This window comes from Manis javanica, chromosome 2 (assembly GCF_040802235.1).
Source record: "Manis javanica isolate MJ-LG chromosome 2, MJ_LKY, whole genome shotgun sequence".
Lineage (NCBI taxonomy): Eukaryota > Metazoa > Chordata > Mammalia > Pholidota > Manidae > Manis > Manis javanica.
In genome coordinates this window covers 135,408,953-135,481,041 of record NC_133157.1, presented here as the reverse complement: position 1 = coordinate 135,481,041, position 72,089 = coordinate 135,408,953, and the positions used below count along the sequence as shown (strand labels likewise).

The window sequence follows — 72,089 nt, the reverse complement described above, 5'->3', positions numbered from 1 at the left end:
AAGAGAATGTTAAACTGGCAAATACATAAAAACAAAAAGGGTCACATTTACAGCAACAGGCTACAATATAACTTACATTAAGTAAATAAAATCATAAAATAAAATACGCTCAGTGTGAAATTCCAAAACAAACAATACTTAAGCAAGACAGCAAATATGAGAACGCTGGTCTTCTGACTCAGAAAAATGGACTGTCTGGAGAAGAGCTTGGTGAGCCAATTAAAACTGTTAACCCAATGCTGTCCACAGTCAATCACATAATCCCCGTCGATGCTTTCAATGAGCCAATTCCTAGTAACAGAATGCAAGTACTATTCTTAATGCCCTCTGAAGCATTAAAATAGGCAGTTACCCAAATTCTGAGATCATTCAAATATTGTTCCCTAACAGACAACTGCCAACTCTCATAAATCAAGGAGAAATAGTTTGAAATTTAGTTACTACAGACTTTTTTTCCCCTTTTCTTTCTTTCCCTTCTCAGGGGTCTTTCCCCCTACTACAAAAGCCAGAATAATAATAATAATAATAATAATAATAATAATAATAATAATAATAATAATAATAATAATAATAATAATAATGCCCTTAAAGTCAATATAAGGCTATTTGAAGGACCTGAAACAAAAGGATGACTCTGATGTATATCTTCCTTGACCTTGGATTTTTACAGATGCCATATTTATAAACTTCATATAGATCTATATTTCTATTCAGTTTATCAAATGAATGCAAGATATCCAGGAATTAGATATACTCCAATTCTCTTTTAATTTTATCACACTTGATTTAAATTATTTTTACACATTAAAAAGCCCATACATAAAGATCATGGCAAAACCCATACTGAAACATAACTAAATAATGTGCCAACAGTGTTAAAATAATAACTTGGGACCCATAAGAAAACTGGTTTAAACTTCAATACCAGAAATACTAGAAGCTCAATCAGACAGTAGGTAAGAGCCCTGTGGGCATTTGGTTTTCCCAGCCAACATCCTAACAGTAACAACAGCTTTTATTTCCTTCCAGGACTTTGGTAGTCTTTGCTCCTCAAAAGATCAGCATCTGTTTAGGATGGATTTTATTTTTAAAACTGCCAGGTTCAACTGAGAAAACATCATTTCTTTGGAACACTTTGCCACACACATATTAAGTATTTCAAGAAAAGGAGGGGTATGATGCCTGATTTCTGAGCACCCCCTCCCCTAACATCCACCACTGGCTGACTCCATATCCTCAGTTCTTCACCAGCAAACTCAGAAACAGAAAGGAAGTGAGTCATAGGTGAGGCAGCCTATGCCCTTAAGAGCCAGAGGAAAAAAAGGCTGCAGAACGATTAGATGTCACTTATGTTCATTGCATGACAGAAAAAGTGAATCATTCAGAAGACTCAAAATGGAAAAGCACCTGTGTCCTCTGAGGCCCTGAATTTGGCTTCAAATCAGTCTCTTTTCAGGACACTTTGTTTTCTTATGCTTCACCCCATCTGGACTCCCTTCCCTGGTTGCAGCACTGAACACCGTGGGCTGCTCTGATTTCTGTTGTTTCAGAATGACAGATAATTGCAATAAAACACATCCCCACATTTTTATATCTATGAAGTGTCATACTAAACAACTCAGGTCTTTTCAAAGTTTAAGCTTTTATTTGGCTAAACCAGTAAAACAAATAAACAAATGTCCTATTTCTTTGAGTAAAGTACCTATTAGCAAAATTCTGATCAAACATGAATTTTTGCTCGAGTGCCAAGATAACACATGTGCCTGTAAATAGCAGAGAAAGCTTTTCTGGAAAGTAATACATGAAAATGGACTATGTCAAGCTCCTTTCTCTGTTTCAGCCCTAGGGAATTTCCCAAATGGCCTTCCTGCTGCGCCTGCTTATTTTCAAGTCAGACTGGTCATTTTCAGCCATTACATCCCCAACAGCACAGAAGAAACAGGGAGAGGATTTTTGTAATCGTTTATCCTGAACACTGCCAAGTCACACCAGTCCTTACTCAGGTTAATACCACTTTTCATGGAATTGCCCAGGCTGTTAACCACAATAATAGAATATAAAACACTATCTTTTCCAGATTTTCTTTATTTAACTTATTTTTAGATGTCTTCTGCCACTTCCCAATTCCAGAATCCAGTTAGTCCCACTTTTAGCAATAACATCAGACTCCTTCTCTGCACACTGCAACCAGAAAGGTCAATTCTTATTTGGGGCTCCTGACTTAGGGTGGTTGGTTACATGGAATTGGAATGTATGTGGAGGACCTGTTATCTCTGGCTGTTGCCTCAGATTTTGCAAATTTGACTGGTTCACTGCCTAGGAATTTCCAGGGAGACCAAGGATGCAGGTCTGATCCATTCTGTGATTTAGAAAATTCACTCCATTCATACAAAAACTAAAACAGACACAAAAATGTTATCTCTATCACAACTGCTTAATTTACCTGCAAAGTTCCATCCCATAACCAGTCATCAATCTTGTCTTACAGGGATCCCAAAAGATGCTTTCTTCAAGTTACTAGTTTTAGTATTTATATCTTACTATAATAAGCATTTGGTTTTTTTTCTCCATTTTTTTCTTTTAATTTTAGGGTATTTTTGTATCCAAAGAACACCCACATACTCCCTCTCCTCCAGCACACAGTGTCCCTGATTAACATCTTGCATTATTATGGAACACTTGATGAACCAATACTGACACATTATTAACTGGTCTTTACATTAGGGTTCACTATTCTGTGTTGTGCATTCTATGGATTTTGACAAGTGCATGATGACGTGTGTCCACTATTGCAGTATCACACCACCTGAGAATATTCAATTTATGTTGAATTCCCCTTATTATTTGGCATTCCATATAACTTCAGATATTTTAGTCAAATTTGTAATTACAAACACCAATTGTGAAAATTAAGATGCTAATTTGAAAGGATTATGAGAATTCCAGCCAAATCACTGGGCCCCTTATTGCCATGCTGCTTTGAGACCTTTGGATGACTGCTCCATGGCTACCACCTCCTGGGCGCACACAGCAACCTGGTGGGCATCTCTAAAAGAAAACTACTCTGAAATACTATTTGTAGATTTCATTGGCACAAGTGACATCACTTATATCAGCCAGGAAAACAGTTGTTTTTATCACATTAGTGAAGTCACAGCCTGTAGCTTTCAAGACTTCATCCATGTTGTTTTAAGAATTTTTAGATTCTCAGCCACCCCTCCTGGCACCAGCACCACTTTAAGGGTCTATAAATATAAATGACCCTCTAGACTAAGTCGTGGGGTTTCGCAGTGCCGATCATCTTTCTTACCAAGGACAACATGGCTAATCCATTTGTGGGCCTCTCTGGGAGAACAAGTCCAGACACCCACAAGCCCCCTTTACATCCCACCCACCTAGCCAGGGGTTAGTGTCCCTGCCCTCATCATCACCCCTCCAAGTTTAATATGTAAATGTATCGAGGTTGCAATAACTACTTAGGTAAATGGAAATAATACAAGGCCACATCACTAAGAGCTTAATGTTTAAATTCCATATTATGATAATGCATATTTAACAGGGACCAGAATAAAAGCAGGGGTAAATTACATCTAGGAATGACTACTGCCTCATTCCACTGACCCAGAAAAATATGTTAATTTTTCAGTGACTTGATTTCTCACTGGTTTTGTGATCCTGAGGAGTGAGAATGTAAGGAGTTAAGAATTTGTGAGAGTCAAGACAAATACAATTATAAAATATAGTCTGGTCGTCAAATTACTAGGAAGAGACGGCTGATCTCACTATTTGAACTACTAGGACAATTTGAGTTCTTTGTTATTTGCTCCCCCAACTAAATGGAAAGTTAGTATGCATTGTTCATAAGTATAGTGAGGAATTAAAGAAATAAAGTCAAAATTCTGGATAATAGGCAATCCAAGAATATACTCCCTTGAATTTGTAAAGACACAAATAAAAACTGCCTTTTATCTGATTCATAATGAATGTTGTTTCTAGAAGTAATTGATATGAAACCTGACTATGACTATAAACTACTCAAGGTAGAACTAAGATGCCCCCAAAAAAAAATTTAACTGAGAAAAGGAAGAAAAAATGATCTAGGAAACTTGGGAGTTTGTAGATATTATGACAAAAGACAATGGAAGAGCAATTAAGCAAGAAAAAGAAAGATATCCTGATTAGAAAAGGAGTAAAACTCTATTTGCAGAAGACATGATTTTACATACAGAAAACCCTAAAAAATTTTCACTAAAAGACTATCAGAGCTAATAAACAAATTCAGCAGATTTCAGATACAAGGCTCTCAACAAAGTAGGTGTGGAGGTAACACACATCAACATAATGAAGGCCATATATGAGGCCCATTGCTAGCATCATACTCAATGATAAAAAGCTGAAAGCTTTTCCTTTAAGGTCAGGAACAAAACAAGGGTATCCACTCTCATCATTCCTATTCAGCATAGGACTGGAATTACTAGCCAGAGTGATTAGGCATGAAAAAGAAATAAAAGGCATCACAACAAGAAAGGAAGTAAAACTGTCTCTTTTTGCAGATGACATGATCTTATATATAGAAAACCTTAAAGATTCCACCAAAAACTATGAACTAATCAGTGAGTTCAGTAAAGTTGCAGGATACAAAATCAATATACAAAAATACGCTGCATTTCTATATACTAATAATGAGCTATGAGAAAGGGAAATTAAGAAAACAGTCCCATTTACAATGGTACCAAAAAGAATATATTGCAATAAATGTAACCAAGGCAGTGAAAGACCTGTAATCTGAAAACTGTAAGACACTGATGAAAGAAAAAGAAGACACACATAAATGGAAAGATAGTCTCTGCTCATGGATTGGAAGAATACTGTTAAAATGGTCTACTACCCAAAGCTATCTAAAGATTCAGTGCAATTCCTATTAAAATTCCAATGGCGTTTTTCACAGAAAAGAATAACCCTAAAATTTGCATGGAATCATAAAAGACCCTGAGTAGGCAAAGCAATCTTGAGAAAGAAGAACAAACCTGGAGGTATCATGCATTCTGATTTCAGAGCATATTACAAAGCTATAGTACTGAAAACAGTATGGTACTGGCCTAAGAACAGATACATAGATCAATGAAACAAAATAGAGCCCCGAAACAAAGCCAGGCATATATGGACAGTCAATTTACAATAAAGGAGCCAAGAATAAGCAATGACAGGAGGATAGCCTCTTCAATAAATTGTGCTGAGAAAACTGGACACACACAAAATTTAACTGGACCCTTTTCTTACACCATACACAAAAGTCAACTCAAACAGATTAAAGACTTGAATGTGAGATGTGAAAGCACAGAACTCCTAGAAGAAAACAGGCAGTAAGCTCCTCAACATATATCTTGGCAATGATCTTTTTTTGGATTTGACACCAAAAGCAAAAATAAACAAGTCAGACTACATCAAACTAAAAAGCTTTTTTACAGCGAAGTAAACTGTCAACAAACTGCAAAGGCAACCTATGGAATGAGAGAAAATATTTATAAATCATATGTCTGATAAGGGATTAATGTCCCAAATATATAGAACTCATACAACTCAGTAGCAAAAACAAAAACAAAGGATCCGAATAGACATTTTTCCAAAGAAGACATACAGATGGCCAACAAATATGTGAAAAGTTGTTCAACATACTAATCATCAGGGAAATGCAAACCAAAACAATGAGATATTACCTCACACCTCTTAGAATAGCTATTATCAAAAAGACAATAGATAACAAGTGTTGGTGAGGGTGTAGAGAATAGGGAACCCCTGCGCACTGTTAGTGGGAATGTAAATTGTAGCCACTATGGAAAACAGAACGGAGGTTTCTCAAAAAATAAAAAACAGAACTCCCATATGATACAGCAATTCCACCATTTAGCTGAAGGAAATGGTAACAATACCTTGAAAAGATATATGCACCCCTATGTTCATTGCAGCATTATTACAATAGCCAAGACACAGACACAACTTAAGTACCATCAAAGGATGAATCAATAAATAAAATGTGATGTATTCATGTGGAATATATTTTGGTCATATAAATATTATGGAATCTTATTCAGCCATAAAAGGAAATCCTACCATTTGAAACAGTATGGATGGACATTGATGGTATTACAGCACTTGAAATAAGTCAAGAGAAAAACAGATACTGTATGATTTCACTTATAGGTGGAATCCAAAATAAAAACAATGAAATTCACAGATACAGTGAACAGATTGATAGCTTCCACAGGTAGGGTACGGGGAGTGAGCAAAATGGAGATGATGATCAAAAGATACAAACTCTCAATTACAAGAAAGATTAGTCCTGGTAATGTAATGTACTTCATGGTTATGGTTACTAATACTGTATTGTATATTTGAAAGCTGTTAAAACTGCAAATCTTAAAAGTTTTCAACACAAGAACATTTTTCGAAATTGTGTGGTAATGGATGTTAGACTTTTGTGATTTCACAATACATACATATATTGAATCATGTTGTACACCTGAAACTAACATGCATTATGTCAATTATATCCCTATTTTTTAAAATGAGTACCAACTATATTCAGTTGATAATTTGTTTATATAGGAACCATGTTCTTATTTCTGAAGCAATTACAGGGAAAATGTTAAAATGTCTGTATTTTATTTTAAAATACTTCAATATAAACAGTGTTTTGAAAGTGGTGTCAGTTGCAAAAAACAACTACAAAAAACTGAGTATAAATGGGTTCAAGTTTCAAAAATCATGCTCCAGTGTTAAGGATTACACTTAATTGGAAAAAATGATACATGGACAGAGAAGCTGTAATCTCAAGAGGCCTGTCACTCCCCTACCATATACAAAATACTAAACAAAAAATTTTTCAAATTAAAATATCAACTTTTAAAAAATTCCCTAATATAATTTTAGAGAAATGTTTAGGCTTGTTAGACCAATATTCAGAATTACTAAAGAGAAAGATTAAAAGATCTGAAATTACAACTATTTCAAAATAATCACAACTCAGGCAACAAGGAATGTTGATTTTCATACTGCTGTCTTTATTATACATGCTTCACTTTCCCCTACATGGGAATTATCTCCTTTGTACATTAATCAACACTGTTTGCTCTAAGCATACATCTAACTTCTTTATAAGCACAAGTTAAAAGTTTATAAACAAAACTAAACTTCTGTTGAAGCCCCACAACTAACTAGGTCATCATAAGACTTCAGTTAAATCACTCTGGCTGACAGTGCTGGTCACTGCCTAGGAGTAATGTAAAAGCAACTAATGAAAAGTAGTAAAAGGCTTAGATTCTTAGGGAAATGAAATCAATCTAATCAGATACAAACAGGTTAGACCTGTTCTCTTCAAGGAGCCTACAAGAAAAACAAAAACAAAAGGATTACAGATACAAGATCAATATGCAAAACCAGTTGTAGCAATGAATGTGAAAATGAAATTAAGAAAACAATTTCATTACAATAGCATAAAAAATAACATGCATATGTATAAACTTAAAAAAGAAGTGCAGGACTTGTACACTGAAAACTACAGAACTTGGTTGACAGAAATTAAGGAAGACCTAGATAAACAAAACTCATCCCGTGTTCATAGGATGGAAGATTTAAAATTGTTAATATGGCATACTTCCCAAAGGAACCTACAGATTCAATGTACTCTCTATCAAAATTTCAACTTCTTTTTCCCCCCTACATAAATTAACAAGCTGATCTTAAAACTCAAATGCAAAGGACCCAGAATAGCCAAAAGAATTTTGAAAAACGAAAACAAAATTGGAGGATTCACACTTCTTGATTTCACAACTTACTACAAAGCTACAGTAATCAAGACAGTGTCATTGGTATTAAGGGTAAATACTGTCAGTTCTATTTATTTGATATATATATATATATATATATTGATTTTCAACAAGGGTGCCACGACCATTCAACAAATGGTGGTGAGATAACTGGGATATCCATACACAAAAGAATGAATTTAGACCCCTCCCTAACACCATACACAAAAATTAACTGAAAACGAATTAAGGACATAAATGTTAAAGCTAAAAGCTTAGAAATTCTTAGAAGAAAACATAGATGTAAATCTTTGTTATTACATCAGAATCAATTGGAGATAAGTAATAGATGGACAGATGGATGAATAGATAGAAGTAGACAGACACCGAGATTTATTTTAAGGAATTGGCTCTAGTGATTTTGGGCTCGCAATTCTGGAATGTGTAGTGCAAGCTGGCAGGTTGGATATTCAGGCAGGTCTTGGTGCAGGCTGCAGTCTTAAGCAGACTTTATTCTCCTCCCTCCAGCAAACTTCAAATTTTGCTCTTAAAGCTTTCAATTGATTGGATGAGGCCTACTCAACATTATTGAGGGTAATATCCTTTACTTAAAGTCAAAGGATTGTAGTTGTAAACTACATCTACAAAATATCTTCAAAGGAACACTCAAATTAGTGTTTGATTAAATAACTGGTTACTATAGCCTAGCCAAGTGGACACATAAATTAACTATCAGAATGGCCTTGGACTAGGCAATGAATTTCTTAGAATATATCAAAAGTACAAGTAACCAAAGGAAAAATAGAAAAATTGGACTACTTCAATATTAAAAACTTTTGTCCATCAACAAATACTATCATGAAAATGAAAAGACAATCCAAAGAAAGGAAGAAAATATTTCAAACCATGTACCTGATAAGGGTATAGTATCCAGAAGATGTAAGAACTCTTACATCTCAACAATAACACTATTTTTAAAATAGGCAAAGGGTTTGAATAGACATTTCTCCACAGAAAATATATAAATAGCCAGTGATCTTGTAAAAAGATGCTCAGCATCATTAGTGATAAGAGAAAACCACAATGAAATACCACTTCATACTCACTAGGATGGCTAGACAAACCTAAGTGCTGCCAAGGACGTGGAGAAACTGGAACTCCCTCATACACTGCTGGCAAGGATGTAAATGGCCCAGTCCCTTTGGAAAACAGTCTGGCAGTCCCTCAAATGATTAACATAGAGATACCACAGAACTCGGCAATTCCACTAGAGTATCTTCCCATAAGTGAATGAAAAATTAAAATACATGTTCACGCAAAATCTTGATCACAGTATTTGTAACAGCATTATTTCTAACACCCAAAAGACGGAAACAGCTCAAATGTCTGTCATCCTGCAATGTACTGGAATTACAGTGGTGATCATTGTTCAATCTCGTGGAAATACTGAAAAACACTGACTTGGATACTTTAAACTGGTGAATTTTATGGTATGTAATTTATATCTTGATGTAAAAGGAGAAACAAAAAGTTTCAGGAAATGTAGATATGACAGAACCTCATTTCCCAGCTATCCTGGCCTCAGGCCCAGCACTCCCAGGGCTGGAGTGGAGTGAGCCTCCTGGAGGAGAACAACACTGCAGCATCACCCAACACAGCTTCAGCTCCAAGGAGTACCCTCCCTGGGGCACAAATCCTTCCTGCTCAGGACAGAGGATCTGACCAGGCTGTTGGTCCCCATCTTGTCATAAAGAGCCCTAGTGGGCAGCACTTCACACCATAAGTGGACTGGCTTTCTCCATGTCCAATGTTGGTCCAGTATGTCCAAAGGGGGTCTATCCAATCTCTGCATGGTTACTCTGAAATTCAGGTCAAAAGTCTGTATTTCTGGAGGGCCGGTGAGGCATGAGCCAATGCCAGTGAGGCATATGTTGAATGAATGTGTGAAAGACTTACAAAAACCCATTTCAATTTGCGTCTTGCATTTACATTAGAACAGAAAAGGAACGCCAACTCTTATAAATCTATTAATAGTTCACATACCAGGGAAAGGCAGCAGTGAAGCTTGGCTTCAGAGGCAACAGGAGCCAGACTTGACCACCTCCACCATTCCAGCTCTTACGCCTGTCCCTGCGGGCCAGCTTGTCCTCAGACTGGTCCAACCTCGTGCTCGCTGCAGCAGTCATTGCCCACAGGACGTTCCTCAGGTCACACACACACACCCGCCCCAGGGCCAATGAACCATGTCTACCTCTCAAACAAGGAAAGTGGCAGACAATGGTGGCTTACCACACTGCTTTTCAAAATTTGTTTCTGTTGCACATAACTCATTAAAATTTCAATCCAGGCTAGAACATAAATATTTAGAAACTGAGCTGATGACAGAGTTCTGAAGGTCTTCATGAAGTGTTGTTACTTCTACTCTTCGCTTGTAGAAAATTCAGAAAACAAGTTTCATAACAGCAGCCATAGTTCTCAGTGATGAAGATACTTCCTACCACAAAGATGGCTCATAATGTCACCATTTCCCATCTACACTGATTCCAGTAAGATTCACCCTTAGTTTAGCTGACTCTTGGCAGGTAGCTGACTTTTCTCATCTTGGAAACACATCTTGAAATTCAGTGGTAATAAAATATTTAGAGTCATTATTATTACATGAGAATTTTTTCTTACAAGAAATGGCCTTAAAAATCAGAGAATAGTTATATTCACCCAACTGTGCTAACAGAGGCCTTAGAAAAAATAACAATACAGCCTCAGAAAGAGAAATGTCTTGGGCGCTTGGAATGTTTTACAAGGTTTTCTACCTAACCCCACCTCATATGTGAAGGTCAGAACTAGAGAAAAAGAAACGAAAATTGAGATCATTCAATAGACAACATTGCAGTTGACTTTAAAATCAGGCTAACCATACAGATTATCAAATTGACAAATACTTATTGTTTATTTGTATGTATCTGTTGAGTATCAATCTGCTCTGGTCAATTAAAAAATCTGAGAAACATATAGGTGAAAAACAAATCCCCATCACCACCCTGACCCTTTCTCTCGGCGGTTATGCCAACCCCAGACTGGTGGGGCAGCAGTGGCAGGACGCAGCACACCTCCATGCTTGCGAGGACTGTGCCTACATCATGGCAAGCTCTGTGTTGCCCACTCCAAGAAAATAATGCCTCATCCTGTAAGCTTTCCAAGTACAGTTTCGGGGAGGAAGAAAGTAGTGTGAGATGAAATTTTTAATGGAGTAAGATTTCAACTTGGCCTTAACAAATGGAGGACAATTTCTAGGTATAAAACCTACTGGAAGGAAACCTCATCTGTTTTGCAGAAGTAAATGGCCATGTGCCTGGAAAGGGGTGAGAAGTTGTTCCCAGAGTCGGAAAAGAACAAGTATGAACAGAAGAACATCTGAAATCCCAGGGGCAGTGTCCAGAAATGCCCATCCAAGCAGGGGCAGGGGATGCAGTGGGGCTCTGCAGATAAATCCAAGATAAGAGCAATATAGGTATGCACCCACAGTGGGTCCCAGAGAGCTGGGGTGAAGCAAGGGGACGGAGTCTAGAGGCACAGGAAACATCACTGTCTGCACAGGACAATGCCAAGGGCAGCCACCACAGTAAACATATATTTTATATAGCCCAGAAGAAAACCTTCATGATGTGGCAACGTTAAATGTAGGTATTTGGGGTGGAATCACAAAAACACATGTGTTTTGACAGTCAGCAAATCTCAAGAGGACTGGCAGAGCACATCAGAGGAATGATAATTGCAGAGGGCCAGGAAAAGTGAGCAGAAAGAGAGTTGGCAAGACAGACTCAATGCACACCAGGGCTCCTCAGCGAGACTGCCCTTTCTCCTGTATAGGGCAATAGAGTAAGTTTATGCATCCAAAACAGTCTATCCACTTCCTACTCAAGTGTCTCCTATACGTGGGCTGTCCAAACTCTAATAGCTTTTTTTAAATGACTTTACAACTCTTTAATAATTACATGTTACCAAGAACCAGGATGAAGAACAACTGATTATTTAGGTATGGTTTGTATTCTCTTTAAAAGACATGCCATCAACTGTAACACTTGTAGCTGTTCAAGAACCTTAAAGATCTAGTCGCAAGATTGTAGGTGCTCCTTCTGAAAGCTCCACAAACACCAGTACTTCACTGCTCCTGGAATTTGTCACTAAATTGAATATTTGCCTATCCTTAAGCCCCACCAGATTATAACCATTAAGAGGCTGTGTGACACACCACTGAATATATTCCTGGTGGACTGTAGGAGCCTAATACATTTTTGTTGAATCAATGAATTTATACAACTAACCAAAGGAAATCAACTGCGTTAACTGTGATGAGTGAAGCCAGTATTGAAAGCCAGCCTTTCAACACCTCGCAGGGGAATTATTAGTAAATATTAATTTAATCCATGTTTTAGAACAGATTAAGACCAACTGAATAAACACTTATTGAGGTCCTAACCTATCCAGGAATTCGGTTATATACAACACCTGGAAGACAATGATAAGACAAAAGCCCTATTCTCTTAAGATTTGCCTAGAAGCACCAATCATTGACATTTACTAAAAACACTCTATATGTATTATAAATTTGGGGCAGTCCACAACTCAGGTGACTTCACTGTGATTACATTCAAGAGGAGATTAGTGGAAAAGGCAAGCTTAAAATGTAACCATCCTTTCCTAATTGAACATGTTTCTTAGAATATACATTTACTTTATGTAGGCAGCTTATATGAAGTCTTCTAATGCAAAGTGGCTGAAATAGTGTGGGCTTGTGAGCTTTCTTTAGCATTACAAGTTACCTCTTTCCAACGGACTTCCTCCTAAAGACCTGCTGCTGGTGCCAAAGCGAGTGTGCCCATCCAGAGGTGGGCCTATCCGGCCACTGCACCCAGGTGTGGCCGGAGGGAGGAATCCTCTGGGCAGTGTCAGAGGTACCCACAGTAAGCCAGGACCAACATCCAGAAGCCCATCTCCCATTCACCTTCAACTGTGAGCAGAAATCAACTTCATTCAGAATGCGAACTAGTGGTTTAATGAAGCCCATATAAAATCATATAACCTCTTTAAAAAATCAGTCCACACTTCACACAGGAGTACAGACTTAAGGAAAATATGCATTTTAACATAGCGCAAGATTGAATGATCTTAAATGCTACCATTTATTGATCAATTACTCTGCATCAGATTGATTAAAACCATTCATATTACTTCTGGGGTAAACATGGCCTTTACAGAAGAAACTGAAGGCTACAGGGCTAACTGGCCCAAAATCACAGGTATATTCACCTTGGCTTCCTCTCTACTGCTCTTCATTGATCAGTATTTTCAATTCAGAATAGAACCTTATTGCTAATGGGCATGTAGGCTCTATCAGAATGAAGGAGTTATCAGCTGAGGCACTCAAAAATTTGATCATCTCAATAACCAAGTCAATAACCAAGTCTGGACCATAATTTATACTTACCTTTATAACTTATCTCATTCATATATTAAATAAGCAGCATTTCACAAGGACTTAACAATGGGGAGCAGCTTGAAAAGAAGCATCCCAGCAGGTTTAGTAATAACTCAGTAGTTTCCATCATATAAAAAGTTACCTAGTTTCTGGCTGTCATGATTTTAACAATTCTTAATCCAAATAAATAATCCTAACATTTCTTTGCAGCCAAATTTTGTTTTCAGAAAGTGGTATTTTTAATAATCTTAAATTTATCTCAAATAAGAAAACACCCAATGTTTTCATATTTAGTCCCAAAAAATATTCTCTGGAGAAATGTCTTTTAAAATTCAAAGAATGTAATTATTAAAACACATTTATGAATAATTTTACTTCATTCCTAGGATGGTCACTACCACCAGAGTTGGCTGCTTGTACATCAGCTCTCAAAAACAAGCCAAATATCACCACAGGAAACTGTTATTAAGGAGGACAAGAGTGAGAGGCTGAGAAAAAGCTCTGCAAATCAGAGTGCTAAAGAAGTTAGGATAGCACCTAGGTTAATGAAGGGAACAGGAATAAGCATTAATGGAGGTGGGAAAACAGGAACCCAGGGCAGAAAGGAGTCAGAGCAAAGCAAACAGCTGAAGCAGGTGAAAGCAACCTGAGAGTATTCTTCAAATTTACAGGTAGTGGTGGTGTAAAATGAAGCAGACAAAGATCACATCCATGATGATGGATATTGGAAAGCGGAAAGAGCTTAAAAGAGTTCAAAGGAAGGATACACTCAAGAAGCGCAGGACAGAATTGGGGGTAAGAACTGATACCACAAGCTGATGCACTAGAGAATGAGGGCACACTCATCACAGAGCGAGAGGCCACTTCTTTTACTTTCCAAACCAATACAATACATGTACTCAGCACAGTCTACCACTGAGCTTGGGGAATCACACTATTTAGTTTTAAGTTATCATTGATTAAAATGTGTTACCCTAATTTTTAAAAATGCTATTGATATATCAAATTATCTACCGTAACCAATTATAATTTCCATTCCTATACAGGACCACAACCACAGAAAAGTGAACACCACTGTAGTTCTCCATAATAAAAAGCTTAAGACAATTGTGGTCTCAAAGGGGAATCAAAAGACTCAGGAGTTTAGTTCTCTGCAAGAACTGTCTCTGGCTTGTAAGAAAAGTACAGAGGTGGAGTTAAAGTACAATTGTATTTATACCAAATGGTGGTCAGGTAACACAACAAAGATGTTTTTGTGGCAGTCTGGCAAGAGAAAAAAGGTAAGAAAATTTGGAGTCCAGCAGTACACCACAATACAGACATGGGGCAAAAAAAGCCAGGAGACAACATCAATATTTACATTTCAAATAGATTAATTCAATAAAACACCCTCGACATTGAATTATTTTATACTTTTAATTACTCTGTAGTTATGAAATTTACTTTATGATTTCCTAAGGCCTAAGGGCATAAGTTTATACATTTGCATTAACAGTTTTATGCATTAAACAATGTCTTAACAAAAATATTTCAATACTGAGTCCACAAGAATTTTCTCCTTAAAGTCCATACATTATCCAAAATTAAGAAACCCAGGCAATTAGATACTTTTCTTGTAAACTCAATTACTTTCACTTGAGTATTAACATTGAAGAAAAGTCTATCACCCACTTTAAATTTGTCTCTACAGCCACTACTACATTTACCCAAATTTTTGCAACAGAAAGATAATTTATGATAATAAATACCATCTGGACATCTGACCATCACTACTTATTTGGCCAATGTAGCTTGAGAAGGAGTAAAACATTTCTCTTTGTCAGTTATCAGCTGTGAAGAAATTATTTTTTCCCCTCAAATTAAGGGCTGATAAAGTACAAAGGCTAGAAAATCCCACCTTTGAGCCATAAAGCATTTATTATAATGCTTATTGATTGTAAAAGGATGAGTCTTTGGATCCCCACCAAAAAATGACACTAAGTATTATGACTAGTTTTACCATATTTTAATATGAATATTTAAAGTCTCACTTCATGTTATATTGTAAATTTTCTAGATTACTTTGTCAAGTTCTCTATTGTTAAAAGCCTGTTTTTTTTAAAAAGCTATTACATTAGATGAAGAATATACACTCAATTGCTAACAGTGCTTCCTTACAACTTTGAACAATATATTTTAAAATTACTCAGGTACTGCACTGACAGACAACTACAAGTTTTCACTACCCAAAATTAGTTAAATGATTTTACTTCTCTACCAACCACAGGTTTCTCATTATTATTGGTTTCTCAGTGCCAACTCTTATTCCCCCCATGGAGGCAGAATATTAACCTCACTTTGTATAATCTTTTGGTTGCCAAATTTAAATTTCTAAGCAAAACTTAAAGTAGCTAGCTGCTCACTAATGAAAAGGACAAGATAAAAGAATTCACTTAAGTCTACATTTGGCAAAAAATGGATCACTGCATATTCCTCACGTGGTATTTGGTAATTATTCACTTGAGAAAGGATGATTTCTGGGATATTTTTAAGTTAAGAAGGTAAAATCTATCTGGCTTTTATCACATTTCATAAATGAACTTGCCAAAAAAAATCTAGTGTTCCTCTTTCAGGCTACATATAAAAATGAGATGGAAAAGACCCTTAGGAGTATTTTTAGGTATAAATGTTCTAATAAGGATGTCAACACCATGGCAACCTCTTCATAGCCAATGATTTTTTTTTTATCATGTACTGACTCCAGGAGTTCCCCAAACTCCCTTACTTCATAAAATGATGGTTTTGACTTGTCACTTACTTTCTGTACCATCAAACACCTTAATAATTTTCTCTTCAGAAAATGCTTATTCTCTTATTTTCAACATTACATTTCTTAAATAACCAACATTTTCAGTATGAACTATAGTAAGATTTCTATTTACTCTTAGTAACTTCCATAAGGCATATTAATTTTAGCATAAAAGATATTCTATTTCCTGCTATTTAGTAAACATTACTGGATGGAAATTAACTGCAACTGCTCCTATTAAATATGTAATACATTATCCATTCCCTTTCATGTTTCTGTTTTACATACAAATTACCTACACTCTCCCAAATCTTCAGACTTGGAATATTTTTGTGAAAATTACCAAAAGTCAATCAAGTTGGTACTGGAAAATTATATTAATACTTATCAGAAAAGTAAAATCAGTGCCTTTTATACCCTTTCCAGCAGTAAATGGTACTATGATTCTACACATGTATGTCTTAAACATATATATATATATAAAATCAGGAAAAAACAATCTTTAATGATACCAGACTCCATCATCAGCACTTACATTCTTTAAAATCTATGTGAGAACACAGTGCATTAAAAGTCAATACAGTTTTGGCCAAAAATCTGTAATTTCATGATGCACCTACCAGAACCACCCAAGCGCATACATAGCAAATCAAGGAAAATGCATTAGTGAAATTTCCCAGCTGTGTCCTGTAAGTTTTCAAAATAAGAGCTTCACATGTATTTATCAATAACAGTATGTATTAACTGGGAAGTAATTAAATCAATGAATTGGTATTAAGTAACCCACACTAATAAACCATATGCAAGAAAGTAATTCACTCTCCAAGCACTTATTCCAATTTGAAATGTGCCAAATTCTTTTAAAAAGGTAATTTTATATTGTAATTTTTTCTATATTACACCCAAAAGATTCAAATACCACTGACTATCCTTACAAATGTTTGTCCCAGTCCTGAAAAGTCACACAAAAAACCCGTTACAAATGCCATTACTTTAAAATACCAGGGAAAAAAAGAATCTAACTAAGCAATATTGAAAATTATAAAGTAATTAAAGCCATTAAAGCATAACACTGACCTAATAGGGCGAGAATTTTATTTTTGTTATCTTATACTACTATATGATCATTCCCTAGGGTCTCACTTGATGGCCTTTTAAACAAATTCCGAAGGCAACTTTACAGTTCATTTTATACACATGCTCCTACAACCTTAGCCACTTCACAAAACAAAGGGAAGAACAGCTTCAAAACTGCTCTTAGAAATGTTACTGTAAGAGCAACTCTGCATTAATTCTTCCTATAAACAACCAGTGTGTCTTAGATTGTTGTGTTCATCTTGATTGTGACATGCATAATGGATTCTGCTTTGGAAATGGGCTAACTGGCATGCAGACTTCTGCAGAGATCCATAGTCCCCAAAACAAGAGGGGAAATGAACATTATAGAGCCAACTCAAACTATATATACTTGGGGGAATAAACCGTCCTCAACAGTGGGCATGGGGAAAGGAAAGAGGAAAAGAGATTATGGTACCCACTCTCAGCCCACAGATATAAATAATTTAACAGCATTCAAATGGTTATCAGTGCCCATATATGACAAGACACATTTTCAAAGTGGAAAAGAAATTAGAGAGGCTGATTAAGACCATAAGTAAACATCAGACTCATATATATAACATCAATATAATTCAACTTAATCTTCAACCATTTAAAGTTTTAAGAATATATTCCAAGGTAATAGTTCATTTCAAACTTATTTTAATAAATTACACATGCACTAATTTGTATGTATATATTCTCTATGTGTCACTTTTAAGCATTTTAAATATTCTTGATAATTAGCCATGTTGAAATCAGTTTTAGATGAACTGTCACTGAATCTAATGTATTACTGAGCAAGAAAAGGTAGCTCAGAGCTTTAACTTTGAATGAACTTTATAAAAACATGTCAGGGCATGTTTGAGAAATTTGTCCTTGTTACCTGACCACCTATTTTCTTAAGTGAATTCATAAGAGTTATTTTTTAAAAGTATTATACCCAGTGCTTTGAAATGGAAAACAGTGAACTAAACCCTAAAGTCCCTTTGGTAAAAGCATAACATAAATGAACTTTCAATTCATAATTACGTATTTGCCAAAGTGGAAGATAAGTGGAACTGGATAAAACTAATCCCAGTTAGTGTTAAAAACATTAGGGGAGAAAATGTCATAGAAAAATAAAAAGATATTACTAAGAAAAAAATGGAATGTATACCTGGATAATCTGCGGTCTATTTTTCTGTAAAAACTGCTATAATCTAAACATCTTTTTAGTAATATTTCTAGTGAAATCAAATTCAAAATATAAGACACCTGGGATTATTCCTTCTCCAAAGAAATTAATTTGTTCTATGCAATACTCTGTAAATTCCAATTCACAAGAGGTATACAAAATAGGATAAATAATAAAAGGTGTGTATACATGAAAAGCTACAATAATTCTAATTTTTGCTACCTCAGTAAGGTACTATACATATACCACATCAATATAATAGAAATGGCACAGTTTCTGAGGACACATTCCACATTTTATTTACATTTTAAGACTAACTTTAATCTCAAACTCACATAGCCATACACCTATTTTCTTTTTGTTGATTTCACTTAAATGCATGGTTTGTCAAACAAGACTGTAAACAAATATTTACCATGTCTGTTACATGTAACATAGGAACGGCTTTTAACAATTTCACCGGCCTCCCCCACATTTTTTTATTATAAATACAGATATCAAAACAATCTTGAACATATTTTTGATACTACTAGTAGTCAGCACCCACACCGCCTCAAAAGTTAACACAATTTGTGACAATATTCATTGTACCTGCTAGTTTAGACAATTTAAACTGAAGCTCTTTCACTAAGATGGATAAAGCATGCCACTTGTTTTCCTTCTTCAGATTTGTACTTTTTAGAAACACACATGCTTCCACAGCCATCTGACACTTCTTGCCATGCTTTCACCTGGTAAACCTGAATCCTATTTTGAGTACTCCAGGTTTATACTTAAATGACAGTGCCTTAACAAGAGAAAAAAAATTGTGCTGCATTTTTCCTCCTGTAACCTGAAAACATAATGGGTGTACATATATTAAATATATTCTTATAAATGTCCAGGTCATGTTTACCAGCTGGAATTCTTTTACTTAATGTGTGGGTATTTTGCATTGTGATATTTAACCAAGACATTAACATGAGTAGAAGGTTGTTGATTTAAGACAAGTTTGAGATCCACTAAAATTAATTGTTGTATGTTTGTCCTTCTGGTGGCTGTGGAAGCTTCATATTTTCTTTGGACATCATTAGACGTCTTAGCTCTTGAAGTACAACTTTAATGCTATATGAATTTTGCCATTTTGCTAACACTGGTATGCTTCGTGCATCCACCTGAAAGGGGAGGAAAAGACAGTAAAATTAACTACCTGCATTTAAAGTACCAATTTATTAAATGTACTTCAATTAAGATATGCTTTTAAAAATTAATAGTATTTCTACAAAAGTGAACATTACGAAACTACAGATTCATGTAACACTTAAGGAAAATATTCCTTCTTTAACAGCTATTCCCTAAAAACTTGTATCTTTCTTTGTGTTTTTCTATATTTTACAAAAAACATGCAGTGAACTCTGGTCATCAGGAATAAACATTATATTAAATAACTACATTGTAAGCATATTTACCAACTCCTTCTTATGAAGTTAAACTCACAAGGTTCCTTTTCATTTCCAATGCCACTACCCAAAGTCTGGGCAATTATTATCTCCACTGAAATTTAGGAAAGAGCTATAAACCTGATCTCTCCTTTCAGATTTTTCTTTCCAGAGTATTCTCTGAACTATACTAAATTAAGCAACTGTAAAGACTGGCAGATGGGGTTGGAGATCCTTTAAAGCCCCTTTCCTATGTAACTCCCATCACTTGACCCATCTGGCAGCTCTCTGGAAAACCACACTCACAAAGTTTTCTCTATCTGATCTCAGAACTCACCCACTGAGTACTAACTAATCCCTGACCCACTCACCTCTAACCCCACATTTGTCAAATTCCATCAGTGCCAATCATTTAACATCTCCACTGTCTGGGGAGGCAATAACAAATCAAACAGAAGGCGATAAAAATACTTCAAAGGAAAACTAAGAAATGAGATGTCCACAGGGGCTTTGAAAAGTTCCAACATATGACTGCGAATTCAGAAGGCCATGCAGTACATGGCTGTGCACAGGCTCATGGAGACCCTGAGGTCATAGACTCTCACCCGGGCTGACCCTGAGCAACAGTAAAAAAGATTATACAATATAACCAAGTGGGGTTTATTCCAGAAATGCAAGGTTGGTTCAATATTTAAGAAGGCATTTAAATGCAATATACTATATAATAGGACAGAGAAAACCACAATTATCTAAAAAGTCACAAAAAGCACTTGATGAAATCCAAAGACCTTTCATGATAAAAACACTCAACAAACTAGTAATAAAAGGCAACTACCTCAACCTAATAAAGGGCAACTACAAAAAATAACAGCTAACATCGTACTCAATGGTGAAGGAATGAATGCTTTCCTCCGCAGATCAGGAACAAGGCAAAGATGTCTGCTCTCATCACTGCTATATTCAACATTGTACTAGAGATTCTAGCAAGGGAATCAGGCAAAAAATGAAATAAAAAGCAACCAGATTGAAAAGAAAGACAAAACTATCTTTATTTGCAGATAACATGATCTTGTACAAAGAAAATCCTAAAGTATCCATTATAGAAACTACTAGAGCTAATAAACAAGTACAGCAAGGATACAGAAACAATACACAAAAACCATGTCTGTATATCTGTAATGGTCAATCTGAAAATAAAATTAAGAAAACCACTCTATCTATAAGAGGATAAGAAAAATTAAAACACACAGGTATAAATTTAATAAGTGATTTTATATACTAAAAACTATAAAATAAGATTGCCAAATTAAAGATCTTGAATAAATGGAAAGACATCCCACCTACCTAGATCAGAAGACTTAATAGTGTAAGATGACAATACTATTCAAATTGCTGTACAGATTTATACAATCCCTATCAAAATTTAAAATGCCCCTTTTTTTTTGGCAGAAATGGACAAGCTAATCCTAAAATGCATATGGAAATGCAAGGAACCCAGACAGCCAAAATAATATGAAAAAGAAGAAAAAAGTTCTTCCAATTTCAAGGCTTGTTATAAAACTATATAGTAATTAAAAGAATGGTGGTGCTTACATAAGGACATGCATACAGATCAATGAAATATAACTGAGAGCCCAAAAATAAACCCATGAACATACAGTCAACTGATATTTTGACAAGGCTGCCAAGAATACAATAGGGAAAGGACAGTCTCTTCAATAAATGGTGTTCAGACAACTGGACAGCGATATGCAAAGGAATGAAGTTGGACCCTCAACTCAATATACTCAAAAATCAAGTCAAAATGGATTATAGACTTAAATTAAGAGCTAAAGCTATGAAACTCTTTGAAGAAAACAGGAGTAAATCTTCATGACATTGGATTTGGCATTGGTTTCTATAGTTGTAACACCTAAAGTATATTCAACAAAAGAAAAAGTAGATAAAATGGCTATATTAAAATTAAAAATTTTTGCATTGTAAACCATACTATTAAGAAAGCAGAGACAACCCAGAGAATGACAGAAAATACTTGCAAATAATATATTGGATAAGGGGCTCTTGTTCAGTATATAAAGAACTCTTACAACTCAATAATAAGAGGCCAAATATTTCAATTAAAATGTGAACAAAGGCAAATTATGGCAGACAGCTGTTATGGACTGCATGTTTGTGTTCACCTCCAAGGTCGTTATGTTGAAACCCTAACCAACACAGGGATGGTATTAGGGGCTGTGAGGTCCTTGGAAAGTAATTAGGTTTAGATGAGGTCATAAGGGTGGAGTTTCTGATGGAATTAGTGACCTTTTATAAAAAGAAAGAGATTAGAGCTTGCTCTCTCCATGTGAGGACACAGCAAATCAGTCATCCTCAATCCAGAATGAGGCCACCAGCTCCCAGCCATGCTGGCACCCTTATCTCAGACTTCCCAGCTTCCCAAACTGCACAAAATAAATTTCTCGTTTAAACCACAGTCTATGGTATTTTTGTTATAGCAGGCCAAACTAAGACAGAGCTTTTAAGATAGCTCCCAAAGATCTTCAGCTCCTCATGTCCTATGTAAGCCCCCCCTTTGAGTATGCTTCTAATCAACAGAATATTAAGAAGTCATTTCCAATATTAAGTTACAAAAGTACTCTAGGTTCCATCTTGCTCTCTCTTGCCTTCACTAGCTTGCTTTGCAGACGTCAGCTCCAACTTGGTAACTGCCCTGTAGAGGGGCCTATGGGGCAAGGTACTAAGAATGGCCTCTGGAGGATGACTGAGGATGGGGATGGAACCCTCCTTACTTCAGCATTCAGATGAGACCACAGTGCAGGCAGACATCTTGACTGCAACCTTGTGAGGAGACCTGAGCCAGAGGGCCCAGCAAAGCTATTCCTACATTCCTGGCCCACAGAAACTATGACAATAAATCCGTGCTGTTCTAAACAGCTTTTAAAAAATAGACAAAGGATATGAATAGATATTTCTCCAAAGATATACAAACGGCCAATAAGAACATGTGAAAAGCTACTCAACATCATTAGCCTAATCAAGGAACTGCAAATCAAAACCAAAATGAAACTCTACTTCATACCCACTTGGATGGCTATAATAAAAAATACATTAACAAGTGTTGGCAAGGATGTGGAAAAGTTGGAACCCTTATCCACTGCTGGTAGAAAAGTAAAATAGTATGTTCACTCTGGAAAACAGTCCGGCAGTTCCTCAGAAAGTTAAACGTAGAGTTACCATGCTTAGCAATTTTATTCCTAAATATTTGACTACATAAAACCTGTTCGCAAATGTTCACAGCAGTATTACTCATGATAGCCAAAAGCGGAAAAGCCCAAAAGTCCATTAAGTGATGAAGAGATAAACAAAATGATAAACAAGTATTACCCAGTAATAAAAAAGGAAAAATACTGATATATAAACTACAACATGAATGAACCTTGAAAATATTGTTAAGTGAAAGAAGCTAGTCAGAAAAGAACACATATTATATGATTCCATTTATATGTAAAGTCCAGAACAGACAAATCTATAAAGACAGAAAGTAGATGAGTGGATGTTTAGGGTGGAGGAGGTGGGATGGTAAGTGACAACTATGGGTACAGGGTTTCCTTTGAGAGGAAAAGTGCTCCAAAACTGGAGTGTGGTGAGGAGTCCACAACCTTATGAACACTAAGAAACACTGAATTATACACTCTGAGTGAACTGTATGGTATGTGAATAGATAACAATAAAACTGTTTAAAAACAGAAAAGAAAATTAATTTTTAAATACTTCTGAGTAACAGAAATAATAAGAACATTATACATTAAGATTCATTAAAATGCTACCTCTAATTCTTTAACTTCAGGAGTAGCAACACCCTTCGCCTATTTTAAATAAGCTCCGTAAGTGAACAATGGTTGATTAAATCCAGAGAATACCTAACTATTTCCAAAGCAGAAACAAATACTTCCAGCTGTAAAGTTAAATGATAGTTAAGTAAACATAGTGATTGCAAATCCTGTGAAATACCAACAGAGTGAACAAAAAAACTACAGGGGAAAAAAGAAGAGGAGGGAAGATTGAGAACAGAGCATGGGAAAATAAATAACATGTCAGCACAAATCTGCATCTTATCAGTCTATAATACACAATAACCTCCAAAACTTGACACTCACAACATAAAACGCTGTAATGTATGCTTTACAGTACTAACCACCCACAAAGAATAATTTTGCCTACTTGTATTAAATAAGGATAAACAAAAATTACTAAAGCAATACCCATAATTCAACAGATACTTTCCCTCAAAATATATAAAATTATCCTAGCACAATCACAAATGGGTCAGTGTAAAATTCTTTGCCATTTATGTACTGATTATAAAAATAATAATTTAAATACTTAGACATCAATCAAGAGAAAAACTGATATCCAATAGAGTCACTCTACCTCTAACCATCCATATACACACCTACACTATAATAATAAATTAGTGTTCATCTTTCTGTTTTCCAATCCCCATTCCAGCTTGGCAATATGAAATCTTGGTGGGAATGTACATTCAGAGGGTACTCTTACACAGGGACAGACATGGACGCAATCATGTGGCAAACAACTCGACACTATTCAATCAAGCTGAAGACAGCACCACACCTCAGCAGACTTCCCACTTCTAGGTGTATACCCTGGAAGAGTGCTACTCAAAAAATGTTCAGAAAAAATGCCAGGCCTTAAACCAGTTTTCACTGTCCATCAAGATAAAAGCAGAAGTTGAGAGTAAACGTTTAGAGAGTTCTACAGCAATCTGACAGAGAAATTTTTATTTTAAAAAAGATGTGCTTATATTTTGTCTTTTTTCATTTTCCCAATAATTAATTTTTATTGTATTTCACCAAAGCACTGACCCAACATATTGGAGCCATCAAAGAGACCAATAAACACCCAGTCTCAGAGCACTGCTCTTGGGTACAAGAATACTTGTGTAAGAATGTTCACTGTAGCCATCTTTTTACTGAGAACTCAAAACCATTTAAATGCCCAGCAAGTGAAGCATGGAATATTAAACAGTAATGAGGAACAATCTAATCTACATGACTCAAAATCAATGAAGCTCCAAATCCCTGACATATGATTCCATATAAAAGTGATACAATACAAAGGCATATACGCACGTGCATAATCATGCACGGAAATGGCAGAAACACCAAATTCCAGATGAGACTACCTTTGGGGAAAGAGGATGGGAAAAGGGAAATTAACATACAGAGTTAACTATTTATACTGCAGTTTTTCTTTAAAAAACATAATAAATCTGTTACCAAGAAGACAAGCCTGTATATTAGAAGTATTTGTCTTAAAAAAAAAAACAAAGAGAAAATGATAGTAAGCTATAGTAACTGCCACAACGGGAAAGAGTAACAGAATGACTATAACAGAGTAAGAAAAGCGGCATAAATCTGAGAATGACAGAAGACTTAGCTCTGAGTGACAGGCACACTGAGAAGGGAAGGCTCTGTAGGGATTAGCCAGAGTTGGGGAGGTGCCCAGACAGAACAAAAAGTGCTAAGGTCCTGAGGCCAAATAAAAGGTGTGCAGGGCAGGAGATTCAAGATGGCAGTATGAGAGGTGAGACAGAGAACTCCTCCCAAAACCACAAATAGTATGAAAATGTAGTTAATTGATACAACTAACCCTAAAACAGCAACAAGAAAGAAGGCTGAACCAGACTGCATACAGACTTCACGAATAGAGCAGACGGCACGAAACAGGGTAACCTACGAAAGCCTTAATCCAGCGGGACCCAAGCCCTTCCCCCACCCCAGCTCATTGGCAGGACGGGGATCCAGGGGATGCACATCTGACCACTCTGGGACAAAGGAAAGGCAGGCAGTCTGAGAGGCTTCTTAGCAGCAAGAGGGCTGCTGAAAGGGCAGGGTTTGCACAGAGCTTGCTGAGCGGGGAAGGTGAGAGCTGGACAAGGCTGTCTGGACATGCTCTGCGCAGCAGGTTGGGAACTTTGGGAAGCTTCAGATGCCCCATCCCCCTGGCTGCCTACTCAGCTCTGAGGTCCCCCCACTGTGACATGCAGCTTGCTGTGCTTTCCTCCAAGCCTGCTTTCCTCCATGCCTGCTTTCCTCCAAGCCTGCCGGCACCTGTTCAAAAACCTGCAGTCACTGTGCTGGCATCAAGCCACCAGAGGGAGGCCCCACCTACAACAGCTAGAAATGCAAAGCACAGAGGCTTACACCTGTGTGCTTGGCCCACTGGCTCTGACGCCAAGAGACAAGCACCGCAGATATCAGAAAACAGATCTTTCCTCCCCCCAGGCACCAGCTCCTCTCCCCTACAACCGCCAACCTCACTCTAGGGGCTGAGCAATTCCAGAAACTGGAGCTTCTGGGCACTAATGGGCACCACACAGAAATATGAAATGTCAAAAGAACCTGGATTGGACCAAAATGTCACAAACCCCAGAAAAAGGGTCAAATGAAACTGAACTCACAAATCTGCCTGAAAGTGAGTTCAAAATAAAAATTATAAACATGCTTATGGAGGTACAAAATAATATTCAAGAACTCAGGAACGAATTTAAGTCGGAGATTCAATCATTAAGAAATTTCATATCTGAAATGAAACATACAATGGAGGGATTTAAAAGCAGATTAGATGTAGTAGAAGAAACGGTAAATGGCATAGAAATTAGAGAAGAGGAATACAAAGAAGCTGAGACAGAGAGAAAAAAGAATCTCTAAGAATGAAAGAATATTGAGAGAACTATGTGACCAATCCAAAAGGAATAATATTTGTATTATAAGGGTACAAGACAAAGAAGAGAGAGAAAAAGGGATACAAAGTGTCTTTGAGGAGGTAATTGCTGAAAACTTCCCCAATCTGGGGAAGGAGATAGTCTCTTAGGCCATTGCCATGCACAGATCTCCCTTTCCCAAGGAAGACAACATCAAGACGTATAATAATTAAAATGGCAAAGATCAAGGATAAAGACAGACTTTTAAAAGCAGCTAGAGAGAGAAAAAAGACCACATACAAAGGAAAACCCATCAGGCTATCACCAGACTTCTCAATAGAAACCTTACAGGCCAAAAGGGAGTCGTATGATATATTTAATGCAATGAAGCAGAAGGACCTTGAACCAAGAATACTATACCTGGCAAGGTTATCATGTATATTTGAAGGAGGGATTAAACAATTTTCAGATAAGAAAAAGTTGAGAGAATTTACCTTCCACAAACCACCTCTACAGTGCATTTTGGAGGGACTGCTATATATGGAAGTATTCCTAAGGCTAAATAGATGTCACTCAAGGGATAGACAAAGAGTACAGATCATAACATACAAAGAATGGATGAGGAAGAAAAAGGAGGAAAAAAAAAAGAACCTTTAGGTTGTGTTTGTAATAGCACACGAAGTAAGTTAAATTAGACTGTTAGATAGTAATAGAATTACCCTTGAACCTTTGGTAACCACGAATCTAAAGCCTGCAGTGGCAGTAAGTACATACCTATTAATAATCACCCTCAATGTAAATGGTCTGAATGCACCAATCAAAAGACATAGAATCACCGAATGGATAAAAAAACAAGACCAAACTATATGCTGCCTACAAGAGACACTTCAAACCCAAAGACATACACAGACTTAAAGTAAAGGGATAGAAAAAGATACTTCACGCAACTAAAATGGAGAAAAAAGCAGGAGTTGCACTGCTTGTACCAGACAAAATAGACTTCAAAACAAAGAAAGTAACAAGAGACAAAGAAGGACATTACATAATGATAAGCAGGTCAGTCCAACAAGAAGATATAACTATTATAAATATCTATGCACCCAACACAGGATCACCTACATATGTGAAACAAATACTAACAGAATTAAAGGGGGAAATAGAATGCAGTGCAGTCATTTTAGGAGACTTCAACACACCACTCACTCCAAAGGACAGATCAACCAGACAGAAAATAAGTAAAGAGACAGATGCGCTGAACAACGTATAAGAACAGATGGACCTAACGGACATCTACAGAACACTCCATCTAAAAGCAACAGGATACATTTCTTCTCAAGTGCACATGGAACATTTTCAAGAATAGATCATATACTAGACCACAAGAAGAACCCCAGTAAATTCGGAAAGACTGAAATTGTACCATCCAGCTTCTCAGAGAACAAAGGTATGAAACTAGAAATAAATTACACAAAGAAAATGAAAAAGCCCACAAACACATGGAAGCTTAATAACATGCTCCTACATAATCAATGGATCAAGGACAAAATAAAAACAGAGATCAAGCAATACATGGAGACAAATGACAATAATAATTCAACAACACAAAATCTGTGGGATGCAGCAAAGGCTGTGCTAAGAGGGAAATATATTGCAATACAGGCCTATCTCTGGAAAGAAAAACAATCCCAAATGAACAGTCTAAACTCACAATTAATGAAATTAGAAAAGGAAGAACAAATGAGGCCCAAAGTCAGTAGAAGGGACATAATAAAGATTAAATCAGAAATAAATAAAATTGAGAAGAATAAAGCAATAGAAAGGAACAATGAAAGCAGGAGCTGGTTCTTCGAGAAAATAAACAAAATAGATAAACCCCTAGCCAGACTTATCAAGAAAAAAAAGGAGAATCTACACACATAAACAGAACCAGAAATGAGAAACGGAAAAAATCACTACAGATACCACAGAAATACAAAGAATTATGAGACAATACTATGAAAAATTATAAGGTAACAAACTGGATAACCTAGAAGAAATGGACAACTTTCTAGAAAAATACAACCTTCCAAGGCTGACCCAGGAAAAAACAGAAAATCTGCAAATACAAACTACCAGCAAAGAAATTGAATTGGGAATCAAACCTAAGAACAAAATTCCTGGACCAGATGGATTCACTGCTGAATTTTATCAAACATTTAGTGAAGACCTAATACCCATCCACCTTAAAGTTTTCCAAAAAGTAGAAGAGGAGGGAATACTCCCAAACTCCTTGTATGAGGCCGATTTCATTCTAATACCAAAACCAGGCAAAGACATCACAAAAAAAGAAAATTACAGACCAAAATCCCTGATGAACGCAGATGCAAAAATACTCAACAAAATATTAGCAAACCAAATTTAAAAATACATCAAAAAGATCACCCATCATGATCAAGTAGGATTTCTTCCAGGGATAGAAGGATGGTACAACATTCAAAAATCCATTAACATCATCCACCACATCAACAAAAAGGACAAAAACCACATGATCATCTCCATAGATGCTGAAAAAGCATTCAACAAAATTCAACATTCATTGATGATAAAAACTCTCAACAAAATCAGTATAGAGGGCAAGAACTTCAACATAATAAAGGCCATATATGACAAACCCACAGCCAACATCATACTTAACAGCGAGAAGCTGAAAGCTTTCCTCTGAGATCAGGAACAAGACAAGGATGCCCACTCTCTCCACTTTTATTCAACATAGTTCTGGAGGTTCTAGCCACAGCAATCAGACAACACAAAGAAATAAAAGGCATCCAGATTGGCAAGGAAGAGTTTGAACTGTCCCTGTTTGCAGATGACATGATATTGCACATAAAAAACCCTAAAATCCACGCCAAAACTACTATATCTAATATCTGAATTTAGCAAAGTTGCAGGATACAAAATTAATACACAGATATCTGTTGCATTCCTATACATTAATGATGAATTAGCAGAAAGAGGAATCAGGAAAACAATTCCATTCACAATTTCATCAAAAGAATAAAATACCTAGGAATAAACTTAACAAGACCTATACCCTGAAAACTACAGGACACTCTTAAAAGAATTTAAGAGGACACTAATAAATGGAAATTCATCCCATGCTCCTGGCTAGGAAGAATTAATATTGTCAAAATGGTCATCTTCCCTAAAGCAATCTACAGATTCAATGCAATCCCTATCAAAATACTAACAGCATTCTTCAATGAACTAGAGCAAATAGTTCTAAAATTCATATGGAATGCCAAAGACCCCAAATAGCCAAAGCAATCCTGAGAAGGAAGAATAAAGTGGGGGGGAATCTCGCTCCCTGACTTCAAGCCCTACTACACAGCCACAGTAATCAACACAATTTGGTACTGGCACAAGAACAGACCCATAGACCAGTGGAACAGAATAGAGAGCCCAGATATAAACCCAAACATATATATGGTCAACTAATATAGGATAAAGGAGCCATGGATATACAATGGGAAAATGACATCCTCTTCAACAGCTGGTGTTGGCAAAACTGGACAGCTACATGTAAGAGAATGAAACTGGATCATTGCCTAACCCCATACACAAAAGTAAACTCAAAATGGATCAAAGACCTGAATGTAAATCATGAAACCATAAAACTTGTAGAAAAAAACATAGGCAAAAATCTCTGGGACATAAACATGAACGACTTCTTCATGAACATATCTCCCCGGGCAAGGGAAACAAAACCAAAAATGAACAAGTGGGACTATATCAAACTAAAAAGCTTCTGCACAGCAAAGGATACCATCAGTAAAACAAAAAGACATCCTACAATATGGGAGAATATATTCATAAATGACACTCCGATAAAGGACTGACATCCCAAATATATAAAGAGCTCACGCACCTCAACAAACAAAAAGCAAATAATCCAATAAAAAATGGGCAGAGGACCTGAAAAGACACTTCTCCAAAGAAGAAATTCAGATGGCCAACAGACACATGAAAAGATGCTCCACACAGCTAATCACCAGAGAAATGCAAATTAAAACCACAATGATATCACCTCACACCAGTTAGGATGGCCAACATTCAAAAGACAAACAATAACAAATGTTGGCAAGGATGTGGAGAAAGGGGAACCCTACTACCCTGCTGGTGGGAATGTAAACTAGTTCAACCATTGTGGAAAGCAGTATGGAGTTTCCTCAAAAAACTAAAAATAGAAATACCATTTGACCCAGGAATTCCCCTCCTAGGAATTTACCCAAAGAATGCAGGAGCCCAGTTTGAAAAAGACATATGCACTCAAATGTTTATCGCGGCACTATTTACAACAGCCAAGAAATGGAACCAACCTAAGTGTCCATCAGTAGATGAATGGATAAAGAAGATGTGGTACATATACACAATGGAATATTATTCAGCCATATGAAGAAAACAAATCCTACCATTTGCAACAACATAGATGGAGCTAGAGGGTACTATGCTCAGTGAAATAAGCCAGGCAGAGAAAGACAAGTATCAAATGATTTCACTCATATGTGGAGTATAAGAACCAAGAAAACCTGAAGGAACAAAACAGCAGCAGACTCACAGAACCCAGGAATGGACTAACAGTTACCAAGGGGAAAGGGACTGGGGAGATGGGTGGGAAGGCAGGGAAAAGGGGGAAAACAGGGCACTACGATTAGCACACATAATGTAGCGGGTGGGGGGGAACACGGGAAAGGCAGTATATACAGAGAAGACAAGTAATGATTCTATAGCATCTTAGTGTGCTGATGGACAGTGACTGTAATGGGGTATGTGGGGGGGACTTGATAATAGGGGGAGTCTAATAACCATAATGTTGTTCAAGTAATTGTACACTAATATCAAAATAAATTTTAAAAATTTATTAAATAAAAGCAGATGTGCCAGGCAGAATGCACCCTGTGAGCTTCTAATGTACCATGGCAGAAAGCATGCAACCTGTGGCAGAAACCACTAACAGACTGTAAAGCACTGAAGTGACATGACACAATTTGTGTTGCAGAAAGATCCTCTGGCTGCTTGCTTCATAAACACTTGAGGGGGTAAAAAAACAGAATCAGAGAGGTTGTTATAAGGGATCAGATAAGACAAGAAATGATGATCAACATTCATTTGTTGGCGATGTAAACAGAAAAATAAGCCCTGACTCAAGTTACGTTTTCAACAAAGACTGAGATGTCAAAAAATGGAAAAGAAGCCCATAAGATAAACTTGTTAGATGTGTCTTTGAAATTTAATTCTGAATTTCCTTGTTGCCATGACAATGTTGAACCCACTATTAATTACTTAATTTACAGAGTCTAACATGAAAACAAACCAGCAGTTCAGAACAGCTAGCTGCTCCTGGTACAGAAAATTTTTTTTTCCTGGTACAGAAATTTATCAAAAATATTTTCCTCATAAAGGCAAAAATGGTCAAGAAACAAGACACACATAGGAAAACAGAAAACACAAAATAAGATGATTTATCTTAGCATTAATGTATCAATACAATGAACACTATATGCAAAATGAACTAATTACCAAGACTGACAGGAAGGACTCTCAGGTCCAGCCCTGAGTTGGCACACACCAAGCAGGGTGGGGAATGTCCCAGCAGACCCAGCCCTGAGCCTTCTTGTGACCTTTCCTGTCGGGGTCATGCTTTCCTCCAGGGCACCAAGCACAGAGGCACCAGCTCTCTGAGGCCCAACTTTGGGCTTGTGCACCAGGCTGGGGTTGGGAGATGGGGAGCTAACTGTGTGTCCAGGCTCATCTTGTTGCCCTAAGTGTGGTTACATATAGGGAGAATTGAACAAATTTCAGTACATATGTTGGAGATAATAGGAGCCAGGTTTCTAACATTGGAGGAGGGAATTACAAATACAGACAGGATGAGATGTGGAATATACCCGGTGATGAGATGTGGAATATACCCGGTAGTGCTGGAACAGAATTCGAGGTACTGGTATAGACTTATGTTTTTAAGAGGTGATAGACAGGAAGGAAAGAGAAAAGGAGGGAAGGTAGGTGTACATATGTGACACAATGGGTAAAAGTATAAAGAGAAATTATACAATATAAGAAAATTTTCAAGATGTTAATAACCTGTGTTGGGGAAAGGGAACATAGGGATGGGATGAGAAGGTACAAACAAGACTTTAACAGTATTGATAACATTTTGTTTCCTATGATGGATGCTATTGTATTATTATCTTATCATGTATCCTAACATGTATTTTGCACATGAGTATGCTTTCAACATGGCACCTCAAGAGGCTGGACTTCAAAGTCTTAACATAAACCTAACATATTGGAAATTCATATTGGAAAACTGAATTGAATATTCAGCTGTTCCCACTAACTTCCTTATGTGGTTCAAGTAAACTATGTCATTTTGGTTTACTTGCTTTAAACAGACAATAATGTTCACCACAACTATTCCAATACAGATACACTTGTTCCTCAAAGAAAAGCCTCCTCTTCACAAGCATTCATCCTTTTAATCTCACCAAATATACCTTAACCCTAAAGAAAAATAACACTCAAAGAGGAAATAATGATCATCTTTTCCCCATATATGAATTTAACTGAAATATGATTAACTGAAGCAACATAAAATCCTAATAGTTGACTCATCTATCTGAGCCAATACAAATAAGTTTTTAAGGAGGTTGATTTATTAGAGAAAACACATGAGACAAATTTCTTTAGACTTTCAGCTACACACAGATCTTTCTTTTTTGACTTTCTACTGACTGTATATTATAGGTTACATAAGAACAGAAATGGCTACTTTAACTTACCATTCCACTGGAATTATTTATTCCATTCATATTAATTTTGGTTACAAATCTTACTGATGGAGGAGCTTCTGGGTATTTAGGGCCACATTCTACTTTCAGGCTATATATTCTGTTTTCATAATTTGTCTGGAAGGCAAAAAAAAAAAAGTAATAATATTCAAGTGCTAATAAAGAAGAAAAGCACAATGTGAACATATTTCATATTACTGTGTGCATTATCAAGAATTTACTTTTCTACATTCAAATTTACTTGACCTATCCGGTTAGAAAAAAATGCAGCAAGCATACTTAAAAGTAGAGATTTTATAAAATTAAAATAATTATACAACATAATATCAAGATGATCAGAACTTGCTTTTTGTGATACAAACAAGGCCTATGAACAAATTAAAAAGAAAAAACAAACCACTTAAGTTCAGATTTTACTAGAAAGTTTCAATTGTTGGGGAGGTACTACTTGACTTGTATCAAACACACAGGTTCCCATCTGTCCAGGACAATTCTGTTTATTCTTACTATCCCACTATTAATTTTTAATAAAACTTCTTTTCATTCTCAAAAGGGTCTGGTTGGACAATAAATTATATGGTTACCCCACTTACAGAGCAATTAGTAACTTCTAGCAAAAGGGAATACACCATACTATACCATCTTACAGCAATAAAACAATTATTTCATATCTCTTATTAGTTATATTTACATTATTACTTCATTAATTTTGTGGCTCATTAAATTCCACTACCTGAATTCAGATACAACATCAAACTGTTTCCACATAATTTTAAAACAGGGTTTCTTAATTGAAAAGTTTAACATTACCATATTATACAGCCATTTTAAAGCTACCAGACTTAATGCTTCTGGGTGATTGTTACCTATTTTCATGTGTTCATTTTCATGCCTATGATTAATTCTTCTTTATCCTTATGGCTTTTGTTTAGTGGGTTAATTTATTAGTGTACAATTAAAACAGGAAAGTAAAAAATAAAAGCAAAAAATTGGATACCTGTTGGTTCCTGATAAACCTGGGGGGAAAAAGTAGGTAGGCGTCCATAGATTTCACTTACCCAAACTGTCCACAGCTTCCTCTCCCTTAAATAAGAGCTACTTCCAAGTGGAGGGTCAGATCAGAGACATTAAACTACTGTAATTTAAAATGTATGCAACAATCCTGTACATATATTATTAAATCTTCAATATTTTAAAAAAGAAACAGCTGTATAAAACTCATCCAAGTTTAATAGCAAACACAGACTAATAACATGCCTAGCACTTTGGGTATATATAAGGACTAAACTCAGATCTCAAAAGAAATCACCTAGTCTGTTCTCCAATCTGGATGCATCAGCTTCTCTACAAAACCTGCATTAAAAAGTAATAATAATGATAATAGCTCTAATAACCAGAAGGCAGAAAAATCCAAATACTATGCAGAGGAGAATTGATGATCTCATTATGGTATATCCATACAGTAACCTACTACTCAGTAATAAAAAGAAACACACTACTTACTACATGGAGAAACACAGCTGACTCACTGAGACATTATGACAAATCAAAAGCAGACCAGTAAATATACACATTGCATGATTCCACTTATACAAAGTTCTACAACAGGCAAAACGTCTCTAGAGTGGAGGAGTAGTGATGGGATGGGACTAGGAGAGGGCACAGGGAACCTTCTATGGTGACAGCATTGTTTTCTATCTTGACGGGTGCAGGCAACAAGGTACATTTGTCAAAACTCATGGTAAGATCTGTGCATTTCACTATATATAAATTATACCTCAAATTTCTTTTAAAGTTAAAAAAAATCCTCTAAACTAGCCTGTTGATCTAATTCAATGCTTAGAATAAATACCATCTTAAGATACCTTTGAGACCCTGGATTAATTTACCACCTCTAAATTTTAAATTAACAGCCAAGTCTGTCATCTAATAAAAGTAAAATAAAATAGAAGGGAGAATAGTAAAAGGAACTAGTATTTACTAAGTATGTACTGTATAGTCAGGTACCCCATAGTGTCTGATTATTACTTCAGTTAATCCTCAAAACCTCTAAAGATGGGTATAGTACCTCCGTTTTACATCTAAGGAAATGGAAAAACTCTAAACATCTAATGCTGAAAAGGCTTTACAAAACTTAACACATGAACATATATGGAAAAACTAATTGCTAATCATACAAATCCAATAAATACTGGGATGACCAGATCTTAATAACATGTAAAAAAATGCAAAGCAATTAAACAAGTAACAGTTTGTTAAAGTAAGAATTTTCCTATTATCTTGGTTAGATAAAGATACCTAAGGCTGGATACAAAACTGCCCTAAATTTGATGCCTTCTAAATAGAAAACAAAGGCAAGACACCAACCCCAGCAGGTTTTATGCAAAGGCAACTGAACGGGTGCTATACTCACTCACCTTCACCCAGTCCCCCAGCTCAGTGAGGGAGGTGACGGGGGAGATGGTGATGCAGAGCAGGTCACAGTGGCGTAGGTCTGGTTGGGAAGAAGGCTGTGCTGTACCTCTGCACATACTCTCCTCCTGCCTCTGCTTGGCACCCAAAGAAGTGAGAAAGAGCTCCAAGACTTACCACCACAGAAAGCAGAGGGCCCCTGGCAGAGAAGCCCAGTGTGGCAGTGGGCAGCTTCTTGTCCATGCGTCCCTTGCACACCGGCCTACCCTCCCCCACACTGGGCACAGCCTAGACATGGGAACTGCAGTTTAGTGTCAGCAGAAAGATATCTAGCTTCTGGTGACCCCAACCAGGTGAGAGATTGAACAGAAAGTGTTCTTCTACATCTGGGAACTATGCTATGGGATAGTCCACAGCATCACTGAGGACCTCATACACAAGCTCAAGAACAGTCTTAAAGTTTAAAGTCCACTGGAGTTAGTAGCTGGAGAAAAATCAAAGCTAAAAAATTTCAAATTTATATTCCACCAAGTTCAGACTATAAAATTGTCAAAGTCATTAAAAATGTTCATAAGTTTTAAGCACTTTTTTAACCAAACAACATGGTAATAATGCTCTCAGGCAGTGAAAATGAAGGTTTTCATTACAATTACCAAGTTATAAAACACATCAAGAATTCTAACCATCAATATTTTATTTCCTTCCTCAAATGGGAAAATCAAAGGGAGTTTGTTTATTCAACAGTGTGCACAAATTTTCAAAGGAAACCCAGAAAATAAAAGACATACATTAATGCATTCTCTAAGGTTAACATTGCTACTACCTGATCCATTTTTCTTTTGTAATAATCAAGAGGAAATCTAAACTCTGCCCAATAGCAAAACAGTTGAAATGCTCTCAACACAAAGTAGCAAACAGTATACAAAACCAAAAACTAAAAAATCACTTCAAATTTGTGTTCTTTCTAGCAAGTCAAAAACATTACCCAACACATATTACAAAGATTCAATGCAGGGAGTGCAGTAAACGGGACCTATGAGTAGGAATGCAATGTAGGGAAAAACTTCCAATCTGAAAAACATTTTGAGTAAAGCTATAAACTTGAGAAAGACCTGAGAAAAAAACAACAGTGGGCCTGTTGCCAGCAACACTAGAAAATATGAAAGAATCATTGCCTTTTCTGTGTATTGATGAAGAAACTCAGGCCTATAGTATTTGTATAGCAAGTCAAATGTCAGTGGGCAAGCAGCAACATTCACTCAGTAAAAACCAATTTAGAAACTCTTGATTACACACATGGTGGATTAGTAACACATTTTGTCAAAATATACTGTTTGCTCTTCCCAAATACTCCCCTCCATTTCCTCACCTTTTCTCCTCTCTATCTGGAATGTTCTCCATCCCCATCACCACCTTCTGAAATCCTACCAGTCAGTCCTTTAAGGCTCATCCCAAAGGCAACTTCCTCCACTGTTCAGCCTTCCTCAATTATTCCAGCTAGAAGAAACATATTCTAAAGTCCCGTAGTGAACTTTCTCTGCCATATTTCAAATCTGTCATTTGTATTTATTTTTTCTCCTCTTCTGAACTGCTGGTTGTTGATCATATCAACCTTTTCCCCCCAATCCTCCAGAACATCAAGCATTATACTCTGCACATGGGAAGCCAACAATAAATATACAGAAAATAAAAAGGGAAGAATTATTTCAGTTAGAAGTTATAATTTATCTTAGTTCCAATATTACAAAATAAAATGCTTAGTTTAAAGTGACAATAAATATTAATAGAAGAAATATATATAATATATAGCACTGACCCTTGGTGGCCCAATAATCATGCCTGTCCACCTTGTAAGTGTCATATCTTCATCATCTTCAAGGCCCCAGCTAACAGTACCATCGCCTACTCCTTTTTGTCCTTCTTCAAGTTCTTCCAACAAGCGAAAATTACGAGGAACTTTAACTCCTACACAAAAGAATGTCAATGTAAATGTAAAAAGTTTGTAATTTTAAGAGCTACACATATTCAAATTCAGCTTTTTCCTAATTAAACTTAACAAATTATTTCCTAAAGACAAAATTCCCTTTAAAAAACATTCTGCCCCAGAAAATGTTCAATCTAAATGAAAATGCTAAAGAAAGCACTGTACTAAACATTAACAGCAATAGACCATGTATATAAATTCCTAATTAATCTATTTTATACTGACATAAATCAATCATGAGGAAATAGTATTTTCCAAAATGAGATTTCCGTTCCTAGCTAAGAACCACTTCATCAAACAACTGGGTATGACCAGAAAGCTCATAAAAGCTCAATTTTATTAACATATACACTCTCAATGATTTTTAAAGAACAGAACTATATTCCATCTTTAAAAATGCACTGAAAGGTACCATTTTCTAGAATTCTGAAGCAGCACTCTCCCCCCAAGGTCCCCAGTCTCCTTTCTGTCCTTATTCTATGCACCCTCCCCACCCCATGTCAGCAAGGGCCCTTAGTCACCACTGGAGAGATACCTGAACAAATTTCCTCACGGGCAGAACAGTTTCTTCTAACATGCCCTTCACCACACAATCTGCTAATGTTTCTCACATCACCTGCCCCCTTTAGACCTCATCACTCCCTGCCTTATTTCTAAAATCTTAACACAAAAATCTTCCCCTCTGCCTGGAATCCCTTAGCCTTGCAAAGCTCCCACTCTCTCATTCTCACTGAACCTGGTCTTTGCCATCATTCTCCAACCCCTGGAATCCAACCATGATTTTTCCAATTTACCACTGCCTTCCTGGGATGTGTGGCCTGGCCTCTCCAAAGGATGGACCCTGTGGTCACGGTCATTCTCAACAGCATCTAGCAGGAAACATGCTCCAGCCCCACTGAACAAATACTGAAAAGACTGGGTGAAGGCCCTTGGAAGCCTCTCTGGCTCTGGTGCATTCTCCTCTGAGTACACAGAAACACCCACAATTACGACAGAAGGAACTGACATCTCTTTTAAAGAAACTGTCATTTTGTGTAACTCCTCTCTTTTGCTGAAACCAAAACATCTTTCACTTACTAACTAAAACCATTAAGGACAGCAATTAAAAAGCCCTAGCCACTTTATCTACCATGCTTCAAAACAAATGCTTGAAAATCTTGGGCCACAGAAATACAGGGTTGCTATTAATCACAAAAACAAGGTCAGTCATTCTTACAATGACTATGACTATTAATAACCTTTTGTTCAGTGAACATTGTGTGCTATTTTAAATAACTCATTACACTTAATACTAAAAGAACCCATTTTACAGCTGTAGAAACTGAAGCAGAAGTTATGTGACATACCCAAGGTCCCATGGCTGTAAGCAGCAGATCCCATATCAAATCCAGCTTCTAGATCAAAGTCACTCATGACCATTAGCTCCACACCCAGACAGCACATTCTAGCACAAATGTGACACTGGACTGCCCAAGGCCACCTCCCAGTTCTGCTGCCCACTTGACATGTGACCCAAGCAGTTTTCTCTCATCTATAAAAGTGAGATAACAGTGCCTACCTCACAGAATCATTGCAAAATTAAACAAGGTAATGACTTTTAAGCACATTTTAGTGTTCACATAAGTAGAATTACATCAAAGTCCTATTCACCTCCAAGTTGTGTGAGGACACAAGCTCTTTGTACGGCCCTGTAAGGTTGCCCCTGCAAATGTACCCTAAGCTGTCAGTTCCTATTCACATAACACTGGGAAAACTGCTATGCTCCTGCAGCTGTGTTGTCATGGTTTCCACGATACACTGCTACTGAACTGCTTTTTAAAGATATCTTAAATGAGCTTATTACCCTTACCATTATGAAGTCATTCCCCAAGAATAATTCGAAACTTATGTGGAATTTCGTTGCCTTCTTTTTATAAACAATTCAGTCAAGTGACCTTTATGAGTATCCAAAACTATGAAGCAATGTAATATTAATGTTTCTTCTTATATAAGTGTCATAAAAGTGAGAAACCTAGTTACAGCTAAACTTTTCACCATTTCTATATATAGCATTTTGGAAAAATAGTTGTAAGATTAATGGATCAATTATTGGCAATGATAACATTTAAAAGGTCATAGCAGCTGCGACCGTTTTGTTTTTAAAGTATAAGACTCAAAAACAAAAAAACAGTGAGCTGTATTTTCAGATTCAGGGAGCACTCTGGTCTTACTTCACCCCATTACTGATGTGTGTAAAGAGGAAAAAAAAGCCACAAGATGGGGATGTTGCTCCACGGAAGTTGCAGTGCATACACCAGCTGCCCTTTGGATCTCGGCCATCTATGAGTAAGCCCTTTTCTATAGTCCTGCTTGTCTTTTTCCTGTCTGTGTGTATGCTGTTTTATAATCTTTTCAGTATTTTAATACCTTTACTCTGGTATCATTACAAGAGAGAAAAGTAGACAAACCCCTTTCTAACTGAAGCTCTTTAAAAATTCTGCCAATTTTAGATCCCGAACCTCACAGTTCTGCTGCCCGCTCACACATTATCTATCCATTTTCAAAACCTAACACTTTAGAGGAAAGAAAATTATACCAGGAAAAGTTAGGCAATAACCCTAAAGTCACTTAACTACTAGCTGGTTGCTATAATCAAAAACCCAAGTCTCCAGGCTTCCCACTAATCTAGTCTCCTCCTTACTCTATTACAGTGACTCTCCACTCATTAGAGAAAAGATCAAAAATAATATTCATAAACAAAATTCTGAATACAAACAACTTAGAAAACATACTTCCAGTTTTTAATCTTAAGGATATCAAGTTCCTAATCACTTGCCTGTATTTTGGGTATTAATTAACAATACCCAAAATAAAGGCATAAAGATTGTCAAATAAATACTAGAATGAGTCTTACTAACCTATATTTATTAGTAACAAAGTTTTCCCAACCTTTAACTCATAAATTTTTCCACCTTTTTCAAGTTACAGGGAAAAAAATAATAAATAGGACCTTGAATATTAATTAATGTGTCGGTCTACCTACACAAACATGAGAAACAATTGCAAAGCAAATTTAATAGCAGTTTGCAACTAACCATCTAAATTAAGAGAAGTTGAGATCTGGCTCAAGTTGGTGGCGTGAGCAGGGCGGCAGAAATCTCCTACCAAAACCATATATATTTTTGAAAATACAACAAATACAACTATTCCTAAAAGAGAGACCAGAGGATACAGTACAACAGCCAGGCTATGTCTACATCTGCAAGAACTCAGAACCTCACGAAGGGAGAAAGATACAAATCCATGACCCAGCAGGAGCTGAGCACTGAGCACACCCCCCAACGCCAGCCCACCAGTGGAAGGAAAGGAGTCGGAGTGGGGAGGGAGTGGAAGCACAGGCTGCTAAATAACCAGCCCTAGTTATCTGCACCAGGAGCGCAGACACGCATTGCACTGTGTGCTGGATATTAGAGAAACGGAAGGGTAGGGTCCGAGACGGAGACTGTGAGTGGGTCCCCAAAGCCGGCTCCCCTGGAACAAAAGAAAAGCGGGTACTTTTTTAAAGTCTTAAAGGGACAAAGGCTCAACAGCTGAACAAAATCATCCCAGCACACTCAGCCCAGCAGGCTAGGAGTCTTGAGGAACTTTGGGTCCCCTAACTCCCTGAGTGGTAAAGCAGCCCTGAAGCCCCTCACAGTTATAAGCAGCCTGCCATTCACTTTTAAATGATACCATTTAAAAGGTCATAGCAGCTGCAACCATTGGCTGGCACTACAAGCAAACTGGCTGACCCCCCACAGCTGCAGAGCAGGAGGAAAGCGGCCCTGCCCACAGCAACCACACAGTCTCTTCCCAGGGCACAGCTAACCGGGACAGGCAGCGGAACCTGGAGCAAGGTCCAGAAGACACAAAGGTGCACCATTCTCACAGGAGAACACACCCAGTGCGGCTTTGACCGCCCCCCACCATCCGCAGCACTCAAGGCTAGCCTAAGGGCGGCCCCACCCACAGCAGCTCAGGAGATTGTCCCAGAGTCTGCTCCTGGTGTGCGAGTAACCGGCACAGGCAGCGGAAGACAGAGTAAGGTCTGGAAGGCACGAAGGGGCGCCGTTCTCACAGGAAAACATACCCAGTGCAGTTGCGAACCCCCACAGTGCTCTAGGCTAGCCTGAGGGCGGCCCTTCCCATGGCAGCTCAGGAGATTAACCCAGAGGCTCCTACCAGTATGAGGGTAACTTGCACAGGCAGCAGAGAAGGGCAAGGTGACCATCAAGTGGGAAGGGACGTTGTGCTCCCAGCTGACAAATGTGCTACCTGCCTGTGACCACTTCTATCGTCATGAAAAGGCAGAAGAATCTGGTCCAGTCAAAAATCACTCAGACAACCCCACAGAGAGGGCCTGGTGAGATAGATTAAAAAAAATCTTCCTGAAAAAGAATTCAAAATAAAAGTCATAACCACACTGATGGACCTGCAGAGAAATATGCAAGAGCTAAGGGATGAAGACCATAGAGAGATGACAGAAATGAAACAATCGATAGAAAGGCTTAAGAGCAGACTGGATGAGATACAAGAGACTGTTAATGGAACAGAAATCAGAGAACAGGAATACAGAGAAGCTGAGGCAAAGAGAGATAAAAGGATCTCTAGGAATGAAAGAACATGAAGAGAACTGTGTGACCAATCCAAGCAGAACAATATTCGGACTATGAGGGTACCAGAAAAGGAAGTTAGAGAAAAAGGGATAGAAAGTGTCTTTGAAGAAATAATTGCTGAAAACATACCCAAGCTAGGGAAGGAACCAGTCTCTCAGATCACGGAAGCCCACAGATCTCCCAACACAAGGGAACCAAGGAGGACAACACCAAGACATACAATAATTAAAATGGCAAAGATCAAAGACAAGGACAGAGTATTAGAGGCAGCCAGAGAGAGAAAAAAAGATCACCTACAAAGGAAAATTCATCAGGCTATCATCAGACTTCTCAACAAAAACCTTACAGGCCAGAAGACAATGGCATGATATATTTAATGCAGTGAAACAGAATGGCCTTGAACCAAGAATACTGTATCCAGCACAATTATCATTTCAATATGAAGGAGGGATTAAACCATTTCCAGACAAGCAAAAGTTGAGGGAAATTGCCTCCCACAAACCACCTCTACAGGGAATTGTAAACGGATTGCCCTAGATGGAAGCACTCCTAAGACAAAATAGATGTCACCAGAGAAAAATAAAATCACAGCAAAGAAAGCAGACCAACCAAATACTAACTAAAGGCAAAAAATAAAATCAACTATCCACAAAAACAGTCAAAGGAAACACAAAAGAGTACAGAATAAAACACCTAACAAATAAATAATGGAGGAGGAAGAATAATAAGGGAGAGAAATAAAGAATCATCAGACTGTGTTTATAATAGCTTAATAAGAGAGTTTAGTTACACGGTTAGATACTAAAGAAGCTACCCTTGAACCTTTCATAACCACGAATCCAAAGCGTGCAATGGTAACAAGTACATATCAATCAATAATCACCCTAAATGTAAATGGATGAATGCACCAACCAAAGACACAGCGTAAAAGAATGGATAAAAAAGCAAGATCTACCTATATGCTGCTTACACAAGACTCACCTGAAACCCAAAGACATACACAGACTAAAAGTGAAGGGATGGAAAAAGATATTTCATGCAAACAATGGGGAGAAAAAAAGGAGATGCAGTACTTCTTTCAGACAAAGAAAGTAACAAAAGGATAAAGAAGGACATTACATAATGATAAAAGGGGCAGTCTAACAAGAGGATATAACCATTATAAATATATATGCACTCAACACAGGAGCACCAACATATGTGAAACAAATACTAACAGAATTAAAGGAGGTAAGAGAATGCAGTGCATTCATTTCGGATATGTCAACACACCACTCACTCCAAAGGAAAGATCCACCAGACAGAAAATAAGTAAGGCACAGAGACACTGAACAACACACTAGAACAGATGGACCTAACAGACATCTACAGAACTCTACACCAAAAAGCAGCGGGATACACATTCTTCTCAAGTGCACATGGAACACTTTCCAGAAAAGACCACATACTAGGCCACAAAAAGAACCTCAGTAAATTCAAAAAGACTGAAATTCTAGAAACCAACTTCTCAGATCACAAAGGTATAAAACTAGAAATAAATTGTACAAAGAAAACAAAACGGCTCGCAAACACACGGAGGCTTAACAACATGCTCCTAAATTAAAATGGAGATCAAGCAATATATGGAAACAAACAACAGCACAAAGCCCCAACTTCTGTGAGACACAGCGAAGGCAGTTCTCAGAGGAAAGTATATAGCAATCCAGGCCTATTTACAGAAGGAAGAACAATCCCAAATGAATAGTATAAATTCACAATTATTGAAATTGGAAAAAGAAGATCACATGAGGCCCAAAGTCAGCAGACAGAGAAGAAATAAATAAAATTGAGAAGAATAAAACAATAGAAAAATATCAATGAAACAAAGAGCTGGTTCTTTGAGAAAATAAACAGAATAGATAAACTCCTAGCCAGACTTATTAAGAGAAAAAGAGAATCTACACACATCAACAGAATCAGAAATGAGAAAGGAAAAATCACGACGGACCCCACAGAAATACAAAGAATTATTAGAGACTACTATGAGAATCTATATGCCAGCAAGCTGGATAACCTAAAAGAAATGGACAACTTCTTAGAAAAATACAACCTTACAAGACTGACCAAGAAAGAAACAGAAAATCTAAACAGACCAATTACCAGCAATGAAATTGAATAGGTAATCAAAAAAATACCCAAGAACAAAACTCCCAGGCCAGATGGATTCACCACTGAATTTAATCAGACATGTAGAGTAGAAATAATACCCATTCTCCTTAAACTTTTCTAAAAAATAGAAGAGGAGGGAATACTTTCAAACTCATTCTATGAAGCCAGCATCACACTAATACCAAAACCAGGCAAGGACCTACCAAAAAAGAAAATTACAGACCCATATTCCTGATGAACATAGATGCAAAAATATTCAACAAAATATTAGCAAACCAAACTCAAAAATACATCAAAAGGATCATACACCATGAACAAGTGGGATTCATCCCAGTGATGCAAGGATGGTACAACATTCGAAAATCCATCAACATCATCCACCACATCAACAAAAAGGACAAAAACCACAGTCATCCCCATAGATGCTGAAAAAGCATTCAATAAAATTCAACATCCATTCATGATAAAAACTCTTAACAAAATGGGAATACAGGGCAAGTACCTCGACATAATAAAGGCCATATATGACAAACCCACAGCCAACATCATACTTAACAGTGAGAAGCTGAAAGCTTTTCACCTAAGATCAGGAACAAGACAGGGATGCCCACTCTCCCCACTGTTATTCAACATGGTACTGGAGGTCCAAGGCATGGCAATCAGACAAAACAAAGAAATAAAAGGAATCCAGATTGGTAAAGAAGAAGTCAAACTGTCACTGTTTGCAGATGACATGATATTGTACTTAAAACACGCTAAAGACTCCACTCCAAAACTACTAGAACTAATATCTGAATTCAGCAAAGTGGCAGGATACAAAATTAATACACAGAAACCTGTTGCATTCCTATACACTAATGATGAACTAGCAGAAAGAGAAATCAGGAAACCAATTCCATTCACAATTGCATCAAAAAGAATAAAGTACCTAGGAATAAACCTAACCAAGGAAGTGAAAGACTTATATCCTGAAAACTACAAGACACTCTTAAGAGAAATTAAAGAGAACACTAACAAATGGAAACTCATCCAATGCTCTAGGCTAGAAAGAATTAATATTGTCAAAATGGCCATCCTGCCTAAAGCAATCTACAGATTGAATGCAAGCCCTATCAAAATACCAACAGCGTTCTTCAACAAACTGGAACAAATATTTCTAAAATTCATATGGAACCACAAAAGACCCTGGATAGTCAAAGCAATACTGAGAAGGAAGAATAAAGTGGGGACGTCTCACTCCCCAACTTCAAGCTCTACTACAAAGCCACAGTAATCAAGACAATTTGGTACTGGCACAAGAACAGACCCACAGACCAGTGGAACAGAACAGAGTCCAGATATTAACCCAAACATACACGGTCAATTAATATATGATAAACAAGCCATGGATATACAATGGGGAAATGACAGCCTCTTCAACAGCTGCTGTTGGCAAAACTGGACAGCTACATGTAAGAGAATGAAACTGGATCACTGTCTAACCCCAGACACAAAAGTAAATTCAAAATGGATCAAAGACCTGAATGTCAGTCATGAAACCACAAAACTCTTAGAAAAAAACATAGGCAAAAATCTCTTGGACATAAACATGAGCAACTTCTTCATGAACATATCCCCCTGGGCAAGGGAAACAAAAGCAAAAATGAACAAGTGGGACTACATCAAGCTGAAAAGCTTCTGTACAGCAAAGGACATCATCAATAGAACAAAAAGACATCCTACAGTATGGGAGAATATATTCATAAATGACATATACAATAAAGGGTTGACATCCAAAATATATAAAGAGTTCACGTACCTCAACAAACAAAAAGCAAATAATCCAATTAAAAAATGGGCAGAGGACCTGAACAGACTTCTCCAAAGAAGAAATTCAGATGGCCAACAGGCACATGGAAAGATGCTCCACGTTACTAATTATCAGAGAAATGCAAATTAAAACCACAATGAGATATCACCTCACACCAGTTAGGCTGGCCAACATCCAGAAGACAAACAACAAGAAATTGGTTGGTTGGATGAGGATGTGGAGAAAGGGGAACCCTGCTACACTGCTGGTCAGAATGTGAATTAGTTTAACCATTGTGGAAAGCAGTATGGAGGTTCCTCAAAATGCTCAAAATAGAAATACCATTTGACCCAGGAATTCCACTTCTAGGAATTTACCCTAAGGATGCAGCACTCCAGTTTGAAAAAGACAGATGCACCCCTATGTTTATCCCTGCACTATTTACAATAGCCAAGATATGGAAGCAACCTAAATGTCCATCGATAGATGAATGGACAAAGAAGATGTGGTACATATACATGATGGAATATTACTCAGCCATAAGAAAAAAACAGATCCTACCGCTTGCAACAAGATGGATGGAGCTAGAGGGTATTATGCTCAGTGAAATAAGCCAGGTGGAGAAAGACAAGTATCAAATGATTTCAGTCATATGTGGAGTATAAGAACAAAGAAAAAAACTGAAGGAACAAAACAGCAGCAGAAACACAGAACCCAAGAATGGACTAACAGTTATCAAAGGGAAAGGGACTGGGGAGGATGGGTGGGAAGGGAGGGACAAGGGGGGGAAAGGGGAATCATGATTAGCAGATATAATATAGGGGGTGGGGGGCATGGGGAGGGCTGTACAACACAGAGAAGACAGTGATTCTACAGCATCTTACTACACTGATGGACAGTGACTGTAACGGGGTACGTGGTGGAGATTTAATGATGTGGGGAGTCTAGTAACCATAATGTCGCTCGTGTAATTGTACATTAATGATACCAAAATTTTTTTAGTTTAATAAATAATTAATTAAGAGAAGTTCTGGAATAACACTAAAACAAAAAAAAGAGATGTAGTATAGTTTTGAAGATGGCAGAGAGGACTCCAGTTCCAGCTGATTCGAGTCTGGGATATACAGAACCCAAAAAATCAGAAATAATTAACATTTTAGTGTATTTCTTTTCAGACTATTTTCCATATGTAAAAGAAAAAGGGTTTCTGTGCTTTTCCCAAAATGAGGTCATGACTCCTAATTTTGTAACTTCCTTTCTTCCCCATTTACAAACACATTTCTATGTCAAACATAATAAATACCATTTTTAAATGCCCCAGTGAGTATCAGTCTTGCTGGGGGACAGGGTAGGGAGACTTCACTGCATATTTCTTCACTCTGTCTTGGCCATGTGAATTGTCATTTACTCAAACACTAAAGGAAAATACCTGTAGGATTGGAATTAAGGTTTCCTGTCTCCTTTGCTTTCCAACCCTATTTTAGCTGGTCCTCCTCAATACCCAGGTCAGCTACGGGTTCCTTTGTCCTCACCACTGCCCAGAGTGCTTGCAGGGTTCAGGAATGGAGTGTTTGGGGCATGTGTACTGTCAGATGACTGGACCACCCAGGTTTCGCACCCAGCTATGTGGTGGCCAGGCTGTTTGCCTACACCTGGCAGAGTTCTCTAAGGCACATGGGTTTCAACAAACCTGAGGGGGCAAATTAAGATGAAACTCATGAGAAGTCCCACAAGTAATTTTAGTTCTCTGATCCCTGCAAGTTTTGAGTTCCCTGTAAGCCCCCAACTAGTGAATTAATTAAAAATAATAACTTTTATTTACTAAGTACTTCCTATGTGACAGATACTTGCTAAAAGCCTTACAGTCAAAAATATTTCATTAAATCCCACCTTATAAGTTATTAAAATCACCATTTCACATAGGTAAACCTTATGAATGAAACTGCCAATATTTAGGCATCTTTTTAACCAACAGAAGTAATAATTTCATAAGGTGCATCCAACAACATGGAGAGCGAGTGGGGGAGTCAGGGTTGACACTAGGGCTTCAAAGCCCAAGCTCTTGGCCATTACTCTCCACTGCCTCCAACTGGAACCAACTAGTACTGGGTGGCACTCACTTCCCAAGCTCCTGCTAAACGGTCCCCAGTTCCTGTGAATCTGATGGGGATAAGAAACACATCTTGACCAACTGTGGGAGCAACTCTGACAAAATAAATACTCTTCTGAACTTTTAAAAAGAGCCTTTCAATATATCACATACTGGGTGTGCTCAAAGAAAATTTCTCCTAACCAAAGAAACAACACATCATTTTAAATTTTTCAAAGTATCATACAGCCACCTATCTGAATACAGGAAAAAATTTTATGGGCAGGTATGTCCATTTTTACTAACCATTCTCATTCAAGATCATGGCAAGCTAGTAGGTGAGTCAAACTAAAATTTAAATTTCCCAACATGGGTGCAACACTTTATTTTTTTATTGAAGTATTATTGATATACAATCTTATATTGGTTTCAAGTATACAACACAGGGGTTCAACAGTTACCCATATTATTAAATCCTCACCCCCCCCACTAGTGCAGTTACTGTCTGTCAACATAGGAAGATGTTACAGAATCACTGGCTCTATCCTCCATGATGCACCACCATCCCCGTGACCAACTTATATTATGACTGAGAAGTTCTGGCAACACTCTCTTACTGCATACTGTATCTCCAAATCTAGAAAATTAAAAGAAAAAAAAAGGGAGACTACAGAATGTGCAAAACTTAAAATACACATTTTTTTTTAAAAAGTCACTGTGGTAACTTGCTATATAAACAGAAACACTATAAAGACACTTAAAAATTTAAGTCTGAGAAAAAGGGAACTTACCTTCTGACTTTTGCAGTGCTTACAATGATACTAATAGACGTACTTATAAAGATTCTATGTGCAGTATTTTCTGATTTTTCAGAAACCTAAGACTCAAATATTTGTTTTGTTTCATTTTAACACTCTTATCTTCCTTAATGGGAAAAAAAAATCATGAAAAGCCATGCAGAGAAGCACACATTAGAAAGCAAGGAATCAGGACCCCTCTTCTGCCATCGTTCACCATCACATTCATTCACTCCCTCACTCAGTAACCACGTGACTATTATTAGGTGCAGTTTCCGTGCTAGGCACCTGACACAAAGAGGACTAAAACCTCTGCCCTCAACAAGTTTACAATCTATGAGAGCAGGATGATTAGAGATAGTACAATACAGTGTGAGAAGTTCTCTGGGAGCACTCTGAAGGACAACCCCAGGAGGAGGAACAGGGCATGTCTCCTTAAAGAGAAAACACTCCAGGTGCACCATAAAGAATAGGAATCACCCAGGTGAAGAATGGGTGAAAACATGTTAGATGACAGTAAAGAAAATTACAAAACAGAGAAAAACTGAATAGAGCAATCTATTAGATGAGAAACTTATTGCAAACATATAAATTCTCCTCAAATTAATCTACAGATTCTTTCAATTAAACTGAAATTCCAAAAGCATTGTTCCTAGAACTTGACAAAAAGTCCTAATATTCTTAGGGAATCCTAAGGGGCAAGAGTTTGGAAAAAATTTTTAAAGAGGAGATACTATCCCTAAATATTAAGAACTCCTCATCGGCCAAAGAAATTATGTGAAATTAGTGCAGGAAATGACAAAAAAAAAAAGGCCCAAAACTGACAGACGCAAGACTAAAAACAGCACATATAATAAAGGCAGCATTGAAAGTCAGCAGGAATCCAGATTGAAGAGAGACATAACAATCAAATGCAATCTCGGATCACGTACCAGGAAAAAAAAATTTTTGTTCTAAAGGACATCAGTGGGAAAATTAGCAGAATGTGAAGAGGGCCAATAAATAAAAGTTCCGCTATCAGCATTAATTTCCTGATTTTGTTAATTATATTGGCGTAATGTAAGAGAATGCCCTGGTGGTCAGTAAATACACAGTGAAGTATTTAGGAATGAAGAGGCATATGTCTGTATCTTATTCTCAAGTGATTCAGGAGAAAAAACTGTGGAGACAGAGAAAAAGAGCGTGTAAACAAGCACATGCAAAAACATTAACATCTGATGAACGGGGTGAAGGCATGAGGGAATTCTTTGGACTGTTTAACTTCTCTGTAAATCTGAAATTAATTTAAAAGAAAAAACAGGAAAAAAATGGACTGTTTAGTTAATTTATAACATATTACCATATGGAAAATAAAATTACATCCCTACCTCACAATGTATGTTAAAAAAAATCGAGGCAGATTAAATGCCTACATGTGAAAAGCAAAACACAGACTTTAAAAAAATCTAACATAGCCTTATGACCTTCGGATATAAGAAAGTATTTCTTAAAACAAACAAAAAGTATAAGGCTGATGAACTTGACTAAAATAAAACAGTTCAACAAAAGATTAAAAAAATGAGACAGACTGAAAAAAGATACGAGTAATGTAACAGGCAAAACGTTAGCATCAAAAATATAGAAAGAATTCATCCTATTTATCAACAAAAAGACAATTATGAATAAGGAAATTCACAGAAGAGGAAATAGTAATGAACAACATATGAAAAGATATGAATAATCTCCACAGTAATCAGGGAAACACAAGTAAAACCGTAATCACTACCCACCAGACTGACAAACACTAAGTTTGACAATACCTAGTTTGAAGAAGACATAGAGAATGAAAGCTTAATCACTGCTGCGGTTAGGATAAACTGGTATAACTACTTTGCTGAGGAAACTGGTAACATTTATGGAGGTCCAGGCACAGAGCTAGAGAAACTGATGCAGGTGCTCAGAGGAAGGCAGGAACAAGAATGCTAAGAATTAATTCTCATAGTGCAAATTTAGAAATGACTCAAGCATAACATGGTACAATCAATGACAGAATACTGCTGAAATTAAAATGAAAGCATTAGAGCTGCAAGTATCAATCAATGCTAAAATTGTTCAACGAGCATACAGTTTTAGCTTTACAAGTTTAAAAAGTTCTGGAGATTGGCTAAACAACAATGTGACTATACTTAACATTACTGAACTGTACAGTTAAACACAGTTAAGATGGTAAATTTTCTTATGCAGATATTATAATTAAAAAGAAAATAAATAAATCCAAAAAAGGTCATATAAGTCAGACCTTTATGAATATATACAAAATATACTGTTCATGAGTACATACAAATGTAGCAAATGTATAAAGGTATTTGTGAAATATCACCTCCAAAAAAATTATCTTTTGTACTTCAATATTAGGAGAGTGATCACTTTCTTTTTTTTATCTTTTTTGTGAGCAGAAGTTCCTTATGTCCTAGGCATCAGGACTTTTTAAAGTTCTCCAGGTAATTCAAAAGTACAGCCAAAACTAAAAAACATTTATGTAAGGATGGAATGAGTTGGTTACCCCACATATCTCTAAGCTAGGATCTCTAGAACTGGAGTGGAGGAGAGGGCAAAGAGGAGGACAAAGAGGAAGGGGCCTAAGTACTTGTAAGGGTACTCACAATGTTTTTTTTTTTTTTCTTCAAAACACTACCTAAAGAATAATGTTAAAATTAGGAAGGTCTAGGGGTAGGTACACATATATTCATGCATTTTTTTCTGGTGTTTGACTCTTCTCTTTGAAAAGAGAAGGCAAGAATAAGAATGCTCACTAAGGCAGGAAAGCAGGAATAAGGATGGAAAATAAAATTACATCCCTACCTCACAATGTATGTTAAAAAAAAATCTAGTCAGATTAAATGCCTACATATGAAAAGCAAATTTCTCCAAAAAAAGGAGAAAAAGAGAAAGAATGGTAGGCAATTTAGGGGTAGCAGTTGAGTATGAATGAGCAGAGAGCCAGAAATTGCCTGCAAGGGAGGGCTCAACACAGGAAGGAGGCTGCACTTCGAATTCAGACCCCTTCTGCTGCAGTAAGGATCCAGGGAGGGGTCTTAAGCATAAAGTCCATAGATCAGGAGGGAAGAGGGGGAGCACAGGACCTATCACAGTTGTGATGAAAGAATATATCAACTAAGAAAACTGTTTCATTTTCCTGTAACTCTGTGATTTATTTCCAGTTAACCAAAGTAAGTTATCAACTATGAGCTACCAACTATACTAGGCCCTGGCATCCAGCACTGACAGTCACAATCCCAGCCTTCATGGAGCCTACAGTGTACAGAGGAGCTAGGCACAAGAAGCCGCTGAAGTGTAGCAAATGCTGAGATGAGAGGCAACATAGTATTTTCAAAGAATAGTAGTTTTGCTCTATCACCAAACAAGCCACAGGATTCTGAGGAGTGATTTTTTTTTACACTTTATATACTTCGATGGAAACCAAACCATATCACTGATGTACAACCTGTTGTCCACCCCAACACACCTCAGCAGATCCACTGGATGGGGGAGAAAGAGGAAACGCAAAGAAATCCTAGCACCCTGTGTCTGCCCCATCTCTATTCTCTAGTTCAGAAGCCTTGCTGAACCACGGTTTTTTTTTTTTTCATTCAGCTAAACTAGCAGAAGAGATTACTTGCTGCACATGTGTTACATTCAGCCACAATGGGGAACAGAACTTGACCAGAGCAAAGAAGCTAACGGGGCTGTTTCAGTATGAGCAACATGGGTCTCTCTCTCAAAGGTGGTTGCAACAATCAGATGGCGATCAATGTTCTAGATCCACTGAGACAAGTTCCAGACAGTAAGGCATTCAGTCCAACAATCTGTACCATCATCCCTGGCCTCTGACTTTATTTCTGGTCCTGCGGCTTCCATGGTGCATAAGCTATGGATTTACTTGGACCTGGGCCTTATCTTTCTTCTTTTTCCTTTCAGCTCACGTGTTCACTTCGTCCTCTACTTGGTTTCTAAAAAGATGGTGCTAAGGCCAAGAGCATGCCAGAGCTGAACCACATTATTTTTAAAGCCCCATCCAAATCTAGGATTCCTGAACCCATGAAAGCAAGGTATCACAGGTTAATTTTTAAAAAGCAGCCTTTATATGCCTAAAACATCCTTAGAATCAAAGACTAAATGCAGTTTCAGTATTGCTCAATTTATATTACTTTCTAAAAATTAATGATTCTTGTATAAACTCAATCAAAACAGTCAAGAATTATTGTATCCTGTGGGAGATTACAGATGGCCAGAAATTCTTTGCTATCCCTCCCACTAAAAGGTGGTCTAATTTTTCTCCCCATTTTACCTTCCTTCATTTGGAGGACTTTCTCAGATGAGACCTGACCCTAACTTAAGAAGTTAAAAAAAAAAGCAAAGCAAAGGAAGAAAAATAATAAACATAAATGTTCCAGTTAATTTTTAAATTATTAAAACCCTATAGTATCAATAACCAGTGCCACTGAACAAGCAGTAACTGGACAGACATATATAAATAACAAGTAGTAAATGGATAATATATATTTGCTAAGTAACAGATATAAACACAACTTACAATCCAACAAGACAATAAAAACATGCAAACTGAAAGAATTAAGAGGTTATATACATACACAGAAAAACAAAATTAAAAACATGCTTCACACAATGCTGGTAGAACTGTGGAAAAATTAAGTTTATATATCAGTATACATCAATGGAATCAATTATATCTTGCTGAAGAGGTAATCTGACAAAATATTAATGATAAGTTTTAAATATGTATTTACTGTGACTTAAAATTCCACTCTGAGAAACTGGCCCTCAAGAACAAAACACAGCTGGTGTGGCTCTGGAACTAGCCTTTTAAGAGTCCTAATAGCTTCTATTCAGTTCTCTTGAAGCCAATCATCACATAAGAAGTCTGACCACCCTGACACCACCAGGATGTGGGGAAGTCTAAATGGGCCACCTAGGGTTGCCGTGCAGAATAGAACCAAGGTGCCTGAGCAATGGGTCCAGCTCTTCATCAGGCGTGAGAACAGCAGAACCACGCAGTCAACCCCAAATCATAAGAAGGAATAAATCACTGAAGCCACTAAGTTTTGAAGTTGTTACCCAGCAAGAGACAAATGAACAGGAGACAGGTGGGTGGAAAATTAATCTGGACAAAAATGTTAAGCAGTGCAAAAACACAGAGGCCAATTTGCATACATGCAGGTAAACTCTCTCACGTATTTAAAACATTACACAAAGTCATTTTTAAGTATATGAATTATATTAATGTGTATTAATGATAAAATATTTCAAAAAACTGCATGAGACTAAAAATTATTTCAACATAATGCATTTAATTTATAACAAATACTTAATATTCAGTCAATAAATATGGTAACATGTTGTAGAACCCAATATTTTTAAACCGCTATATATTCACCTAAGTGCTTATTAATAGATTTGTAAATACTGTCTTTCATCAAGTCTAAGATAGCATCAACTATATGATGGGCCATTATCTTCAGAAACTAAAAAGTATTACCACTTAAACTATACAACACATACCCATTTCAGATATTACGATGTACCTTAGAATTGGTGAAACATGGTAGATAAAAATAAATATGAAATAACAAAATCCAAATGTACATCTAAAGCATCTGTACTATATCTTCAAACATAGTAGAAAAACTTCTGGATTAGAGAATTCACCACGTACCTCAATCCTCTGGTATAGGGGAATATATTATATACAGGAGAATATGAATTATGCTACTGGTACTCTTTAGGTTACAGCCAAAAATCACTCTGCCTCAGCCACTTTCAACAAATTCTGTTGTTGTATGAGTAATTCATTCAGAAGTCTATGTGCTATATAGTAAACTCAGCTAAATACGGAGAAAGTAACAGATTAGTGTGTTTAATTAATGTATTTGTACATAACATTCTTTTAGTGCACTTTAACTTCAGAAAAACTAAAAACAAAATTATGAGTGAAACATTATAATATACAAAAAGGGAAAAGCTAGATTTTACTTGAGCCAATTACTGTCTCATTATTTATCACATATGAAAACCATTGCATAAGAAAATGATGACAGGAGGAACTCAAAACATTTGATGAGTTTATGACAGATGTTTACTTTCAATCTTTCTCAATATTTATTTATCAGCCCTATAGCAGGTGTTGCTGATTCTGAACACAAACAAAGAGAATCCTTTCCCCAATGTCTTTTAGCCTTGGTGGTGGTCAAGACAACCATGTAAGAAGATATATTCAAATACAGTGCAGTTAAGTTATTGCAGATTTTGCTCCTATACACTATAGATATCTCAATGAGATAGACAAACCAAGAGAAAAATACAGAAGTTACTTGATATTCTCCAGGAAAGCAGTTAACAATGTCTATTTCAGAACTACAAAGGGACACTTCCTTAGAATAACTAGTGAGTAGATGAAGGTTAGACAATATATTATGGTTCCTCCCTAGTATGAATTTCTAGTAATGTTTCTTAATTTTGAAACATTAAGAATGGCAGAGTTATCTTCTAACATAAAGCATTTAAATGAGTGTAACTGCTCTCCTATGAGTTCAGGAAGCTACAGTTAGCCTGCACAGTCAGAAAACCATATTAAAGAAAATAAGTAAACATCGCTCCAAAACACTGCTTATAAGGTAAAGACTTCAAAAAATTAAAAACTTTTCCATAACATAAACATTTCCTCTCAGGAAATAACCACTTATATCAATACTAGTCATTAAATCACAACTGATAATTTAGGTAGCAGGTGACACCAGCATAAATAACAAACAGTACACCAAGTTATAATGCATTGTTTGTACTTTTCAATAACATGCCCATTACTACACTGAAAGATCTATGGCATAATTACCATATTTACAAAGTATAAGCTGTTTGGAGTATGCCTGCTGTCTGGCTATATAACTTTTTTTTAATGCAAAATTAAACCTCACACCTGTCAAGGCAGCACTTCAACTCCTGTCATAAGGTAGTCATGTAAAATACCATATCCAGATCATTAATAGGAACTTAGGATACATCAGCACTGTTCTTAAAACAAAACCCAGCTAGATGATGAAGTACATACCAAAGCCAGACTTTACATATTAATAAAGTAGAAACAAACAGATAAACTGACTTTATCAAAATTTAAAACTTTTGGGTTTCAAAGGACACCATCAAGTGAAAAAACCACCAACAGAATGGGAGAAAATACTTATAAACCATATATCTGATAAAAGACTTATATCTAGAATATATTAAGACAACTCAACAATTAAAAAAAAAACAAAGTAAAAAATGGAAAAAGACATTTCTCCAAGGAAGATATACAGATGGCCAGTATACACGTGAAAAGATGCTCAACATGATCAGTCATCAGGGAAATGCAAACCAAAACCACAATGAGATACCATGTCACAACCAAGTGGATGGCTAGAATCAGAAAGTCAGGCAGTGTTTGTAATGACCTGAAGAAATCAGCACTCTTATACACAGCTGGTGGGAAAATTAAATAATCTCCCTCTGGAAAATAGTCTGGCAGTTCCTTAAACAATTGAATGTAGAATTACCATATGACTCAGCAATTTCACTCCTTGGTATAAACCCCCCAAAAAAGAAAAACATTTATGTCCGTATAGAAACTTGCACACATCCCTGAAAACTACAAGACACTCTTGAGAGAAATTAAAGAGGACACTAGCAAATGGAAACTCATCCCATGCTCTTGGCTAGGAAGAATTAATATTGTCAAAATAGCCTTACTGCCTAAAGCAACCTGCAGATTCAATGCAATCCCTATCAAAACACCAACAGCATTCTTCAACAAACTGTAACAAATAGTTCTAAAATTCATATGGAACCACAAAAGACCCTGAATAGCCAAAGCAATCCTGAGAGGGAAGAAGAAGGCAGGGGGGATCTCGCTTCCCAACTTCAAGCTCTACTACAAAGCCACAGTAATCAACACAATTTGGTACTGGTACAAGAACAGATCCATACACCAGCGGAACAGAACAGAGAGTCCAGATATTAACACAAGCATATACGGTCAGTTAATTTATGATAAAGGAGACATGGATATACAACAAGGGAATGACAGCCTCTTCAACAGCTGGTGTTGGCAAAACTGGATTATTGTCTAACTCCATACACAAAAGTAAACTCGAAATGGATCATAAGACCTGAATGTAAGTCATGAAACCATAAAACTCTTAGAAGAAAACACAGGCAAAACTCTCTTGAATATAAACATGAGGAACTTCTTCATGAACATATCTCCCCAGGCAAGGGAAACAAAAGCAAAAATGAACAAGTGGGGCTATATCAAACTAAAAAGCTTTTGTACAGCAAAGGACATGATCAGTAGAACAAAAAGGCATCCTACAGTATGGGAGAATATATTCATAAATGACATATCCAATAAGGTGTTGACATCCAAAATATATAAAGAGCTCACGCGCCTCAACAAACAAAAAGCAAATAACCTTATTAAAAAATGGGCAAAGCATCTGAACAGACACTTCTCCAAAGAAATTTAGATGGCCAATAGGCACATGAAAAGATGCTCCACATGGCTAATCATCAGAGAAATGCAAATTAAAACCACAATGAGATATCACCTCACACCAGTTAGGATGGCCAACATCCAAAAAACAAACAACAACAAATGCTGGTGAGGATGTGGACAAAGGGGAACCCTCCTTACACTGCTGGTGGGATTGTAAATTAGTTCAACCATTGTGGAAAGCAATAGGGAGGTTCCTCAAAAAACTAAAAATAGAAATACCATCTGACTCAGGAATTCCACTCTGAGGAAGTTACCCTAAGAAAACAAGATCTCAGATTCAAAAAGACATATGCACCCCTGTGTTTATCGCAGCACTATTTACAATAGCCAAGAAATAGTGTCCATCAGCAGATGAATGGATAAAGATGTGATATACATACACTATGGAATATTATTCAGCCATAAGAAGAAAACAAATCCTACCATTTGCAACAACATGGATGGAGCTAGAGGGTATTATGCTCAGTGAAATAAGCCAAGTGGAGAAAGACAAGTACCAAATGATCTCACTCATGTGGAGTATAAGAACAAAGGAAAAACTGAAAGAACAAAACAAGCAGCAGACTCACAGAATCCAAGAATGTACTAACAGTTACCAAAGGGAAAGGGACTGGGGAGGATGGGTGGAAAGGGAGGGATAAGGGGAATAATGGGCATTACAATTAGCACACATAATGCGGGGGGTGGGGGGAGTACAGGGAAGGCAGTATTGCACAGAGAAGACAACTAGTGAATCTATAGCATCTTACTACGCTGATGGACAGTGGCTATAATGGTGTATGTGGTGGAGACTTGATAATGGAGGGAATCTAGTAACCACAATGTTGTTCATGTAATTGTATATTAATACCAAAAGAAAAAAAAGAAACTTGTGCACATGTTTACAGCAGCATTGTTCCTAACAGCCAAAAAGTGGAAATAATCCTCAACAACGAATGGATAAATAAAATGTGGTATACATAAACAACAGGTATTAATCAGCCATTAAAAGGGATGAAATGCTGATACATGCTACAACACTGATGACCTTGAAAACATACTAAGTGAAAGAAGCCAGACACCCAAGACCACATATGATTCCCTCATATGAAAGTCCAGCATGGACCGATCTGTAAAGCCAGAAAGCAGACTGATTAGTGGTTGTCATGGTCTGGGAGGGCAGGATGGGGTTGGGGACAGGGCAGTGACAGCTAAAAGGCACAGACATGTTTTGAGGTGATAAAAATGTTCTAAATGATTATGGTAAAGGATGCACACAACTGTAAATATACCAAAAAACACTGAGTCATATCCACTCTCAATAGGTGATCTGTATGGTACATGAATTGTCTGAATTAAAGTGTTTCAAAAAAATATCATAGAAAAGAATAACTCCCCAAAACCAAAGTCAATATTCATTTACAGCTCCATCTCCTAAAAGCTTTTGTTTTTTTAACAGCCCATCACTCAAAGGTGTAGTCAAGGATGTCATGGAGATGAATGGCCTTTTTCCACAGGCCCCTGGAGTTTAGTAACCACCGCAAAACCCCAGGAAAGAGTACAGAGTCAAGGTTACATGGCTGTTGCCCAGTCTTCCCAGTTCCATAAATCATGGAACCAAGTTCTTCCTACCTGGTCTACATAGCAGTCTTGTCCAGAGGCACCCTAGGAAAAACTTGGGGAGGGGTCAGTATTAAATATCCTAAAGGGGTCACTTCAGTAACAATCCTGAAAATGTTTATGATCATTCATCAGCTGTGATTGCTGCCTCCAGATAACAACCTAAGTGTCCATTAGCAGATGAATGGATAAAGATGTGATATACATACACTATGGAATATTACTCAGCCATAAGAAGAAAACAAATCCTACCATTTGCAACAACATGAATGGAGCTAGAGGGTATTATGCTCAGTGAAATAAGCCAAGCAGAGAAAGACAAATACCAAATGATTTCACTCATCTGTGGAGTATAAGAACAAAGGAAAAACTGAAGGAACAAAACAGCAGCAGAATCACAGAACCCAAGAATGGCCCCAGAACAGGTACCAAAGGGAAAGGGACTTGGGGAGGATGGGTGGGTAGGGAAGGATGAGGGGGGAGAAGAAAGGGAGTATTATGATTAGCATGCATAATGTGGGGGGTGGGAGAAAGGGGAGGGCTGTGCAACACAGAGAAGACAAGTAGTGATTCTACAACATCTTGCTATGCTGATGGACAGTGACTGTAATGGGGTTTGTGGGTGGGACTTGGTGTAGGGGAGAGCCTAGTAAACATAATATTCTTCATGTATTGTAGATTAATGAAAACAAAACAAAAAGAGAGAAAGAAAAGGGGGATTACTCCCTGATAGGATAAAACTAACTGCAAATCAATGATTAATGCATGCTTTCCATATCCTTAATTTTGATCTTTTAAAGGGTGTCAGATGATCAGCTATGGAAGTACATTTTTCTGATAATATTCCTTTCTCTTAAAAAAAAAAAGCAGTTCCTGTGTGGTGATCTCCAATAGGTTCTTCACAATGGTATGAAGGTCATATGAAAGTGTGGGCAAAGGGTTTGTTTGTCTTTATACAGAGGATCAAAGCCTAATTTGGCTACACAGAAAACGAATTAAGATACAATATGAAGAAGAACTTCCAACATCAACATCCTCTGGAAGAGTCATTCCAGAAGATGATCATCAAAAAAACTTCAAAAAAGATCCTGGTGCTGTTGCAGTTGTAGCTGCATTCATCCCACCGGTTCCTGGACTTGCCATTGGAATGAAGAAGGAGATAGTCTAAGCTGGCCTGTGCATACAGTAAAACAACAAATTTGACTGGATCTATACTGTCAGAACTCAAACAAGAATTAGGAGAAGTGCAAGTTGCAGCGCTCCAAAATCTTGCGACTATAGACTATCTACTGTTAAAAGAACATATGGGATGTGAACAGTCCCCAGGAATGGGTTGTTTTAATTTGTCTGATTTTTCTCAAACTATTCAAATTCAGTTAGACAATATCCATCATATCATTGAAAAGTTTTCACAAATGCCTAGGGCACCTAACTGGTTTTCTTGGTTTCACTAGATATGGCTGGTAATTGTAGGTCTGCTTTTGTTATGTAGCTGTATTCCTATTATGTTAATGTGTGTACGCAATTTAATTAGTTGTTTGTTAAAACCTATACATGCTTATGTTACTCTACAAGAAGATATGTCAAAGAAATAATCAATCTTCCCATGTTTTCTTCCGTCTGCTACTTCTATAGCTTTTCTTCTTCCTCCTAATTACAACCCTTTAGTAGAATTCGTGCCTCATATCGAATTTACCGAGTATCATAATTCTTCCAAGTGGTAAAGATACCTCAAGACAAATGCTGGGCATAGAAGCCACAGGGCATAAATCTGCAAAGAAGTAAAAAGCTAACCTTTTCAAACAATATGGCTTCTCTCTCACTTACCAACTTTACATTTCCCTGTATGGCCCCGGAAGATGACTGGTTAGCCAGAGATGGGTAAGATTCCTCAAGGGAGGAACAATCTAAGACAGGCACAGTCGCAGGGGGGCCATCAGGTGAGAAATTGGGGATCAACAGAGGTGAGGCTTAGAACCTCACCCCCCCTGTTTTGAGAGAAATCTTCTGCATCCATGGATGTTTTGTTGCCCTTGTCTAGCTTGGATTAATACTTAGTCTATAGCACAGACCTGATCATCTACATTTGCCCTCTTACAGCACTAAATTATGTTTTCTACCTACCACTTCAGCATTTTATTAAAAAATAATAATAATAAGGGAGAAATGTGGGATTCACATATAAATCAAGTATAAAAATCAAATGAATAATCATATCTGACTTGATTGTTTGTAGTTCATGATGCGTGAACAAAACTGAAAGTTTCTGTGATATGACTGCCCTTGCACTGTTCACCATATAAGAACTTATTCACTATGTAAGAACTTGTTCACCATGTAAGAACTTGTTCGTTACGCTTCATAAGATTGGAGACTGTTGAGAATTAGGCGTGGGGTTGATTAATGATTGTGCATTGAGTCCCCTATACAGAATTTTATTGTTGTTAACAACCATTTGATCAATAAATATGAGAGATGCCCTCTCGAAAAAAAGAAAAAAAAAAGAACATGCAGTTTTAGTTATATGTGTTTTTACTCTATGAAAGCCTTGTTTTGATCCTTAATAGCACTTATATATGTAACAAAATGCGTTCCCACAAAATGATATAGAAAGAGCATTAAAGAACCTGAAATCAAGAAACTAGCTCTAGATTCACTATCTACCTAAATAATCTTGTGGAAGTCATTTGGTATCTAGATCTCCCGTTGCTCACCTATAAAATGAACCTGACCTAAAGCCTCGATGATCTATAATGTACTTTCCATTAGAACCATTTCAACATATGTAAAGACCTATAAAACTTTTCTCCTGTGCTTTGAAACTTTGCTGAGCTCCAACTTAAACTGAAAACATCTGTTCTTATACAAATCAGCAAGGATTTTGAAAACAAGAAAAAATCATGTCCAAACCCCATCCTAGAGTTCCATCTTTCAACATGTCAAAGATTTACTTACAAATGCATCAGTTCCTTAAAAAAAACTGACTACTTTTGAAAGAAACTTTAAACACTGAATTTTATACCATTTATTCTAATCTACCTGCCTCATATCCACTTTGAAGTTGTGTCAAACAGCTCCCCAAGTAATTGCTAAGTGCTGTTTCCAAATACCAGCAATCTTTGCTTTCCATGGTTTCTATATTCACAATTTTCAGTTACCACAGTTTTAAATAACCCCAGCACCCCAACAACACAGTTCAGTTACCATAGCATATCAACTATGAGTAACTGCATAAAGTACAAACTTTTCAACTAGCTCTTCAGTCCATGAAATCACTATGTAAATAACAAATAAGGATCCTGATCACTGGCCAGCCACAGCTTTCAAAGTCTGCTGGTGATGGGTCACCGCACATCTGTTACTCAGTTCACATAAGACAGCAAAGCATGTGGTAGTGTTGCCTCCTTGCCTACCAATGGTAAACCCATGTGAGATTCTATAAAAAGTCAAAAAAGGAAATTAGCCAACAAAAATCAAAATACAACAAAGAAAACAAAAACTGGGAACCTGGAAACAAAATCTATCAACTGTAAATGGAGTTACAGAAAAAAAATACCCTTCGAGGAAAGGTTAGAGACACTCAATATGAACAGCCAGAGGAACTTTGAAAAGGTGAGCTGTTCAATGTAAATGAGGAAAGTGGTTATAAGAAAAGGATGAGTGTCCCAGAGGAAGTAAGTTCACAATAATGAAACTCCCAGAGACATTTCCTAACACTAAAAGCACCAAGGATAAAATACTGGAAGCTAATCCAAACTTAGGAGTGTAACAATTCACCAACACATAGAGATGTTTGTGCCACATCATAAGTTTTACAATTAAGAAAAAGGCAAACATTTTCAAACTCTTCTTGACAAGTTTTTTGTAAAGAAAACACTCTAATTCTTAATGTCTCCAATGTTTAAATTATAGTGACAAAACAAATACTGGTTTTACTGTTTTTCATTTTCCTATACACTTGTAACCACAGGAAGTTTTTTTAATGTTTGAGTAAACATTTTCAAAGGTCACAGAATAATCATAATTTTTCTCACTAAAGAGTGCTTTGCACAGTTTCAGTTTACATGATTATTTCTAACACCCTGTACTGCTGTGCAAAGGGAAGACTGCCTATAAAGCAGGGTTGTACATTATTCGTATCATCAAGAGCAAACACATATCAAGAGCATTCAGGCTCCTAACTGACCTAGAGAGATCTACTAAAAGAGAAACACACTAGACCACTACAGTTGGGCTCTTCTATTGTTTAGTTCCCAAGCTCTATATCATGATTTACACATGCAAATCTCTTCTATTCTACTCCCAAGTTCTGCCCAAAACCAAATATCTTCATCTTGAAAATGGGGAAAACAAAATCACGTTGTCCACCTTTTCACAGAAGGGATGGGGAAAGCAAGGCTTATGAGATTCAGTGGCATGCCCAGCATGGCACAGTAATCTATCAGGGCAGCAAGGGAACGAACACATTGCTAATCCAGTCCTTGTTCCAGTATACACAATGCTGTCTACTTCTAAAGAGGAGAATTAGGTTTTGCTTTGGTTTTGTTTTTCATCCATATGGTTTACAGAGACCTACTATCCATACATATAATCCATACAGAGACCAAAATACATACATATAAATTTTTTCAGAGTCTCTTCATTACTTAATGACACTTTATAATCATCTGCATCCAGAGACTAGTCACAGTGTAACACTATATTTAAGTGTAACAAAATTTTTAATGTTTCATGTGGCAGTGTATCCTGGATGGGATCCTAACACAGAAAATTAACACTAGGTAAAAACTAAACAAACCTGAATATAGTTAATAATTAGTTAATAATAAACTTGTCAACATCAGTTAATTAATGGCAACAATCATACCATACCAATGTAAGATGTCAACAACAGAGGTTTCAATATATGGTTTACAGGAACTCTGTACTACCTTCACAAATTTTCTGTAAATCTGTAACTATTCTAAACTTTAAAATTAATTTTTTTTTAAAGTATGGCACACATTTTAACACTAATTCTTTTATTAGTGCTGGGATCCAATTAAATTTGTGAATCACAGATACAAAAAGTAATAATAAATTTCTATTCCCTAGAGTAGTGTTTCTTCAGCTTTTACCTGAGAAATCCTCTTGACCCTGAGAAGTAACTTAACCCTTTAGAAAAAAACCTAAAAAGTGGGGTCTCCACCGCAACTCTACTTCTATCAATGAGAAGCATCTAAAAGTCTGAAACAAAGAATCTGCTGGAAAGAGAAGTGTGAAAGCCACTCTCAAGCCTAAAAGGGAGTAAGATTCATGATATGATAAATGCAGAGCTTCCTCAAAAATGAAAGAGAACTAAGGGTAATAGAACCTGGATTCTAAACTTCACTCCATTACTATGTAAAACTGTCTATTTGTTTAGACCTCAGTTTTCTCATCTGCAAAGTTAAGGACCAAATGGTAAAGCAAAGTATATCTCAGCTTTAAAAAGTTCTCAATCTAACTAGAATTTTTCCCCCAATTTTTCTTTCAGTAAGATTATTTCAGCTTAATAAAAAACATGCACCTTACCTCCATCTGGCTCATCTAATTTTACATCTGAAATTATTTCACAAACAATACTCTTCCCGCCCTCTCACACACAAACCAAGAAGCAAACAATATAAAATACAGCTAATAGAAAACACAATTTAGAAGTTTCAAAACTTAGTCCAAACCATCTTCTGAACTGATCTCTCTCCCAATTCCACAATACTGTGTCACTGACGTAAAGTAAAAAAATGGATAAATGGAAAAATACTGAAAATGACAAGGGGTAACGTTTTAGCAAGTTTCAAAATGAATTGCACTGGTTTAAGAACTTAAGAATTCAGGGGTTTAAAAATTTAAGAATCTCTAATAGCCAAGAAATGGAAGCAACCTAAGTGTCCATCAGTAGATGAATGGATAAAGATGTGGTACATATACACAATGGAATATTATTCAGCCATAAGAAGAAAACAAACCCTACCATTTGCAACAACATGGATGGAGCTAGAGGGTATTATGCTCAGTGAAACAAGCCAGGCGGAGAAAGACAAATGATTTCAGTCATATGTGGAGTATAAGAACAAAGAAAAACTGAGGGAACAAAACAGCAGCAGAATCACAGAACACAAGAATGGACTAACAGTTACCAAAGGGAAAGTTACTAGGGAGGATGGGTGGGAAGGGAGGGATAAGGGTGGGGAAAAAGAAAGGGGGCATTACAATTAGCATGTATAATGGGGGGGGCATGGGGAGGGCTGTGTAACACAGAGAAGACAAGTAGTGATTCTACAGCATCTTACTATGCTGCTGGACAGTGACCGCAATGGGGTTTGTAGGGGTGACTTGGTGAAGGGGGGAGCCTAGTAAACATAATATTCTTCATGTAATTGTGGATTAATAATACCAAAATAAAAATAATTAAAAAATAATTAAAGAATCTCAATTAACTGCCTGAGATACATGCTCTTTAATTACATTAAGGTCTCAAATTTCATAAACCTAAAAAAAGGATGAAAATATAACAATGAGAATGCTGAAATATAAACTAGAATACAGGAAAGCAGAAACCAGTAATTCAAGAAAATAAACCAAATAGATAAGCCCCTAGCCAGACTTATCAAGAAAAAAATAGAGTCTACACACATAAACAGAATCAGAAATGGGAAAGGAAAAATCACTACAGACACCAAAGAAATACAAAGAATTATTAGAGAATACTATGAAAAATTCTATGCTAACAAACTGGATAACCTAGAATGGACAACTTTCTAGAAAAATACAACATTCCAAGGCTGACTTAGAAAGAAACAGAAAATCTGAACAGACCAATTACCAGCAACAAAATTGAACTAGTAATCAAAAGACTACCTAAGAACAAAATGCCTGGATCAGATGGTTTCACCACTGAATTTTATCAAACATTTAGTGAAGATCTAATACCCATCCTCCTTAAAGTTTTCCAAAAAGTACAGGAGGGAATACTTCCAAACCAATTCTATGAGGCCAGCATCACTCTAATACCAAAACCAGGCAAAGACACCACAAAAAAAGAAAATTACAGACCAATATCTCTGATGAACATAGACGCAAAAATATTCAACAAAATATAAGCAAACCAAATTCAAAAAAACATCAAAAAGATCATCCATCATGATCAAGTAGGATTTATTCCCAGGATGGAAGGATGGTAAAATATTAGAAAATCCATCATCATCATCCACCACACCAACAAAAAGGACAAACACCATACGATCATCTCCATAGAAGCTGAAAAACGATTTGACAAAATTCAACATCCATTCATGAGAAAAACTCTTAAAAATATGGGTATAGAGGCCAAGTACTTCAACATAACGAAGGCCATTTAAGACAAACCCATAGCCAACATCATACTTAACAGCGAGAAGCTGAAAGCTTTTGCTTTAAGATTGGGAACAAGACAGGGATGCCCATTCTCTCCACTTTTATTCAACATAGTTCTGGAGGTCCTAGCCACAGCAATCAGACAACACAAAGAAATAAAAGGCACCCAGATTAGTAAAGAAGAAGTTAAACTGTCACTCTTTGCAGATGACATGATATTGTACATTAAAAAACCCTTAAGAATCCACTCCAAAACTACTAGATCTAATATCTGAATTCAGCAATGTTGCAGGATACAAAATTAATACACAGAAATCTGTTGCACTTCTATATTCTAATGATGAACAAACAGAAAGAGAAATCAGGAAAACAATTCCATTCACAATTGTATCAAAAAGAATAAAATACCTAGTTATAAACCTAATGAAGGAGTGAAAGACCTATACTTTGAAAACTACAAGACACTCATGAGAGAAATTAAAGAAGATATCAATAAATGGAAACACATCCCGTGCTCTTGGCTAGGAAGAATTAATATTGTCAAAATAGACATCCTGCCTAAAGCAATCTACAGAGTCAATGCAATCCTATCAAAATACCAACAGCATTCTTCAATGAAATAGAGAAAATTGTTCTAAAATTCATATGGAACCACAAAAGATCCCGAATAGCCAAAGCAATGCTGAGAAGGAAGAATAGAGCTGGGGGGATTATGCTCCCCGACTTCAAGCTCTACTACAAAGCCACAGTAATCAAGACAATTTGGTACTGGTACAAGAACAGACCCATAGACCAATGGAGAAGACTAGAGAGCCCAGATACAAACCCAAGTATATATGGTCAATTAATATATGATAAAGGAGCCATGGACATACAATGGGGAAATGACAGCTTCTTCAACTGGTTATGGCAAAACTGGACTGCAACACACAAGACAGTGAAACTGGATTATTATTCAACCCCATACACAAAAGTAAACTCAAAATGGATCAAAGACCTGAATGTAAATCATGAAACCATAAAACTTTTAGAAGATAACATAGGCAAAAATCTCCTGAATATAAACATGAACAACTTTTTTCTGAATGCATCTCCTCAAGCAAGGGAAACAAAAGCAAAAATGAACACATAGGACTACATCAAACTTAAAAGCTTCTGTACAGCAAAGGACACCATCAACAAAACAAAAAGGCATCCTACAGTATGGGAGAATATATTTGTAAATGACATATCCGACAAGGGGTTAACATCTAAAATATATAAAGAACTCAAATGCCTCAACACCCAGAAAGCAAATAAACAGATTAACAAATGGGCAGAGGATATGAAGAGACAGTTCTCCAAAGAAGAAATTCAGATGGCCAACAGACACGTGAAAAGATGCTCCACATCACTAATTATTAGGGAAATTCAAATAAAAACCACGATGAGATATCACCTCACACCAGTTAGGCTGGCTGGTATCGAAAACACTAAGAACAACAAATGCTGGTGAGGATGTGCAGAAAGGGGAACCCTCCTACACTGCTGGTGGGAATGTAAGCTAATTCAACCATTGTGGAAAGTAATATGGAGGTTCCTCAAAAATCTACAAATAGAAATATCACTTGACTTGGGAATTCCACTCCTAGGAATTTACCCAAAGAATATAATTTCTCAGATTCAAAAAGACATATGCACCCCTATGCTTATTGCAGCACTACTTACAATAGTTAAGATATGAAAGCAACCTAAGTGTCCATCAGTGGATGAAAGGATAAAGATGTGGTACATATACACAATGGAATACTGCTCAGTCATAAGAAAGAAACAAATTCCACAATTTGCAACAACATAGATGGAGCTGGAGGATATTATGCTCAGTGAAATAAGCCAGGCAGAGAAAGACAAGTACCAAATGATTTCCCTCATTTGTGGAAGGAACAAAACAGCAACGACTCACAGACTCCAAGAAGGGACTAGCGGTTACCAAAGAGGAGGGGTGGGGGAGAGTGGGAGAAGGGGATTCCGGGGTATTATGATTGGCACACATGGATGGTGTGGGGGCATCAGGAGGAAGGCAGTGTAGCACAAAGAAGGCAAATAGTGACTCTGTGGCATCTTACTATACTGATGGGCAGTGAGTGCAATGGGGTATGAGGGGGACATGATAACATGGGTGAATGTATTAACCACATTGTTTTTTTCATGCGAAACCTTCATAAGAGTGTATATCAATAATACCTAAGAAAATAAATAAAAACTAGAATACAGGCTTCCAATGTACAGTGAGTAAGCTAATAATTAGCAACTCCTTTAATAATTTATATTTGTCCTCAAAAAATAACTAAACATGTTTTTAAAAAGTACCTGCAATTAAGTAGCCCAGTTTGAAAAAGACAGATGCACCCCTATGTTTATCGCAGCACTATTTACAATAGCCAAGAAATGGAAGCAACCTAAGTGTCCATCAGTAGTAGATGAATGGATAAAGATGTGGTACAATTACACAATGGAATATTATTCAGCCGTAAGAAGAAAACACATCCTAGCATTTGCAACAGCATGGACAGAGCTAGAGGGTATCATGTTCAGTGAAATAAGCCAGGCGGAAAAAGACAAGTGTCAAATGATTTCACTCATATGTGCAGTATAAGAACAAAGAAAAAACTGAAGGAACAAAACAGCAGCAGACTCACAGAACCCAAGAATGGACTAACAGTTACCAAAGGGAAAGGGACTGGGGAGGATGGGTGGGAAGAGAGGGATAAGGGGGGGTGGGAGAAAGGAGGCATAACAATAAGCATGTATAATGTGGGGGGTGCCATGGGGAGGGCTGTGCAACACAGAGAAGACAAGTAGTGATTCTACACCATCATACTATGCTGATGGACAGTGCCTATAATGGGGTTTATGGGGGACTTCATGATGGGGGTAGTCTAGTAAACATAATGTTCCTCATGTAACTGTAGATTAATGATACTAAAATTTTTTTTTAAAGTACCTGCAATTAGTAACATCTAACATTTTGGTCTTTCCAAAAATATTTCCACAGTTTCTCTTATGTATAATGTTAGGGAAAATACCGCGTTTAAATAAACAATGCAATCCACAAAATGAAAACTATCAATCAAATTAAAATGCCATTTTATTATAAAATTTTCAAGACTATCAGTACTAAACACAGCTCTTTAAAAAAGACATAGCCCCATTCACAAGCACACTCGATTTCAAATAGTAACTACAGCAATTAAAGTTGCAACACTTAGGTGTCACTTTTTAAATAGTCCTTGCTTTACTAGTTAGCTCTGTCCTCAAACACACTGAAATCTTTCCCCAACACTAAAATCGTTTTATAACCTACAAAACCTGTACTGAAAATACAGATTTCATGTATCTGGGATTCAAAAGACGTTAATTTTTCAATAGTATGTATGTAGAATGTAACCTGAAGTATTATTATTACCTTAAAAGTACGAATCACAGCATATACTGATTCCTTCCATTTCAGCACAGAGATTTGAAAATCGGTTTCATTAAGCAATGATGGTATGTAATATTAAATCGCACTATTCTATAATCTGGCTTCAATGGTTTTTGGAAAATGAAAGAGCAAAAGCATTAACACTTTTATATAGTAAAATTTAACATTTTTAAATGGTGTGATTTCTAAAATCTCACCGTTAATACTAAATTTCAAGGTCTGTGCTCACAGTAAACCAAACACTGTATTCAGTACGACGGAAGAGTTGAAAACGTTAACTAAGAAATCACTTTTTCTTCAATTAGCGTTCACCTGACTCTGTGCTTTTACTTTGTTTGCACTGTAGTTAACGAAGATTAACTAAAACGAAGGCAGGCAACACGTATTCAATTAAGTAAATGGTTATCCCTCCGTTATTACAAAGAGCAACGATGCTCTTCACACTGGTCCTCTCCTCCTTCCCCTTAACAAGGCGAGTCCCGGAGGACCGGACCCCCCCCTCGGCCCAGGACACCCCTCACCCCCAACACCTGCGTGGGAGAGGTGGGCACTCGCCCACCGTGGACCTCCTCGCCCTCACACCGCGTCCTCCGCCCCACAGTGGGACCGGCACCGCTGAGCCCTGCGTGTGTGCCGCGCGAACCACCCGGCCCCCAGCCCGCGGGCGTGCAACCAACGCGCGAGCACGAGCCACCACCCCCGACGGCCGACCCGGGCCCTGGGCGCCGGTCCCGGGCCAGACCGCAGCTCCGGCTCCCGGGCTCGTTGCACGAGGAGCCCGGAGTCCGAGAGGGCGCACTCCGGCTTCTCCCGCATGGTCAGCGCCCTGCCACCAGCAGCGAGCGGAAGGGCAGAGCCGGGCTGAAGTGGCAAAGCTGGCAGCCCAGCCCGGGAACCGACCTGTGGACACCGCCATCTTCTCCTGCAGCCCGACGCAGCCGCCTGCACGCACGGCGACGTCACGCGCCACTTCCGGGAGCGTGCCCCGCCCCACTCCGCGGCTTCCATGCCCGCATGGTCTTGACCCGCGGCCCTCTGGGCCGCGTTACGGCGGGAGGTGCCGCGCGGGCGCTCTGGCCTCTGGCTCTAGGTGCTCCGCAGCTAGGGCATAATAAAGCGTTCAAGGAAAGGCCCGGCGGTGTTGCGAGACGCGCTTGGTCCATCCCAGCATGCGGAGCAGCAGGCGAGCGCGTGTTTTTTCAAGGGTTGTTCACCGTCGTGCGCTGGGGGCCGCGGCTCCTCGGACCTTTACTACCTCCGTGGGTATTATACATACACTGCATCTCATCAAGGGTGTTTTATATAGATTAGTATTAAAGTGATCATATTTTGATGTATTTAAAGCAAAAATCTGGGCTTTGATAATTACGTGTTGAAAAACGATTCTGAAGAGTTGGACAAAAAATTTAAAGAACCCTTAGAATTGAACCAACTCATTCATATTTTGCTTTTGAGGTAGGCATGACAGTGAAGCATGATTAAAATATATGTCTAGATCTGAAAAGTTTCTAAGAAAAAGAATAAAATATCTAAGTCAATAGGAAGCATTCTATTTCCCAAAAAGCAAAGGTTTTACATCCTTGGTTTTGACTTTAGCAACACAGTAGAAATGCCAGCGAGTACTGTGTAACTGTCATGGCTGCTTCACAAATAGAGATACTATCATCCCCATTTTATAAGAAATGAAACTAAGCCTCAAAGAACTTCCAAGAGCGCACATCTACCAATAGTTACAATAGAGCTGGGATTCTAAATCAATGCCCTTTCACTCCCGGTGTTCCTGACAATGCTGGTCCTGATAGTAAATGCTGATGCTGCCAGTGGTACTCAGGAGTCTGAAGCTTTTACTTTTAGTAGTAATTGTTAAGGAAAGAGAGGAGTTATTGCTGCTGAGATG

At 37.2% G+C, this 72,089-nt stretch overlaps 1 protein-coding gene across 3 annotated transcripts; it reads right to left on the bottom strand.

Moving 5' to 3' along the window:
* Positions 1-14,678: 14,678 nt before the first annotated feature.
* Positions 14,679-71,176, bottom strand: UBE2V2 (ubiquitin conjugating enzyme E2 V2). 3 transcript variants are annotated; one of them, XM_017678536.3, is made up of 4 exons: positions 71,093-71,176; positions 37,545-37,693; positions 33,308-33,433; positions 14,679-19,498 (listed from the first exon to the last, which is right to left on the bottom strand). In XM_017678536.3, the coding sequence occupies exons 1-4, from the start codon at positions 71,106-71,108 to the stop codon at positions 19,352-19,354; spliced, it is 438 nt and encodes a 145-aa protein (XP_017534025.1). In that variant the 5' UTR covers positions 71,109-71,176; the 3' UTR covers positions 14,679-19,351. The 3 variants fall into 3 exon arrangements, with proteins under 3 accessions (XP_017534025.1, XP_073085592.1, XP_073085593.1); XM_073229491.1 differs by lacking the exon at positions 71,093-71,176 and adding an exon at positions 38,507-38,756; XM_073229492.1 differs by lacking the exons at positions 14,679-19,498; positions 71,093-71,176 and adding an exon at positions 38,507-39,695 and having other exon boundaries at positions 33,339-37,225.
* Between the last annotated feature and the right edge of the window lie 913 nt (positions 71,177-72,089).

Coding starts and splice junctions, on each gene's coding strand:
- UBE2V2 (XM_073229491.1), bottom strand. CDS start 38,741: ATGACAGTTTCTTTAAAAGAGATGTCAGTTCCTTCTGTCGTAATTGTG. Junction 33,434..37,544: donor TGATTATTGGGCCACCAAGG/GTCAGTGCTATA, acceptor TTTGCCTTCCAG/ACAAATTATGAAAACAGAAT. Junction 19,499..33,307: donor TAAATAATTCCAGTGGAATG/GTAAGTTAAAGT, acceptor CTCCCCTTTCAG/GTGGATGCACGAAGCATACC.